We start from the raw sequence: 72,089 nt of genomic DNA, 5'->3' as shown, positions 1-72,089 counted from the left end.
AATACCACCAGTATTTCTTTTTTTAAAATTACTTATAAAACAATTCTTTTTTATTACTTATTTTTACTAACCTATAATGTATTATTTGTTCCAGGGGTACAGGCCTGTGAAATGTCAGACTTACACACTTCACAGCACTCACCATAGCATATACCATCCCCAATGTCCATAACCCAACCACCTTCTCCACACCCCCCTCCCCACAGCAACCCTCAGTTTGTTTTGTGAGATTAAGAGTCTCTAATGATTTGTCTCCCTCCTGATCCCATTTTGTTTCATTTTTTCCTTCCCTATTCCCCAAACCCCCAACTCTGCCTCTCAACCTCCATGTGTAAGGGAGATATATGACACTTGTCTTTCTCTGATTGACTTATTTAGATAAGCATAATACCCTCTAGTTCCATCCAAGTCATTGCAAATGGCAAGATTTCATTTCTTTTGATGGCTGCATTATATATATAATATATGTATATGTATTATATAATAATATATATACATATATATACATATACAATATATATACATATAATATATAATATATACATATATATGTATATATAATATATATATCCATATAATATATTATTGTATAATATGTATATATATATAATATATATATCTCACATCTTCTTTATCCATTCATCTGTTGAAGGACATCTAGGTTCTTTCCATAGTTTGGCTATTGTGGACATTGGTACTATTAACACTATAAACATTGGATCACTATATTTGTATCTTTAGGGTAAATACCCAATATTGTGATTGCTGGGTTGTAGGGTAGCTCTATTTTCAATGTTTTGAGGAACTTCCATGCTGTTTTAGAGAGTGGCTGCACCAGCTTGCATTCACACCAACAGTGTAGGAGGGTTCCCCTTACTCTGTATCCACTCCAAAATCTGTCATTTCTGGACTTGTTAATTTTAGCCATTCTGATGGGTGTGAGGTGATATCTCATTGTGGTTTTGATTTGTATTTCCCTGATGTCGAGTGAGGTGGAGCACTTTTTCATGTGTCTGTTGGCCCTCTGGATGTCTTCTTTGAAGAACTGTCTGTTCATGTCCTCTGCCCATTTCTTTTTTTTTTTTTTTTAAGATTTTTATTTATTTATTTGACAGAGAGAGAAATATCACAAGTAGACAGGAGGAAGCAGGCTCCCTGCCGAGCAGAGATCCTGATGCGGGGCTCGATCCCAGGACCTTGAGATCACGACCTGAGCCAAAAGCAAAGGCTTAACCCACTTAGCCACCCATGCACCCCTGCCCATTTCTTGATTGGAGTATTTGTTCTTTGGGTGTTGAGTTTGATAAGTTCTTTATACATTTTGGATACTAGCTCTTTATCTGATATGTCATTTGCAAATATCTTCTCCCATTCTGTCAGTTGTCTCTTGGTTTTGTTGACTGTTTCCTTTGCTGTGCAAAAGCTTTTGATCTTGATGAAGTCCCAATAGTTCATTTTTGCCCTTGCTTCCCTTTCCTTTGGTGATGTTTCTAGGAAGAAGTTGCTGCAGCTGAGGTCAAAGAGGTTGTGGCCTGTGTTCTCCTCAAGGATTTTGATGGGTTCCTGTCTCACATTTAGGTCTTTCATCCATTTTGAGTCTATTTTTGTGTGTGCTGTAAGGAAATGGTCCGGTTTTATTCCTCTACATGTGGATGTCCAATGTTCCCAACACTATTTGTTAAAGAGACTGTCTTTTTTCTATTGGACATTCTTTCCTGCTTTGTCAAAGATTAGTTGACCATGAAGTTGAGGGACTATTTCTTGGCTCTCTATTCTGTTCCATTGATCTATGTTTCTGTTTTTGTGCCAGCACCATACTGTCTTAAGGATTATAGCTTTGTAATAAATCTTAAGTCAGGAATTGTGATGCCACCAATTTTGGCTTTCTTTTTCATTTTCTGGCTAGTCAAGGCATTTTCTGGTTCCATATGAATTTTAGGATTATTTGTTTCATTTCTTTGAAAAAAAAGTTGATGGCATTTTCCTAGGGATTTCATTGAACTTGTAGATTGCTTTAGGTAGCATAGACATTTTCACAATATTTGTTCTTCCAATGCATGAACATGGAACATTTTTCCATTTCTTTGTGTCTTCCTCAAGTTCTTTCATGAGTACTTTATAGTTTTCTGAATACAGATTCTTTGCCTCTTTGGTTAGATTTATTCCTAGGTGTCTTATAGTTTTGGGTGCAATTATAAAATGGGATCAACTCCTTAATTTATCTTTCTTCTGTCTTGTTATTGTTGTATAAGAAATGCAACTTATTTCTGTGCATTGATTTTATATCCTGACACTTTACTGAATTCCTGTACAAGTTCTAGCAGGTTTGGAGTGGAGTCTTTTGGGTTTTCCACATAAAGTATCATATCATCTGCAAAGAGTGAGAGTTTGACTTCTTCTTTGCTGATTGGATGTCTTTTATTTCTCTTTGTTTTCTGATTGCTGAGGCTAGGACTTCTAGTACTATGCTGAATAGCAGTGGTGATAGTGGACATCCCTGCAACGTTCCTGACCTTAGGGGAAAAGCTCTCAGTTTTTCCTCATTGAAAATGATATTTATCATGGGTTTTTCATAGATGGCTTTGATGATATTGAGGTATGTATCCTCTATCTCTACACTGTGAAGACATTTGATCAAGAAAGGATGCTGTACTTTGTCAAATGCTTTTGTAGCATCTATTGATGGTATCATATGGTTCTTGTTCTTTCTTTTATTAATGTATTGTATCACATTGATTGATTCATGGATGTAGAGCCAAACTTGAAGCCCAGGAATAAATCCCACTTGGTTGTGGTGAATTTTAATGTACTGTTGGATCCTATTGGCTAGTATTTTGGTGAGAATTTTCCCATCTGTGTTCATCAAGGATATTGCTCTGTAATTCTCTTTTTTGAAGGAGTCTTTATGGTTTTAGGGTCAAGGTAATGCTGGCCTCATAAAATGAGTTTGGAAGTTTTACTTCCATTTCTATGTTTTGGAACAGTTTCAAGAGTATAGATATTAATTCTTTAAATGGTTGGTAGAATTCTCCTGGGAAGCCATCTGGTCCTGGGTTCTGTTTTGTTGGGAGATGTTTGATGAATGCTTCAATCTCCTTAGTGGTTATGGATCTGTTCAGGATTTCTGTTTCTTCCTGGAATAATTGTTTGTATTTCTTGTGTCAGTTGTGATCTCTCCTCTTTCATTCATGATTTTATTTATTTGGGTCCTTTCTCTTTTCTTTTTGATAAGTCTGGCTAGGGGGTTATCAATCTTATTAATTCTTTTAAAGAGCCAGCTTCTCGTTTCATTGATTTGTTCTACTGTTCTTTTTCTTCCCATTTCATTGATTTCAGCTCTGATCTTTATTATTTCCCTTCTCCTGCTGGCTTTAGGCTTTCTTTGTTGTTCTTTCTTCAGCTCCTTTAGGTGTAGGTTTAGTTTGTGTACTTGAGACCATTCTTGTTTCTTGAGAAAGGCTTGTATTGCCATATACTTTCTTTCCTCTCAGGACTGCCTTTGCTGTGTCCCACATATTTTGAACAGTTTATTTTTTATTATCATTTGTTTCCATGAATTTCTTCAATTATTCTTTAGTTTCCTGGTTGACCCATTCATTCATTAGTAGGATGCTCTTTAGCCTCCATGTATTTGAATTCTTTGGAACTTTCCTCTTGTGATTGACTTCTATCTTCAGAGCATTGTGGTCTGAAAATATGCAGGGAATGATCCCAATTTTTTGTACTGGTTGAGACCTGATTTGTGACCCAGGATGTGAACAATTCTGGAGAATGTTCCACGTGCACTGGAGAAGAGTGTGTATTCTGTTGCTTTGGGATGGAATGTTCTGAATATATCTGTGATGTCCATCTGGTCTAGGGTGTCCTTTAAGGCCTTAGTTTCCTTGTTGATCTTTTGCTTGGATGACCTGTCCATTTCAGTGAGGGGGGTGTTAAAGTCCCCTACTATTATTATATTATGTTGATGTGTTTCTTTGATTTTGTTTTTATTTGGTTTATATATTTGGCTGCTCCCACGTTAGGGACATAGATATTTAAAATTGTTAGATCTTCTTGTTGGACAAATCCTTTGAGTATGATATAGTGTCCTTCCTCATCTCTTATTATAATCTTTGGCTGAAAATCTAATTCATCTGATAAAAGGATTGCCACCCCAGCTTTCTTTTGATGTCCATTAGCATGGCAAATTGTTTTCCACCCTCTCACTTTAAATCTGGAGGTTTCTTTGGGTCTAAAATGAGTTTCTTGTAGATAGGATATCAGTAGGTTTTTTGTTTTTGTTTTTGCTTTTTTTTACCATTCTGATACTCTGTGTCTTTTGATTGGGGCATTTAGCCCATTTACGTTCAGGGTAACTGTTGAAAGATATGTATTTAGTGCCATTGTAAGGTGACTGTTGCTTGTAAGGTGACTGTTACTGTATATGGTCTCTATTCTTTCCTGGTTTTCTACTTTTAGGCTCTGTCTTTGCTTAGAGGACCGGTTTCAATATTTCCTGTAGGGCTAGTTTGGTGTTTGCAAATTCTTTAGTTTTTCTTTGTCCTGGAAGCTTTTAATGTCCCCTTCTATTTTAATAATAGCCTAGCTCGATATAGTATTCTTGGCTACAGGTTTTTCTCATTTCATGCTCTGAATGTATCATGTCAGTTCTTTCTGGCCTGCCAGGTCTCTGTGGATAAGTCTGCTGCCAATCTAATATTTCTACCATTGTATGTTACAGACTTCTTGTCCAGAGCTGCTTTCAGGATTTTCTCTTTGTCACTAAGACTTGTAAGTTTTGTTATTTGATGACAGGATATGGACCTATTTTTATTGATTTTGAGGAGGGCTCTTTGTGCCTCCTCAATTTTGATGTTTGTTCCCTTTGCCATATTAGGAAAATTCTCTACTATAATTTGCTCTAATATACCTTCTTTCCCCATCTCTCTTTCTTTGTCTTCTGGAATCCCAATTATTCTAATATTCTTTTTTTTTTTTACTTTTTTATTTTTTATAAACATATATTTCTATCCCCAAGGGCACAGGTCTGCGAATTGACAGGTTCACACACCTCACAGCACTCACCAAAGCACACACCCTCCCAAATGTCCATAACCCCACCCCCCTTCTCCCAACCCCCCTCCCCCCAGCAACCCTCTAATATTCTAATATTGTTTCATCTTATGGCATCAGTTATCTCTCGAATTTACCACTTTTGGTCCAGTAGTTGTCTCTTTTGCTCAGCTTCTTTATTCTCCATCATTTTGTCTTCTATATCACTAATTCTCTCTCCTGACTCATTCATCCTAGCAGCAAGAGCCTCCATTTTTTATTGTACCTCATCAATAGCTTTTTTTTTTTTTTTAATTTCAGCTTGATTAGATTTTACAGAAGGGGATTTTATTTCTCCAGACAGGGTTTCTCTAATATCTTCCATGGCTTTTTTTGTCCCAGCAAGCACCTTGAGAATCATCATTCTGAACTCTAGATCTGACATATTACCAATGTCTATATTGATTAGGTCCCTATCCATTGGTACTGCCACTTTTTTTTCTTTTTGTGGTGAGTTTTTCTGCCTTGTCATTTTCTCCAGATATGAATATATGAATAAGAGAATAAAATAATAAGAGGGTGGCAAATACCCCCAGAAAAATGTACACTAACCAAATCAGAAGGGACCACAGACCAGGGGGAGAAGAAATGGGCAATGGGCAAAAAGAAATAAAAAAATTATATATATATATATAATTTTATATATATATATTATATAATTATATATATATTATATAATATATATATATATATTAGACTGGTGAATAGAACAGAGCTGCACACTTGATTTGGGGTTTATTTTGGTCTCTTAGAAGAAACTAACTCCAAAAATCTTAAAAAAAGAAAAAAATTATATATTTATACAAAAATAAGGGTAAACACAATGAAGAGATGGAATATGACTGTAAAGATGAAAATTTTAAAAAAAATTTTATGAAAATTTTAAAAAATTCTAAAAAAGGAATTGATAAGATAAGTTGGTTGAAAAAGAAAAAAGGAAAACAAGACGAGAGAATGTGCTCAGGCTGGAGACTACAACAAAGCCTTGTGCTAGATTTAGGATATATTTTGATCTATTAGAAGAAATTGTATCCCAACATTTTCTAAGGAAATAAAAAAACCCTATATGTATAAAAAAAGTAAGGTTGAAAACAATGAAGGATAAAATATGGGTATAACAATGAAGGTTTAAAAAAATTTTTTTTAGAAAATTGTTGTTAAGGTAACCTAGTAAAAAACATTAAAAGAGGAAAGAGGAACAGTTTAAAAGAATGGAATAAGAAAAAATAAAATTAAAAAAATTAAATTAACTTGAAAGACTAAAGGATCATGGGGAGAAAGCCATGAATTGCTTGCATTGTTTTTCCTGTAGCTCTGGAGTTCCACTGTTCTCCTTGATCAGTGAGCTTGGTCTTAACTGGATGTTCTTGCTGATCTTCTGGGGGCGGGGCCTGTTTTAGTGATTCTCAAGTGTCTTTGCTTGAGACGGAATTGTACTGCGCTTACCAGGGGCCAGGCTAAGCAATCTGCTTGGGTTTGCTCTCAGTAGCTTTTTTCCCCTGAATGCTTTCCGTAGAGCTCTGGAGGATGCAAATAAAAATGGAGGCCTCCCAATCTCTGGCCTGGAGGAGCCAAGAGCTCAGGGCCCTACTCCCTAGTGCTTCCTCAGAGGAAAGTGGTCAATCACTCCCATCTCCCTGGTCTCTAGCTGCGCTCTGAGCTCATGAGGCCTGTCACCAAGTGTTTCTATCCCTATTGCACAGCCTCGTTTGGGGCTCCAAACCCAGCAGATTCCTGCTGCACTGCTCTTCTGGAGGAGGAAGATCAGTCTCCCCATACCTGCCACTTGTGGTGTCCCTGCTTGAAGAGCTGTGGCATGACAGTGCCACAGATCATGGTTTAAGGTAACCCTGAGCTAAAAGCTCAGTCCTTGCCTCTGTCTCTGTAGTCAGCTTCCCCACTCTGATACCTCGGAGCTCTGCCACACTTCAGACACCCCCAATCTTTCTGTGACCCTGCAGGACCTGAGACCACACTGTCCGCATGAGGGCTCCACCCCCTTTAGCCTCTGGAGCGATGTCCCTCAGTGGACTAGACTTCTAAAAGTTCTTATTTTGTGCTCCATTGCTCCACCACTTGCCGGGAGCCAAACCCTCCCCCTGCAGTTTGTCTTCCAGTCACTTGGGATTCACTTCTCCGCATGTCCTACCTTTCAGAAAGTAGTCGATTTTTAGTTCCTAGAATTGCTGCTCTTCTTCTCTTCGATCTCCTGTTAAGTTTGTAGGTGTTCAGAATGGTTTGATAACTATCTAGCTGAACTCCTGCAACCATATGTCATTTCAGTTTGCTACTCCTTTCCACCTTGTCTAGATTCCCAGAACAAACAATTCTAAAATTTGTATGGAATCACAAAAGATGCTGAATAGCCAAAGCAATCCTGAAAAAGAAAAAAAAAAGCTGGAGACATCACAGTTCCTTACTTTAGTTATATTGCAAAGCTGTAGACATCAAGATAGTATAGTACTGGCATAAAAATAGACACAGATCAATATAACAGGATAGAGAACCCAGAAATGAATCCACAACTACATGTCAAATTATGGAAACAACCCAAGTGTTCAATGACTGATGAATGGATAGAGAAGAGGTCGTATATATACAATCGAAAATTACTCAGCCCTAAAAAAGAATGATATCTTGCCATTTGCAATAACATCAATGGTGCTAGAGAGTGTTATACTAAGCAAAGTAAGTCAAAGAAAGACAAATACCATATTATTTCACTTGTATTTGGAATTTAAGAAATGAAACAAATGAACAAAGGGAAAAAGAAAGAGGGTGGCAAACCAAGAAACTTAGAGAACAAACTGATGGTTATCAGAATGGAGGCGGATGGGGAGATGGATTAAATAGATGAAGAGGATTAAGGAGTGCGCTTGTGATGAGCACTGGGTGTTGTATAGAAGTGTTAAATCACTATATTGTACACCTGAAACTAATATTACTTTGTATGTTAACTAACTAGAATTGTAATAGAAACTTTAAAAAATGCAAGTGATGTAATGCAGTAAAAAATACCTTTAGCTTATGCTTTGTTAAGAAGTGAGTACTTTGAGTACTTTGGGAGGGAGACAAACCATAAGTGACTCTTAATCTCACAAAACAAACTGAGGGTTGCTGGGGGGAGGGGGTTTTGGAGAAGGGGGTGGGATTATGAACATTGGGGAGGGTATGTGCTTTGGTGAGTGCTGTGAAGTGTGTAAACCTGGTGATTCACAGACCTGTACCCCTGGGGATAAAAATATATGTTTATAAAAAATAAAAAATTAAAAAAAAAAGAAGTGAGTACTTTGCATAATCAGCCTTGAAAACAATATGATTGAACTTTCTGTACTGATTATATGATTAAAAAAAAAAGAAGAACGTGGGTGCAGAGATACACCAAGATGGTACTGAATGATATTCAACAACTATCATCTGCATGATGCATTTTTATTTTCCTTGGTTTTTCCGTTGAGAATGTCAGCAGCTTGCTTGACATGGAGCTCCATGAAACTGGAGGCACATCAAAAGTGGTACTCCTCCAAGCTTGGTTGATGGGGCTACTTATTAATTTATATGGTACCTACCTCAACAGTATCCTGCATCTACAACATATTCAGTTTATTTGTACTTTTGTATAATTTCCCTCTTGGGGTTCATCATCTTGGTTTTGCTTTCATATGATCCCCTGCTACATGAGTATCCTTCCATAGGCAAGGGGGTCAAGTAGTGTCTGCGTACATGGAAAATTTTTGTTCCTATCCTATGTAAGATCCCTGTTAACCTTACACTAGTAAGTGACCCTTTATTGCCTAAGTTAAGATAGTTTTCTGTTACTTATAGCTGAAGAGTCAGAAGTGATACATATCTTCACATTTTCCAGTGAAGTTATTCAAAGCTGAGAGTGATAGATATATTTAATATATGATGAAACTGAGACTTAGATCCAATCACTCAGCACTCCAAGATTAGTTAGCAACAAACCTAGAATTACACTTAGTCTCTTGACTTCTAATTCTGTACATTGTTTGAATTTGGTCTGTCATAGAATTATCCTATGAGATAATGACTAGAGCATAAGTAGTTTATTTGAAACAAAATTTCAGGAAACGCCAGTGGGGAAGTGAGTAGCTGAAACAAAGAAAAGAAGGCAAAGTGTGTGTTTTCAATAGCTGGAACTTAATTGCCTGGAGAGTTCTGAAAGCCAGTGTTGTGGACTAATTTTGTGTCTCCCCCCAGTTCATATGTGGAAGCCCTCAGGGCCAATGTGGTTATATTTGAAGATAGGGCCTTTAAAAGGGCAATTAAAGTTCAATGAGATCATAAAGTTGGGGCTCTAATACAATTAGATTGGGATTTTTACAAGGAGAGGAAGAGATACCTGGGAAGCACGTGCACAAAGCAACACCATGTGAGGACATTGCGAGAAAGCAGCCATCTATGCCCAGGACAGAGACCTCATGAGGTACCAAACCTGCTGACACCCTGACCTTAGGCTTCTAGTTCCCAGAACTGAGAAAATAAATTTCTGTTGTTTAAACCACCCAGTCCATGGTATTTTGTTATAGCAGCCCAAGCAGACTAATGTACCTCATGCAAACAATGGACTTCAGAATTACCCCCTTGAGGAGCAAGGACAGAACGGTACCTGCACCCCAGTGGTTCTTAGTCCCAGGAACAACAATATCAGTATCACTTGGGAACTTATTAAAAATGCAGAATTTTAAGTTCACCCCATACCTACTGAATTGGAATCTCCAGGATTTGACTCCGTTATATGTGACTTAACAAAGACCTCTTCAGGTGATTTTGATGCCCACTAAAATTTGAGAGCCACTGGCACCTACCAATTCTCTTCAAGGATTGGTTGAGATGCTTCTGGAAGTATTAATCTCCAGCACTTCTGGCCTGCCAGGCAGGTGAGTGGAGTCGGCTCCAGACGCTAGCAAAAGATGCAGCCAAAGAAATGCGGAGTCCTGTTTGGAAAGCTAAGCTGGTATGCACTCAAATGCTAAGGCTCAAGGGAACATGGGGAGAAGAAGCACCTGCTACACTAATTGTGATGTTGACACTGTGTAAGCATTCTGTCACATAGTACTTAAAGTCATTGGCACTTCTTTGCAACTCCTTAATGGCCTCTCCTTTTTGTTAAAATTTCAAAGTGACCAGGATTTGTCTTTCTAAGTAGGTGGTAATATCTGAGAGCAGCAGAACTGAGTGAGAGAAAAGTCTATGACAATCTATGATGTTTCTGTAAACATAACCAACCTTAAATGTGCTTAATCTTTGCAATTATCCTGAAGAGTAAATACCATTATCCTAATTTTATAGTCGAGGAGGTTGGTATATAAAGGAATTTGCCTAAGATCATAAAAGTAAGTGGTGAAGCTAGGACCTGAATCTGCATATGCTTGACCAAAAACCGAAGCCCTATCCACTATCTGAATCCTTAGGAATTCATAGTGATTTCTCAAGTATAATATATTTTCTTTTTTTTTTTTTTTTTTTTGGTGAGCATGTCTGGAAAAATAAAAATTTTAGCTTTCAGTTGGAATCTTCCACTCAATCAACATGAGTATTGGGGGGAAGAAGCCAAGGCTTAGACAGTAACTATCGTGACCACTGGGATTTGCTCAAAAGCCCAAAAAAAAAAAAAAAAAGAAAAAAGTCTCTATTACAAATGGCTGTTCCTAGGAGACTCCTAGTCTTCCCTAATAATCTCTTCTCACTACAGCTTTCTTAAGAAGCCTGGGCACCAGGCCAACACTCTTAGCTGTGGTCTTGTATTTCTCATCTGTTGAGTTTAATTATGTGCACAATGTTCCTTTAATAAGAAAGCTGGGGCACTTCTGTTTTCACTACCCCAGCAATGTGGGGAACCCACACAAAGATACTTGTGCAGAGAGACTACTTAGGAAAAATAAAAAATACTCATTGATATAAAGTTTCTTGTGGGCTGATTTTTGAGTGAAAAGAGCTCTCCCAGTGTCTCCCAGTCTGAGCTCCACTGAGGGATGGAATCCTCCCTGGAATGGATGATAGGCAAAAGCCTACTTGATCTACCAAGCACATGAGCTATGAGGCAGCCCATTCTGGTAGATAGCCATTGAGAAAGCAGAAGAAAACAAAAACAAAACAAAAATTAAAAAAACAGTTTTTCAGAGAATTATAATCTGAATGTGGCCTTTGTAAGTGGAACCAAGGCATGACTTTTCTTTGCACTGGAGTATATTGCCTCCAAGCTACATCTTTCATATTTCTTCAGGTTAGCAGCAGTGAAATCCTGAAGCAGGTAAAATTTACCTCTAGGTCCCCATCACTTCATCTTTTGCTTTTGCCTCCACGAGGGATCAAGAGATTGGAAGTTGGGACTCACAAGGTCTCTCCATTTATTCTAATGATGCCAGCTGCTCTTCATATTATTGCCTGGGAAATCTTTAACCATCATCAAAAAAGGCAATTGCTACCATGCCTCTTGCTGGGGAGTTGTTCTCATGAACAGCCCACAATCTGGCTTTGTCTGCCATTGAGTTTCTATGACCAGACTTGGGATTCTTACTTAAAACCATGGTTTGCTTTCTCTGGCTATAGTATCTTAATGTGTATGGGCTACCTCTTGATTGAGATTTGATCTCTTAATCTCCTTTTTAGTTTCTCTTGAAGTAAATGGCTTTTTGCCCTGGGGTGCTTTCCCAAAACCCCTGAGTCACCATTTTTAGGTCACACCTGCTTAAACTCATCCTTCAGAATTAACAAATACTTCTCCACCTTTTCTCACATGATGCAGTATCATACAAAGAAATATATTGAGTATTTACATAGCTATGAATATGCATTATACTTAAATACATGACTATACCCTTTTAGCATATGATTTTAAAATCAATAATTATGTCATCTGGTACTTCTACTTCTTTCTTTGATAGATTAGTGTAAAGTTGGCTTCAGGGCCTAATTTCTTTTCCTTGTCCTCTAAAACTTTAATATAATCTCCATTATTTTTGCAAATTACGGGGGCTTCTATCTACTTATCTACATATCTGTCTGTCAACCAATATAAGGAATACCAGTATAAAGAATATAAAGCTTTGTAGCTTAATTTAATAATTTCTCAGTTATGTCAAAAATTTCTTCATGTTCTTTTTCCACATCATATGATAATTGTTGTACAATATTCTACTATGTGGATGTGTCATAATTTATGTAACTCATCCCATAATTTTGAAGACTTAGTTTATTTCTAATTTTGTTAATATTCTTATGTAATCTTCCTTATTCACATTTCTGATGATTTCCTTAGAATAAATTCTTGCTAACAGAATGTCTAGGTCAAAGACTGTGCTTATTTAAAACTTTAATATATACCACTGAATGTAAGGGGGCACTAAATTATTTCCTTAGAAGCAAGTATGGGAGTTTTTCATTCACTGCATCCTAGGTATTAACATTCTTTCTCTTTTTATTTTTTTTTAATTTTTTATTTATTTGGCAGAGAGAGAGAGAGAGAGAGAGAGAGATCACAAGTAGACAGAGAGGCAGGCAGAGAGAGAGGGGAAAGCAGGCTCCCTGCTGAGCAGAGAGCCCCATTCGGGGCTCGATCCCAGGACCTGAGATCATGATCTGAGCCAAAAGCAAAGACTTAACCCACTGAGCTACCCAGGTGCCCCTCTTTCTCCTTTTAGCCACAATTATACCTTAGTTCTCACTGAGATGTTGGCACAAAGTGGGGATTCAAGAGAAGGCGAATAACTCAAATAAGGAGAAAAAAGAAATACACAGGGATACACACAGCACATGGTTGTATTTTTCTTGGTTAACCTTGTAAATTTAATTCTTCAGCATTGATGAAAATACATTTTTTTCCGTCTGACTCAATTTAGACTGTGAAACATTATCTAATCCTTCAGACTAATGCTGCCATTAGCCTCTTCTTGAATATATGACAAATATAATATGTGTGTTCAGTAAGATTTAACAATCATCCATCAAGTCTGTGCTGAGTGTAATGCTATGCTTGGCACTGGGCAATGTTGAAGAAAGAAACGAATATGACATGGCATCTGGCTCTCTCACAACTCAGTGAAAGATTGTGGATATAACCCAAGGCCCACTGGGTATGCAATGGCTATATTAAAAGTATAAACTCCAGTGGGAGAACAGAAAAGTAGCAGTACTAATAAAATGACAATAAAAATAATGACAATAATATGGTTGCTGCTGTTTAAACTATCCCTTAAATGCCCATTATGTATCATGTAGTGCATTGAGTGCTTTACATATTTTATTACATTCAAGCATCACCATATGAGTATGAAGTAGGTACCATATTACCTGTTTTTATATATCAGGAAACCAGGAAATAAGATACACAAATTGCCTAAAGTCATGTTGCTAGCATATGCTGGAATCACTGGAAGGCCTTTTGGAGATGCCAGTGTATGAGGCCAGGTACCTTGATGGGATACTTTTTAAAAAAATTTTTTTTCATTTTTTTAAAATTTCCCCTCTGCTTTATTTTTATTTTTAGTTTTTTATTTTAATTTTAATTCAAGTATAGCTAGCATACAGTGTTATAGGGGTACCTGGGTGGCTCAATGGGTTAAGCCTCTGCCTTCGGCTCTGCATTGGGCTCTCTCCTCAGCAGAGAGCCTGCTTCCCCTCCTCTCTCTCTGCCTGCCTCTCTGCCTACTTGTGATCTCTGTCTCTGAAATAAATAAATAAATTCTAAAAAAAAAAAAAAGAAACATACAGTGTTATATTAATTTCTGGTGCACAGTATAGCGATTTAATAATTCCATGCATTATTCAGTGCTCATCGTAGTAAGTGTATTCTTAATTCTTATCACCTATTTCACCCATCTCCCCCACTTACCTACCCTCTGATTGCCATCAGCTTGTTCTTTATAGTTAAGAGTCTGATTTTTTTGGTTTGTCTCTATTTTTCTTTGTTTTATTTTTGTTTCTTAAATTTTACCTATCAGTGAAATGATAAGATAGTTGTCATTCTCTGACTGATTCATGTCATTTAGCATTAAACCCTCTAGATCTATCCCTGTTGTTGCAGATGGCAAGATTTCATTCTTTTAATGGCTGAATAATATTCATACACACACACACACACACACACACACACACACACACCCCACATCTTCTTTATCCATTCATCTACTATCTATTGATGGACACTTAACTCATTTCCATTTCGTGGTTATTATAAATAATACTGCAATAAACACAGAGATGCATATTTTTCTGAATTAGTGTTTTCATATTCTTTAGGTAAATAACCAATAGTGGAATTTTCAATCATAAGGTAGTTCTATTTTTAGTTGTTTGAAGAAGCTCCATACTGTTTTCTACAATGGCTGTACCAGTTTGTATTTCAAATGGGATATATTTTATTTTTAAAGATTTTATTTGTTTGTTTCTTTGTTTAGAGTGAGACCAGAAAGGGAGGAGCAGAGGGAGAGAGAGAGAAAATCCCAAGCAGACTCCCTGCTAAACATAGAGCCTGCCATGGGGTTTGATCCCATGACACTGAGATCAAGACCTGAACCAAAATCAAAAGTCAGATGCCCATCCGACTAAACCACCCACACGCCCCATCCAAAAGGATACATTTTAAACCTTTTACAGAAGTTGAGTGATCTGATCAGATAATGAGAACATTAAGGCTGGTAACATTTTATTGGATGAAGCTATTACCCTAGCCTAGAAAGAATTTTGTACAGAATGATAGATGAGCTCTAGGTATTAAATTTTTTTATTTTTATTTCTTTATTTGAGAGAAAGAGAGAGAGTGCGAGAGAGAGCATGAATGAGGAAAGGGGCCAAGGGGGAGAGAAAGAGGGAGAAAATCTAAAGCAGGCTCTGAGCTGAGTGTGGAGCCCCACCTGTGGCTCAGTATTGTGACCCTGAGATCATGACCTGAACCAAAATGAAAAGTTCAATGGTTAACCAATTGAGCCATCCAGGTGCCTCCAAGATATATTTTTATATGTAGATTTCATATTTGAGATCCTATGGCTAGAGTGGAGCCATATTAACAATAATAGCTCATATTTTGTTGGCATTTGCTCCTGAAGTGAAATTTTTATTAGGAACTCCAGAGTACTCTCTCTCTACTTCCATTTCATCTCTTCTTTGCTCAAATGTACATACTTGCACCCAACTTAGAAGAACAAATATAAATTTATAAAGAGCTTTTTACCACCCTCTCTTTGTTATCTGTACATATTTTTATCTGATTTCTAAAAAGACATGATGCTTTTTGAGGGTAGAGTTGATCTTTGATTTACTGCTATTCCAACTGTACAATACTTGCTCAGTGATTTGCACATAATCAGTGTTAAATATGGAATGAATAAACCAGAGGGAACTGAGACCAGCATCACATATTTTGTTGCCTTTGCATGAGTGCATATCTAAAGCTACATCTGGGTGTCTACCAAACTCTAGCCAGTGTCCATCAAAGGAGATAACATTTAGCACATTTAAACATGAGGAACCTATTTACATTTATATTGGTGTCTAAAGTCATCTGTTGGGACTGAGCTCATCTTAATTTATTATGGCCTTTACTGCCTACCAGGAAGCAATGATGTGCTCAAATTTCACTTGCATTTCTTAGCAGGAATCCAGCTTCAATCAATATTGTGGGGGGATGAGAGTTCCTGGGAAGGCTCAGAATCTGATTCTAGTTAATACATTATGATCATTCATAATAGAACTATCATCAAGACTCTGATGAAAGAGTTTTCTAACAGCTGTTTTCTGTAGTTAGATTTATTTTTGTGTCCCATGGATAATCAGCAGGCAGATTTCTCTGAGAATAGATCTTGGTGTTCAGAAGTCACTTCGGAAAAGACCACTGAGTTGGGAGTCTGGAGATATGCTTTTTCTCTAGGGCTCAGCTGCTAGTAAGTTGTTGGAGACTGATAGTGGGTCTCCTGGAAGATGGGGATGGCTACCTAGTATTAGGACTTTGAGGCTTAAGGCTAATTTGTCCTCAAGGACTTAAGGCTAATTTGCTGTGGACAAGATGAGTAGAACCATCTCAGCCAACTGAGAAGCAGGTTAAGACAAGCTGTACTGGAGCAATCTGATAAAAGTTCACCTAAACCAAGTGCTTGGGGGTGAGATGTACTTTTGAAACAACCACAGTGAAAAGTCCCATCAGTCTCATACTCTAAGAAGAACTTAAAATACTCACTGAACAGACCAGTGAGTACCGTATTGCCCAAAGTCACCCAGTAGAACCTGGGTCTATCCATTCCTAAGCTTGTTCTCTTCGAGCACCAGTTCCTTCTTAGCTAGGGATCAGATAATCCCTACTAAGGTAGTGAATGACAAGGCTTTCAATCATTGCCTCCCTCAAGAATATTTACATCTGAGGACCAAATACTTAATTTCTAATGGTGACATTTCTGACCCTGCATGAGATAGAGATAATAGATTTAAGCTAAGGGTGTGCAGGGGTTCCTCAGATTATATAATGTAGGAATCTGTTTATGGGAGACAATAGATACTAAGCTATAAAATTATTACTCTGTGGCCTTTGAGTTCTCATTTTTAAGTCTGTACCAATTCCTAATCACCATGAGTCAGACTCTGGGGACTGTAAAACAGAGCAGATTGGAAAGTAACAATAGCATTAAACACTGACATTAAGAACCAAGTCTTTCTTGCAATTTTGCCATTGATAGACTATGAACTGAGATATAACCATTCCTTTTTCTGGGACTCAGTTTTCCCTTCTTCAAGATGGAGCTGGTTCAGATGGAGTACTTCTCAAATTCTGATATGCATATGAATCCCTTGTGGATTTTGTTAAGACACGATTTGGAATCATTAGACCTGGGGCAGGGGCTGAGAGTCCTCATTTCAACAAGCTGCTGTGTGTTGTTGAAGCTGGATCTCTGGAATATATTTTGAGTGTCAAGACTTATATCCTGAGGTCAACTCTTAGAATTCTGTCACCACATATTTAGGGGAGCCTGGCTGGCTTAGTTGGAGGAGTATGTGACACTCGATCTTGGGGTCGTGAGTCCGAGCCCCACACTGGGTTTAGAGATTACTTAAGTCAACAGACATTATTGGGTATAGTTATGTGTCAGGCATTCTGCTAAGGAGTGTTAATATTGAGATGAAGAAGACATAGTTTCTACCCACACTGGAAATACATACCAAATGGGAAGCGAGATAAATATAATTTCAAAATACTGTGATAAATAACAAAGTTGAATTTTGTACAAGGAAAAGAGAAGCCACATAACAGGGAAAGGGTGATTTATTCACGGGCAGAGGTAAAGCTGTAGATGTCAGAAAGTCACACATCATGTGGAAAAGTACCGGAAACTGCTGAGTGTTACATGCATAAAAGGAGTCTCTTTGTCTCAGAGGACACTCAAGAATTCCTTTGTCCAAGGAAGGCACAGCTGTGGGTATTGAAAGGAATTATTTTCATCAGTAATCTTGACTATTTCATCTCATTCCATGATTGCTTTCTTGGTGCCTTCCTATCCCGTAGCTGCCTGTTAGCATCACACTGATGAAAGATTTACTCCCTTGGCTGAAACTGGGTCTATCTGGAAGCTACAGCAAGCAGGAAGCCAGCAGAGGCACAGCGAAGGCAACACCTTCGCCCCCGCTCAGTTCCCAGCAGGCCAGAAGCAGTGAGTCAGGAAAGGAAAAGCAGGTGGGTGGAAAAGGATGCAATCTACACCTGCACCAGGCAGGGATTCTGTTTCTAAGAGAACACCTGAACGGGGAGGCAGCCACCCTGGAGGAGACCGGGAGTCCCCCTTCTCTGAATAGGAGTTTAACCAGTGTGATCCAAGAATTATGGGGCAAGTGAATGAGGGAATATTAGGGTGCCATCTCCCTCTAGGTCATCGTAGGTTTTATATTGAAATAGGTTATTATGATGCCAGAAGGTGATCTTAGTAAAAAAAAAAAAAAAAAAAAGTCCTCAGGTAGTAGTTGGGGGAGGTGGGTTCTGGCGCCAGCTGACTATATGACCTTAGGCAAGTCGATTTTTCTCTGAGACTCAGTCTTCCTGGTTATGCAGTGGGAAGGAAAGTTGGGCGTAATATTTTAGGTGATGTATAACTTTAAGAGCCTATGATTAAGTGTTCATGTCCCAGTTCGGTTATCCTGCCTTGTCCATATCTAACAGAGATCATCCTTTGCATCCTCACCACATCCACTTGCACTTCCCGTATACAATAGGATTTATTGCCAAATTTGGTGACCTCAGAATTGGATGTCTGTTTTCCACAGATCTAGATAATTTCCTGTCTTTATTTAGGCATTGCGCCTTCATTTCCTTTCAGAAAGGGAACTGGACATCCATGCTACCATGCGTCCCCTGTCAGGACTATATTCACAGTCTCCTGGACATCCTGAAGCGACTTCTGCACCCTAACATTTCCTTGTCAAGGTGCAGTTGAAGCGATCTCTTGTAATGTAAGTGAGATAGTGTTATCTCTGCTTACAATGGTTTCCTTATGTGTAAAATAAAACACAGACTCTCATGTGGCTTATAAGATCTTCACCATCTGGCTCTCGGCAATCCCAGTTTCTAGCATCATCCCATATTTACTGAGTCCTAGTCATACAGACTTGTCTTCTCTCCCTTGAAAACTCTAAGGTTGTTTCCATCCCGAGAGCCTTTGATCTTCCTGTCGGTACTGTCTGCAGTGTCCTTTCTCCAGACCTTCACACACGAGGCTCATTCTCATTCAGTCCTTAATTCATGTGATGCCTGAATAGGCCACTCTTGACCAGCCGTCCAAAGCACACAACCCTACAACATGTCACCTTCTAGCCCTTAACTTGGGATTCATTCCTTTATAGAATTAATCATTATCTGACATTATCCTGCTTACCCTTTGCTTCCTGTGTACTGTCAGTGTTCTGTTCCCCAACCCCGTGAGACTAGGAACTTTGTCTTATTGCCCTTAGAATAGTACATGTCTTAGAGTAGGTTCTCAAGGAATATGAGTTGGAAAAATGGATGGAAAAAAAAAAAGTGAGGAACAGAGGGGGAAAAAGAGTGCCACAGAGAGTGGGGGAAATTACCATTATTGACAAGACACAGATCTGGATGTTCTCCTTTACTCATGTGATGGAACTTAATCCTCACAAGTGGCCTGCAAGGAAATGGAAGAAAAGTACAGTCTATAGCTTCAAAACTCAGAGTAGTTAAATAGGTTATTGAGCAGGTCTGAGCACTGATGGGTATAATGTGTTGCCTCCTAAGTAGAGAGCCAATTTCAGTGTCAGGAGGAAAGATGCAGCGTGAAAAGTAGTAGAAATGGCTTCCAACACCGGAATGCTTCCTGGACTCGAAGATGAGGCCTTAACCACACTGTATCAGAGCCTGAGGCAGCAGCTTAAAGAGTTTGATCCTTATTTTTAAAGCAAATTCATCTAAGAGGAGTAAGGCTTAGAATGCTTCTCTTTTTCTTTTGTATCTCTTCATGAATAATGATAGCATTAGTGAGTTTAAACGTAGGTTGAGAGATGGTAGGTGAAGGCAGAGGGGAAGACCCTGAAAGTGTAAAGAGGGATTCTCGACTCTGACGGCACATTATAGCCACACAGAAAATTTTTTAAAATATTCATGTCCAGGCCCATTACAAGTTTCTGATTCAACTGGCCTGGAGATGAAGGCTGGGTTAAGATATTTTTTGAGGCAGTGCCTGGGTAGTTCAGTCAGTTAAGCATCTGACTCTTGATTTTAACTCAGATTCTGATCTCAGGTCCTGGGCTCCCTGCTCAGCATGGAGTCTGCTTTTCTGCCCTCCCCTTGCTCTCTCTCTTTCTATAAAGTAATTAAGTAAATCATTTTTAAAAAGGTTTTATTTATTTATTTGACGGAGGTACAGAGATCACAAGTAGGCAGAGAGCAAGGCAAAGAGAGAGAGGAGAAGCAGGCTCCCTGCTGTGCAGAGAGCCCGATGTGGGGCTTGATCCCAGGACCCTGAGATCATGACCTGAGCTGAAGGCAGAGGCTTAACCCACTGAACCACCCAGATGCCCCTTAAATACATCATTTTTAAAAAATACATTTTTTAAAAAAACAAAAAGAAAATACATTTTTTGAGAGCTCCCAGAGGGTTATATGGTGTAGTCAGAATTGGAAAAAAACTGAAGAATGGGCTTTAGGAAGACACAACTTGTTCCAAGGCATCCCTCTTATTATTTGGTATTTTTGCTGGGGGATTTTCTAGGCAGTTGACAATCACTGAAAGCTGGCTACATATTAAGATGTGAGGACAGAAGCCGTAGGTGATGATACTATAATTTTCTCAGACCAGTCCCTCCTCACCCTCTGGACCTTAGAAAACAATATATAGTCTGTAAGCATTAATGAAATATCAAATACACAATATTAGTTTAGAGCAGGGTTTCTCAACCTTAATACTACTGACCTTTTGTGCCAGACAATTTTGTTTTGTCTTTCTTTCTTTCTCTTTTCTTTTCTCTTTCCTTCCTTCCTCCCTCCCTTCCTTCTTTCCTAGTGGGTTTCCCTGCACATCATAGGATGTTTAGTGGCATTCTTGGCCTCTATTCACCAGATACCTATAGTTCCTGTTCTAAGTTGTGACAAAAGTATTTCCAGATGTACCAGCTGTCCTCTGCAGAGTCAAATCACCTAGACTGAAAACTTTTGTGGCTACAGGAATCAGACAGGGATAAAACTTCCTATGGAGAGATGTCAGTTTATCTTTATAGATGGGTAAGATGTCTATAAATAGGGCAAATATGCATTGAATTCTTTTTTAAATTTTATTTAAATTAAATTAATTAACTTATCGTGTATTATTAGTTTTAGAGGTAGAGGTCAGTGATTCATCAGTCTTATATAATACCCGGTGCTTATTAGATCATGTGCCCTTCTTAATGTCCATCACCCAGTTACCCCATTCCCCACCCACCTCCCCTCCGGCAGCCTTCAGTTTGTTTCCTATGATTAAGAGTTTCTTATGGTTTCTCTCCCTCTTTGATTTCGTCATTTTATTTTTCTTCCCGTTCCTCTGTGATGCTCTGTTTCTTAAATTCCACATGAGTGAGATCATATGATAATTGTCTTTCTCTGATTGACTTATTTTGTTTAACATAATACCCTCTAGTTCCATCCATGTCATTGCAAATGGCAAGATTTCAAATTTTTTGCTGGTTGAGTAGTATTTCCTTGTGTGCATGTGTGTGTGTATTCATATACATACATATGTATGTGAATATATATATGTATATATGTATTTTATATATGTGCATGTGTGTGTGTGTGTATGAATGAATATATCACATCTTCTTTATCCATTAATCTGTCAGTGGACATCTGGGCTCTTTCCATAGTTTATCTGTTGTGGGCATTGCTGCTATAAGCATTGAGGAGCAGGTGTCCTTTTGGGTCATTACATATGTATCTTTGGGGCAAATACCCAGTAGTGCAATTGCTAGATCTTAGGTTAGCTCTATTTTCAACTTTTTGAGGTACCTCCAAACTGTTTTTCAGGGTGACTGCACCAGCTTACAATCCCACCAACAGTGTGGGAGGGTTCCCTCTCTTAAAATATATGTGTGATGAAATTTTAGAGGTATTAGTTGGCATTTTCCTTCCACTGTGTTTTTGTTTTCTTTTACTTCGAGTGGAGAGTTAAACAACTTTTTATAGGCCATTTAAAACCAGGGGTGGGAATGACAACAGAGGTGCGGCAGAGAAAAAAAAAATGTCTAATCCCAGTAAGACAACTACAAAAAAATGGCATGAAGGTTTTGAATGCCCGAGGAGACCTTTGAAGTTTTATCATCTGGGAACAGAAGGGCATGGAGACTTTATATGTCAAAAGCAGAAAATGGGTAGCCTTATTCTTTGGGGAGAGGGGTTGATTAGTGGTACACTGTGGGGCTCTGATAGGAAACAGGTTTTTGTAGGCTTCTGGAGCAGAGACCTGAATCTCTCAGTGTTTATCCTTGACATTGTATTACATCTAATGGGTGATAACCTCATCGACACTCATCACCTTGACCTTGGGAACTGGGCTATTCTCCAAGACTGAGGAGGCTGACAACTCAATCTCAATCTCAGTCTCTTCTTTCAGTTTACTGCAGATCTATCAGCAAACATGCAATACAAAGAAAACACACCAGAAAAGCATACAGGGGAGTGGAGCAGCTTGCAGTATCAATGCAGGCAAACAAAGAACAAGGGCCCCCCAACCCCCCTCACCAGGTTAGAGGAATAAAGGAACCATGAATTCCATGCCTTTTGTCCCAGGTGTGCTTTAAAGGGCCTTTGACCACATTATGGGGAAATTCCTTTCTGAATATCTGTTACATACTTTCTTATCTACCGGTTAGAGTGGGACCCAAGTAGACCCCAAAGTGAGTCTAAAGCAAGTGGGAGACTAGCTATTGATTGCAACTCTGAGTACCAAGAGGAATGATGATGGCAATATTAAATCACTCAAAATGACAGCAGCCTTGATCCCTTTTTTCTGGAATACTTGAAGCCTAGGAAATTTTATGACTTAAGGAAGTAGTAGAGCAACAGGGAGACTGATGAATATTGAAGCTAGTGGGAATTCAGGGCTGGGTTGATTAAAAAAAACAAAGATACAGGTTACATCTTGTACTTGAGTAATATAAAGTAATTCATTCCTATTATAATAGTGATTCTACTTTTAGAATTTTATCCTGATGAACTAAACACAATTGTTTAGTAAATTGGCTATGGGGATGTTTATTACACAGCTAATTACAGTAAAAAAATGAAGAGATATAGGTATTTATCGATAGAGTATCAGTTAAGTACATTTTAGTTCATTTACACAAATTTGTGTACATATGGTACACATGGTATTATAGAAATACCTTTAATTAGTAGGAGGAAGTTAATATTTATTTTAAGTGGAAAATAGATTTGAAAAAATACACATTTTTGAAAAATAAAATGGAACCAGCTGGCTACATATACATCAAAAAGGAATCTAGAACATATATAGTATACCCTTGAACAGTACAGGGATAGGGGTGCCAACCCCAGTACAGTCGAAAATCTGTGTATAAATTATGACTTCCTCAAAACTTAACAACTGATAGCCTACTGTTGACTGGAAGATTTGCTAATAACACAAGCACTGATTATGTTATACAGCTTCCAGCATCAATGCAGGCAACACAGAACAATGGTCCCCCAACCCCCACCAGGTTAGAGGAATAAAGGAACCATGAATTCCTTTATAATATAATATATATATGTATTCCTATAAGATAGGAATACTATTATATAGTATTATGTAGGAATTCTATATAATACATATATGTATTATATACTATATTCTTACCACAAAATAAGCTAGAAAAAAGAAAATGCTATTAAGAAATAAGAAAGAGAAAATACATTTACAGTTCTGTACTATACCTAAAAATCCTCATAAAGGTGGACTGTGTAATTCAGATTTATGGTGTTCAACGGTCGACTGTATATTAAAGGGTAACAATAAGAATTTCTAGCTCACAGAATAATATTTTTCAAAAATATTTAATTTTCATCTCTTTGCTTGTATGTTTTTATTCTGATATCTCAACAATGAACATATGTTTTTATTCTGATATCTCAACAATGAACATATGTTGCTTGTGAAACAAGAAAATACATTAGAGAAAAATAAGACAATAGGGATCAAAGGAAAAAGAACAAATCTCACCCAATATAATTTAACAATATTGAGGAAACATGGATTTGAAATGGATGTCATTCATCCTTGGTGACTGACCCTTCTCTTGTTTCCTTGAAAAAAAACAGCCATGTTGATGGTTGATGGCAATGGGTCCTTTTACCTCCTGTAAAACTGTTATCTTCTTTCACCTGCTGAAACTTCCTACTGAGGCCACGCTGAGATGACTAATGGGAAGCATTTTCATTAAAAACTTGCCTCTGTTTCCCAAGAAGGAATGAGAGGAGGAAGCATGCCTCCCTATTCCAAACCTCATTGTTCTCTCTTTGAAACCCCCAGAGCATTTATTTTTATGGTGTACAATTCAACTGGCTTGCAGAGCATCTTACATTGTACCCTAAATAGTGTGCAAGTCTATTCACCAAACTGGACAGAAACTCAAATTCAGTATCTCTCTTCTACATGATTTTTGTGTTGCTATTATTACTATTGTTAGCATCATTGGTGACAACTTAGGGAGAATCTCCCAGGGAGGTGGGGTTTGAGTTTTGTTGGGCTTTGGCTTTGAGGATTTGATAATCTAACTACACTCAGTATACCCATGGGCAAATGGAAAGTATTACTCTTAATAATGGCAATAGTAGTAAAAGTATTAATGTGTATATCAACACTGTGTAATTGTTTTATTCTTCCAAATCATTTTCACAGATACTACTAAATTAATCCTCATAGAAAGTCAGCAAAGTGAGTAGGGTAAAGTAGGAACTTTCTCCTTTTTACAGATGAAAGAAATTAAGTACAGTGACCATCTAAATGATTTACAATGGATTAGTTGCAGAACTAAGGCTAGAATGCAGGTTTCCTGATTTTATAATTAAAACTGTTTTCATATCAGCACAAAACCACACTCAGGGTTGAACTTTAATATGTGCTTCAAGGTTTTCAAGACATATAAACAATATTCCTCTCCTCTAACATTTGTGAACTGTGAATCCTTTGTAATGAAGTCCAGAGAATTTAAAGGTGGGACAAATATTGGAATTTATCCTTTCCCATAATTCTAGACCAATGTAGAATACATGTAAGTGTCACTGGTTCAGTTAATAAAAGTAACAGTATTTTGAACATCCACAGTGGCAGCCCAATAATCTACCAAAGACAGAGAAGTCTAGAAAAATGAATTGTGAGAATGAACCCTATATCTGATTCTGATTAGGGCCTACTTCTCCCTTCCCAACCCATCTCTTCCACCAAGACTTTGGCAGAATTGTGTCCTTGGAGCCGTCCGAGTCCAGCCACAAGGGCAGAATACCCAGTGGGAGAACTGCCAGCTTGAGCACCAGAGGGAGACATACTAACCTGACATGATTAGATACATGGGAACCAGAGACCTGGAAGTTCAGGAACCATTCCCATTTATAAAACATTGTCCAGGGATTCCAAGCCCTGGGAAAATCAGCCCTACCTTCTTCCCTGGGCAGAGTGGGAGATGGCAAGGATTCATTCCAACCTTCTTTGTTTCAGGAGAATTCAAAAGTAATACCAAAGTCAATAGATCGTGAGATCTGGACACTGGGGAGGATATGTGCTATGGTGAAAGCTATGAATTGTGTAAGACTGATGAATTACAGACCTGTACCCCTGAAACAAATACTACATTATATGTTAATAAAAAATAAAATAAATAAGTAAATAAAAATAAAATAATTATATTAAAAAAAACAAGAGATCCTATGTCTTAGCTACTTGCTAAGTGTTAGAGCCAATTTTTACTATGATCTCTGAGGCTTGCTATCCAGCTCCCTGTTCTCTCTTTGATGTCATATCCTAGTATCCCACCTGTCTGCTCAAGCCACACTGGTCTCCAGGTTATTTCCCAATCATGCCTAACATACTCTTGTTTCAGGTCTTTTTTACTGGCTTTTGCCTTTGCTTAGACCTTTCTTCATCCGCATTTTCATACCATTCAACACCTTGTCTGCTTTATTCCAATATCATCTCCTCAGTGAGACCTTGCGTATCCATTGTCTATTCTATTTAAAATTGAACCTTACCTGATCCCAAAACCAGACAAGGATCCCACCAAAAAAGAGAGCTATAGACCGATATCCTTGATGAACACAGATGCGAAAATACTCAACAAAATACTAGCCAATAGGATTCAACAGTACATTAAAAAGATTATTCACCACGACCAAGTGGGATTTATTCCAGGGCTGCAAGGTTGGTTCAACATCCGCAAATCAGTCAATGTGATACAACACATCAATAAAAGAAAGAACAAGAACCATATGATACTCTCAATAGATGCTGAAAAAGCATTTGACAAAGTACAACATCCCTTCCTGATCAAAACTCTTCAAAGTGTAGGGATAGAGGGCACATACCTCAATATCATCAAAGCCATCTATGAAAAACCCACCGCAAATATCATTCTCAATGGAGAAAAACTGAAAGCTTTTCCGCTAAGGTCAGGAACACGGCAGGGATGTCCATTATCACCACTGCTATTCAACATCGTACTAGAGGTCCTAGCCTCAGCAATCAGACAACAAAAGGAAATTAAAGGCATCCAAATCGGCAAAGAAGAAGTCAAATTATCACTCTTCGCAGATGATATGATACTTTATGTGGAAAACCCAAAAGACTCCACTCCAAAACTGCTAGAACTTATACAGGAATTCAGTAAAGTGTCAGGATATAAAATCAATGCACAGAAATCAGTTGCATTTCTCTACACCAACAGCAAAACAGAAGAAAGAGATATTAAGGAGTCAATCCCATTTACAATTGCATCCAAAACCATAAGATACCTAGGAATAAACCTAACCAAAGAGACACAGAATCTATACTCAGAAAACTATAAAGTACTCATGAAAGAAATTGAGGAAGACACAAAGAAATGGAAAAATGTTCCATGCTCCTGGATTGGAAGAATAAATATTGTGAAAATGTCTATGCTACCTAAAGCAATCTACACATTTAATGCAATTCCTATCAAAGTACCATCCATCTTTTTCAAAGAAATGGAACAAATAATGCTAAAATTTATATGGAACCAGAAAAGACCTCGAATAGCCAAAGGGATATTGAAAAAGAAAGCCAACGTTGGTGGCATCACAATTCCGGACTTCAAGCTCTATTACAAAGCTGTCATCATCAAGACAGCATGGTACTGGCACAAAAACAGACACATAGATCAATGGAACAGAATAGAGAGCCCAGAAATAGACCCTCAACTCTATGGTCAACTAATCTTCGACAAAACAGGAAAGAATGTCCAATGGAAAAAAGACAGCCTTTTCAATAAATGGTGCTGGGAAAATTGGACAGCCACATGCAGAAAAATGAAATTGGACCATTTCCTTACACCACACACAAAAATAGACTCAAAATGGATGAAGGACCTCAATGTACGAAAGGAATCCATCAAAATCCTTGAGGAGAACACGGGCAGCAACCTCTTCGACCTCTGCCGCAGCAACATCTTCCTAGGAACAACGCAAAAGGCAAGGGAAGCAAGGGAAAAAATGAACTACTGGGATTTCATCAAGATCAAAAGCTTTTGCACAGCAAAGGAAACAGTTAACAAAATCAAAAGACAACTGACAGAATGGGAGAAGATATTTGCAAACGACATATCAGATAAAGGACTAGTGTCCAGAATCTATAAAGAACTTAGCAAACTCAACACCCAAAGAACAAATAATCCAATCAAGAAATGGGCAGAAGACATGAACAGACATTTCTGCAAAGAAGACATCCAGATGGCGAACAGACACATGAAAAAGTGCTCCATATCACTCGGCATCAGGGAAATACAAATCAAAACCACAATGAGATATCACCTCACACCAGTCAGAATGGCTAAAATCAACAAGTCAGGAAATGACAGATGCTGGCGAGGATGCGGAGAAAGGGGAACCCTCCTACACTGTTGGTGGGAATGCAAGCTGGTGCAGCCACTCTGGAAAACAGCATGGAGGTTCCTGAAAATGTTGAAAATAGAACTGCCCTATGACCCAGCAATTGCACTATTGGGTATTTACCCTAAAGATACAAATGTAGTGATCCAAAGGGACACATGCACCCGAATGTTTATAGCAGCAATGTCCACAATAGCCAAACTATGGAAAGAACCTAGATGTCCATCAACAGATGAATGGATCAAGAAGATGTGGTATATATACACAATGGAATACTATGCAGCCATCAAAAGAAATGAAATCTTGCCATTTGCAACAACGTGGATGGAACTAGAGCATATCATGCTTAGCGAAATAAGTCAAGCAGAGAAAGACAACTATCATATGATCTCCCTGATATGAGGAAGTGGTGATGCAACATGGAGGCTTAAGTGGGTAGAAGAATAAATGAAACAAGATGGGATTGGGAGGGAGACAAACCATAAGTGACTCTTAATCTCACAAAACAAACTGAGGGTTGCCGGGGGGAGGGGGTTGGGGAGAAGGGGGTGGGATTATGGACATTGGGGAGGGTATGTGATTTGGTGAGTGCTGTGAAGTGTGTAAACCTGGTGATTCACAGACCTGGGGATAAAAATATATGTTTATAAAAAAATATATGTTTATAAAAAATAAAAAATTAAAAAAAAATAAGATTTTAAAATAATTTTTTAAAATACTGTTTAAAGTTACTCATCATCTAATAAAAATGTACACTCCAAAAAAAATAAAATAAAATAAAATAAAATAAAATTGAACCTTACCTACCACTTCCTTGCTGTATCTACTCCACAGCACTTGCCACCATCTAAAATACTATGTATTGTACTGGATCTACTTTGATCATTGCCTGCTTCCCTCACTACCATACACTCTTCATGAGAGCAACAGACAGTTTTGTCTCTTTTGGTCATTGCTGTATTCACATGGCTACATCCAATATATATTGTTGAATGAGTGAATGAATTAATAAACTATTGATATGATACATGGGCAGACAGAAGCCTAGAGAAATTAAATGGTTTTTCTGGGGTGACTGGAGAAGTTTTCTGAAGAGAGGATCTGTCACCCCTCAGAGCCCAGGTCACCTTACTCCTGCTTCAGTTCACTCTCACCACACTTTCTTTTTTTTTTTTTTTTTTTTTTTTTTTTTTTTTTTTTAAAGATTTTATTTATTTACTTGAGAGAGAGACAGTGAGAGAGAGCATGAACGAGGAGAAGGTCAGAGAGAGAAGCAGACTCCCCATGGAGCTGGGAGCCCGATGCGGGACTCGATCCCGGGACTCCAGGATCATGACCTGAGCCGAAGGCAGTCGTCCAACCAACTGAGCCACCCAGGCGTCCCGTCACCACACTTTCTGACACATTTCCAAATAGGGAATTATTAGATGGCTATTGTGGGTATTATTAGATGGCTGCACATTCAAAGACTGTAGAAAGGCATTTTACTTTGGCAAATTAGCATAGGGACAAAGGAGGAGGAAAAATTCAGTTCTCCAGCTAGAGTAGGCAATCCCCGCTGGTTGGAGTTTCAGAATTTGGGTATTTCATTCTCCTCCTACAGGGGACCTGCTTTTGAACAAGAGAAATGTAACTTTGCATGATAATGAAATCACAGGCACTTTCTCATCTGATAGAGACACTCAAGAGCTGTTTCATGAACAAAGTACAAGCTCAAAAACTAGGGCAGGGATTTCCTACTCTATCGGTTTTTACTTGACTTCATGGTACTTTTTTTCCCAAAGCCCACTTTAAGATTAAGGCATCATCCAATTACAGGAGCCTAGCCCTTGAGAGCTGCAAGTCCCCAGGGAGGATGTAGGCTGTGCACAAATGGTAGTGAGGTGCCCTTTGACAAGCCGGAATTTAAAGATGTACACTGTTCTCCTAGAACTAAGTACCTTATCTACAGAAAACGGATTAGTACAGAAGTTAGAAGAGTCCCCATGAAGGAATGGACTATTTCTCAAGCTACAACACAATGTGATGATTTGGGGTTTGTAATTTCCAGACTTTTTCCATTTGTGTTTCAGTTCTCCCTTAATATCAAGTCAGCCATACTGTTTCACAGTGTGAAACACTCTGGTGGCTTCCCACTGACTTACCTCTTCAACCTCAACTCCTTTCCCTCTCCTGCCCATCTTCTCTATTCTACCCAAGGTGGGCTTCCTTTAGCTCCTTGCATAGCTCACACTCTCTTGTGCACAGAAGTCCTCCACCACAGGCTACTTCCTCTGTGTGGACACCTCCTGCACTCTTTCTGAGTAAGTGATCCCAATTTTCAGATTCCATCTGAGATTCTGCCTCTTCTAGTGAGCATCTCCTCCACTGGCCCTTCAACTGTATGTTTAAGAGCCATTGTAAGCCGTATAACAGAGCCCTTCGTTAGTGTGCTGGGTCTCTTCAATTTTCCCCTTCAGACCGACTTTCACCCTTTATCATCCAGATGTGTGCCACAGAAGAGCTGATCTTTGGGGTCCTTGCCCTGCAGTTTCCAGTTTGGTTTTGCCTGGAAAGAAATGAGTGGAATGAGAGGAGAGTGAGGGAGAGGGTGGGCCGCAGTGGGTTGTACATGTGTCTCTACCCAAGGCTGTCACTTCTGTCAGGCAGCTCTCTCCACACAGCTACTCTCTTTCCTCTTGCACCTTCAGACATAGGGGTTGATCCTAAGAGTTCCCTGATCTTCCTAGCTCCAGGGTACTGTACTATTCTTCGTTGGGTTTCCTCCGATCTTTGGGAAACAGCTTCTTTACATTTGTGTTTGTCAGACTGAGCTGATAACATTTGTTAATTGCATTGTAATTCCATAGTTTTCTGTCTTGTCTCTATTCCCTTCCCTCCTACCCCAACCTCCCTCCAGGTAGACAGTAAATTCCATGAGACAAAAAACCCTTCTTGTGCCCTCTCATATTTAGGATGCTACCATAATGTCTGACAATTGTACGTTTTAAGTAAATATTTTTTGAACAAACTGAATTTAAAATAAGATCTAGTCAATTCTTTTAGGTGTTTATATTTGCCTATAAATAAAAAGCACAGAGTTTGAGTTTTGGTTTTATTTGAAGGGACTAAAGCTTGTAATAGAAATGTCTCGTAATAAAGATCAAGAATTTGAGGGTTGTTTATTTTATTTTATTTCTTTTCAGTTTTCCAAATGTCATTGTTCATGTACTACACCCAGAGCTCCAAGAACTTAAGTGAAAGAAACTAGGAAAACTGTGGATAAGGGAAGAGATTTTTTTTTGTTGTTGTTTAAAGGCCATATTGAGAAGGAGTAGGAGTAAAGATACAGATGAGAAGGATTTTGAGAAGGAGGCAGAGTACTTAGCTAAGGAAAAGTGGTGTGAATCAGCCATGGCAACAATATCTAACAGGGAGCCGAGAGACCTGAGTTTTTGTCTTGATTTAACCCTACCTCTCAGTGATATTTATGAAAGAATTCACTGTCAAACCCACTATTTTAGTCCACATTTTTCCCCCACAATAAAATGTCTCCAGGAGAGTTGAGCTAATATTTTCTGAAAGTCATCTGCTTAGTTTGGTAATAGGAAGCGTGTTTCATTCTGTCTTTGGACAAAGACAGTTTTGTCTTCTCTCTCCATCAGATCTTTTGTAAATTGACCTTTTCAAAAGATCCACATTGAATAAAGTATACTAGGTAAAAAAAAAAAAATAAATTTAAGTACTTATTCTCTAATTAGGACTAAAATCAGGTAAGATGATCTAGTGCAACTATTTATACTATTTTGAGGTCGAATAATAGAGTTGCATACTTCTTGAGCTAGAAAGAAAACATGATATTGTTGTAAAGCACAATAAAACATCATGTGATTTTGTAAATGATTGTTCATTCAGTCATTCACTTACTCTTTTATACTTACATATACTGTAAACACTTATTGTATATTTTGTGCCAAAGTGCCAGGCTTTGTGACTTCAGCAATGACTCCTGCTCATGGACTATACAATGTCCATATATCACCCACTGACTCTGGAGACAAGCTTGGGAAACAAATATTCCAAAAGTTCCCCAAGAGATTTAATAACTGTTAATTGACCTTTTCAAAATTCTGGCAATTTATGGACTAGAAAGTTGGGTGGTGGTGAGGAAGAGGGTAACTTCTACTATAATATACCAAAGATCCCAATAAAATACAAGAAGTTTCTTTAAATACACAGACATTGAAGACCTCGAGGAAAATACACAGGATCTAAAAACAAAATCAGGGTAGGAATCCAGACTATTAAACCAAAGAATTAAGGCTGGCACAGCAGTTGACTTTGGGGACACTGGGAGCCTTAACCTTGGGTTCCAGCAGTCAAAGCAATGGCAGGAAAGAAGGCCTTATAACTATACCTGGTGGATATTTGATCATGAGACCCCATCCTAATTCTCAGCTGGTGAAATGAAAAGTCTCAATGGAGGGTGACCTCCTTCACCTAGGACAGTCCTTGTTCATGCCTGTTGTGTCTGCAGTATTGTTAATAGCAGCTGCTTCCCTCTCAGAAATATGAAGGTTTAGACAATGAATTACATGGTCACTCTATACAAGGGCTATGTAGTGAGAGGATGGACAAGGAAAAATAAAAAGCACACAACAGCTAAGAGAAGCAAACAGTAACATATTAATCTTGGCCTTGGCTGTGGGTAAAAGAGATTAAAAATTAATAAAATTTGTCCCCTGAAAATTAATAACTAGCACTGTGTCCTTATTCAGAATGAGAGTCAAAAAGTTATATATATGCATTATATTTGAAACCTGGAAATCACTCATATCTTTAACCAAATAAAAGCAGTGATAATATTATCTTTTTTTCCCCTCTATTCCATCTTAACATTATTTTTTCTTTAATTTTATATTGGATTATACTTTACAAAGTAATTTTGTGTACTGAATTTTTACTAAACATAATGAAGAATTTTATTTCCATGTTGCAAACAATATTTAAATTGTCTTTTATTCTTTTTTATTCTTTTTCTTATTTTATTTACTGGCTGTGATTTAAATAAAACCCTATGTTGGGTATTTAAGTTGTTACCAATAGTTGCTATTAGTGCAAATATCATGATGGACATCTTTGAGTATCAATCTTTCTTAGCATTTAGGATAGATTCTCTAAAGTGGAATTACTGAGTCAAAGAATAAGATTGCTGTTAAATTTCTTGACACACGTTATTGCCAGTTTGTTTCCAAAAGGGTGTATCAATTTTCATTCAGTTTCTCTTTGACAGGATTGGGCAGTCATTTATTAAAACGTCTTGCACAGGTTATGAATATCCAAAGCACTCTGAATCCAACACTCTTCCTCTACCACTGAGGGCCATGCCCAGGAATTATTCATAAATAACTGGTAAGTTCAGGGCCATGAATCTGAGATGGTGAATGGAGGAGGTAAAGAAACCAAATGAGCCATAGCCTGTCACTGTGAATCTTGGCAATAGGAATCTTGTAACTCAGACAGTCAAGATATAAAAGGGATATTACAGCTATAAATAATTTCCAATTAGCATTATTATCAATGTTCTGGGCAGCTGAGCTCTAGCTTTTAGTTGGTAATAGGAGGATGGGGATGCTCCTTCACCATGCTGAAGAAAAGCTCTCAGGCCCTATCTGGAAAAAGAAAGAGGATACCCATAGCCAAGCCCAAGAGTAATCTGTGGATTTTAAAGAACATAGACCCTGTTCAATGAAAAAAAAGCACTCACATTATTTGGGAGAATCCTAGGGCTTATAGATCATTTTGAAGATAGATTTTTCATTATAGAAATGGAAAGAGCATTGGATAAGAAGGTAATATATTGGGGTTTCAGTTTTGCTTTTTTTGGACCATGTGACATTGAATGAAGGTGACGAGGATTATAATGATGATGATAAAGATTTATTCCATACATATTTATTCTATTCCTACAAAGCATGAAATATTCGTCCTGACTTTGGGGATACATTAATGAACAAAGCAGACCAACACTGCACCAGAGGAGCTCATTTTCATTCCATTCATGTCAAGCAGATGAGAAATATCATGAAGAGATATAATACATAGTAGGTTAGAGAGTGAAATGATGCTTAATTTTGTGTGTCAACTTGGTTAGGCCCTGGTGCCAAGCTATTTGTTCAGATATTATTCTATATGTTTCTGTGAGGGTGTTTTTTAGATGAAATTAATATTGAAATGGGTAAGTTATGAGTGACGCAGATTGCCCTTCATGATGTGAGTTGTCTACATGCTATTAGTTAAAGGCCTTAACAAAACCAAGACTGACCTCCCCTGAATAAGAAGGAATTCTGCCAGAGATGGCCTTTAGACTTGAACTGTCAGTGTCTGTTCCCTGACACTCGCGCCTGCTGCCTGCAGATTTTGGTCTTGTCAGCCTTCATAATTGTGTGAGCCAATCCCTTAACCTACCTGTCTGTACACACACACACACACACACAAACACAAACTGACACACTTGTTGGTTCTTTCTCTGGAGACCCCTAATACCAGTGATAAGAATTTTGAGAAATAATAAGAAAATGGAAAAGAGTGGTTGAGAGTCTATTGCTTTTTCCCTCAGATCTTCTTACCTCTTTTGCCTTTACTCTGATTCCAAAACTGTGGGCTTAAACTAGAATCTGTGCCTGTGTTTTGTTTTAGGTGCAATACAGGTAAATCTAATATATAGCCAGGATTTGGTTTATTCTTTTTAAAATAATCTGTCTGAATTTTAAGCCCTGACGTTTATTTATACATGGAGGTGATGATTATTATCTCCTCAGGAGCAGAAAATGAATTTTTTCTTTATTATCAGAGTTTATGGTATTTCTGAGCTGCTAGGAGCACTCGAAGTTATATAGTTTAGCATTGCTTAAACTTTAAGGAGGGTAAGTAGCAGCTGGGATGATGGTTAAGCTACAGATGCCTAGGCACCAGCCCCAGGACTCTGATAGCTAAGCTGGGGTCCAAGAATGTGCATTTCACTGGCATCCTGGTCATTGAGTTGCAAATGGAAAGAAATGGACCTCAAGAAGCTCAGGTCTAGTTCACATGTCTCAGCTGAGGCCCAGAGAGGGGACGTGTAGCACTGAAGTTTAGCAAGGGCAGCAGTGGACTCCGTCCAGTCCTGCTCTCTCCTTGTGAGGTCTGGCCCCATAGCCTCCACCCATGTCTTTCCCAAACCAGTAGTACTAGCATCTAAGAAAAGAAACTTCTTGGATCCAGCCTTTACGTACTGCTTCAGTAATCCTAGGCCCAGAAATCTGTTTTGTGCCACTCCTCCAGGTGATCCTAATGCATATTAATTGAAGAATCATCATCTCCCCCAGTCAGAATGTAACATGTGCCCTTATTACAGGTGTTTGGATTTCCCTTGATTACATGGCATGACCTACCCCAATGTTAGCCAGGCGATGCTGTTGTTCATCAGTAGTTCTGAGGTTTTATTTGAAGCCAACTGATGAGACCTGCTGCTGTTTGTGCCTGCCTCCGTCCTGTCTTCTCCGTGGACCCTAGTGCCTCCTCGTTCATCTTCTCCTTTGGCGTCTGCAATGTACACCTAACCTCAGGGCCATCAACAGGATAAGTAACTTAGAGTTATTAGATGTGAAGTGTGTCTTATTTGTGAAGAGAAACAAGGATGTGGATCAGAACCTGGCCTGAGAATTTCAGAGCACTTGTAAAGTGGAGAGTAAGGTACTTTGCCTATTAATTACCTAGACTTGAAAAACCAAGTGTCAAAATTTCCTCCTGAGCTGGAATTTTTTTTTTCTATCAATAGACAAGGACCAATTCAGACATTTTATTTACTATGGGAAAGAGAGGGTGCAGAGACAGAGCTTTGCTCATCCTGAACAGTTGTTTAATGATAGTGATAATGAGCTGCATTTATGTGGTACCTTTCACCCAAATAACTCTACAGGCTGAATTTATGCTCACCATTGCTTAAAACATACTTCATAGAGTCCCAAGGGTATATCTTTCAGGGCCCCATAACCCCTGCAATTGTTAAGTGTTCTGCAATCTCTCTGCTTACACAGCTTGCAAAGAAGATGGATAATGAGCAACTGTGGTGCTGTAATTAGGTGAGAGACTGACAGAAAGATTTGATCTCTTTTGACTTTCTGGGGTGTCACTGGTCCAATTCATTGATGTGTTTTTCTAATTTTACATCTTTGTCAGGGGTTCTCCAGGGAGGAATTGGGTTAGAGTGTGGGAGATGTGCAGTTGAACTTCTAAAAAGCAAATCTGAATGTTTCAGACCTTTGTAGGCAAGTGGTGCTCTGTGGACTCGCTCCACAGAGTCCATTGGAATCCAATGGACTCACTTCCCAGCAGGCAGGGAGAGAAAACCAAGTTGAAATGTGTGAAGTCTTATGGTGAATTAGCAAGTAGGGAGAACCTGTGACCGCTAAGTATGTTGCTTTTTCCAAGTTTCTAATAACTGAAGGTAGAGTGCTAATTTTGACTGTGGTGTAGCATGGCTTTTGTTTGGGGTCTGGGGGACGAAAATTGGGAAAGCTGGTGTGAGTGGGAAGACGACCTACCTTCAACAGGGAGTTCCACTTTCGGTGCTTATTAGAATGACCTGTTGAGGTACGTGTGAGTGGCTCAGTGGGTTAAGCATCTGACTCTTGTCTGCTAAGGTCATGAACTCAAGACCCCTTTCATGGGGCTCTACACTCAGCGGGGAGTGTGCTGGAAATTCTTTCCTCTTCCTGTGCTCTCACACTTCCTACACTCTTTCTCTTTCTCTCTCTCTAAAATAAATAAACCTTAAAAAAAAAAAAAAATGACCTGCCAAGAAAATGAGAGGGTAAGGGGTCTTTATCTGTGAGGTTGTAATTCCTTAAAAAAAAAAAAAAAATGCAAACCCTAGAAACAAATATGAAAATTGTTTCAAGTCTAGGTGGTAGGTACAAAAGTATTTTTGTAATAGATTTTGTGCTTATCCCTAACTCCTTAAGTGCTCAAAAATGAAAGTGGTCTCCGTGATTACATTTAGAACTACCGTACAAGTTCTCCTATCTCCTATGGTATGGCCCAGGGCCTCATATTACTGAATGCTCCTCTGTCGCACCTAGTAAGTTTGGCACTCAGTCTCTGGAAAATGTGTTTTCCTGGTCTGCTTCTATTTACTAATCTAAGTCCATTTTTGTCTAGCAAGTATCTATTGCAGATCTACTTTTTACTGTCCAGGTCATTCATGGATCTGTTATTCAGGTTTGACTCCTGACTTGGGCTGATTAATAGAGTAACTATGATCTTGGCTACATTTCCTGAGCAATTTTTGCATAGCAGATCTGGGCCATGTGTTCATGAATTGTTTTAATTCTCCCCAAAATATATTTTGTATTTGAGGAAACTAAATGGACAATTATTCTTTCCAGACCATATAGTTAGAAAGAAACATTTGAACCCGGGTGTATTTGACCCTAGAACCTGCACTATGATAACCATGATATACCAAGATTCATTTATTTAAGATTTCTCAATTATATAAAGAAAGAGTCCAGAAAGAGATAGTCCAGAAGAGAAAGGTCCAAGGACAGTAATTTTATAGCCACTTAGGGAACAGCCCTGTGACTCCTCAACTGGCTCTGGACTTCATTTTCTAGGTGCTTGGTCTGTACATTTCAGGCCATTGATGGCTTGTAATGGTCTCCACTATCTCCAGTCTTGTCTTCTGTAAGAACCCAAGGGCTTCTCATCCACGTGATCTCTTGCTTGAATTCTGCATTCCAGTGTACAAAGATATTTGCCATTTTTTACCTCTAGTTCCTTCAATAAAACCTGCATTCCAGATGTCCTGGAAGAACCTTTCTCTTGGCAAGTATGCGATCAGGCTAGGGATTTATGCTTTCTGAGACTGCCCAGTTCACAGTAGAGAGTCTGAGTTATAAAACCGATTGCTAGGTAGGGCATCCTTAAATGGGGTGAAAGCTGACAAACTGACAAGCAGTTCATGAGTCATTACTAGTTGGTTTCCTGGAATCTAATCTTTTTCTCTAACCATTTTCCGAAGAGTAGAGATAAGCACATACCTGTGTAATTGCAAATGTGCTTCAGGTGACCCTTACACTACTCTCCTCTTCTGCTTGATCAGTGGATGCCCTTTAAATCGGGGTCAAATATTTTTATCCCTTAGTGATATTTAAAAAAATATCCTTTGGGTATGAAATCCTTGGGGTATGGCACATAGCAGGCACATGTCTAATTAAATAAATGAATTAATGAAGACAGTTTTCCTAAAAGTGAAATGAATACCACAGGTTTACAAGTAAGTTGGGTAGTTCATAGACACTTTCTGAAATTAATTTTTTTTCCTGTACATTAATAGTTATATTTAATTGGTATTAGAATGAAAGAAATGAGCACATGAAGCTATACACTAATGAGTAAACATTTAAAAGTTATTTGGCAAAAAATAATAGAGTTGAACAAACACAGCATATATGCATGCTTTACAGATGAATCTATATCTTCAGAAATCAGTGAATTGGTAATTAGATGGGAATTTGAATAACTCAAGTAGAAATAGAATGTGAATGTAGAGGTAGGGGCTGCTGGAATGAAGAGGGTTAACTTGACAGAAGAAAAAGATTGAGGCCTGATGCTGTGAATTTAAAGAACACTCATCATTCCATGTTTTGTCTATAGCTTTATCCCCTCTTCTTTCTCTATTTGGCTCTTAACATCGTCTCATCTAGGAAGCCCCCTTACCAGAGGTTAGAAGATCTTTGCAGCTGCTATTTGTTGAGATAAATCCCATTCTCCTTTCTTAGGATCGAAAAAAATAAGTGTATTTTTTTCCCCTCTTGGTGGGACCTGGATGGAGTGGGAGAGATTCCAGGAAATATGAAGGCATGACGTTTTATACAGTAAAAGTCTTGAAGCAGTCATGGTGGCTGATGGGTTGGCGCCATTCTATAATGACTTCCTATTCTTAGGAGAAATCCAGAAAGGCCTTAGAAAATCATTTCGTTTAGGACTGTTTGACTTCTTTGAAGATGAGAGGATCTGAGCCCCAGAGATAAGTAGTGATTTGAGGGAAGCCACACAGTAACAGGCAAATTCCCCCCTTTCATCATTTTGGGAGCTGATGATGGACACATACAAGGTGCCTCGGTAGCCCAGGAGCTCATGGGAACAGAGAAAGAAGTTGGGGAGAGGTATAAGGGAATATTTTAATAAATCTTTTGGCAATTGAGGAAGTAGGACTACCTATTCTCCAGGCATATCCAACTTCCTCTTTTACTAAAGCAATATTTAATTTTTTTCTTGAATCAAGAACATTTTGGAAATCTAACTGAAACCATGAACCCTCTCCCCAGGAAAACACGTAAAGTGCTAGTTTTATTTTGGATGGGATATAGCCTCCCCCTCATTCTAATGTTAAGACCCCTGTAGTGGGCTAAATGGTAGCCTCCAAAGAGATAGGTCTGTATCCTAATCTCTGAAATCTAAGAGTATTACTTTATATGATGACAGTGAATATTAACCTTATATGCCAAAAGATGTGATTAAATTAAGGATTTTGAAAGGAGGATTTTATCCTGGATTATCCAAATAGGCTCTAAATCCAATGATAAGTGTTACTAAAAGAGTGAAGCAGAAGGATATTTGTCCATCAAAAGTGGAGGTGGCAACATGACCAGGGAGGCAGAGATTTGGCATGATGGGACCACCAGTCAAGAATGCCAACAGCTACCAGAGGCAGGAAGAGGAAGAGAATGGATGGCCACACCAGCAGCTTCATTTTAGAATTCTGCCTCCAAGACTGTGAAATAATAAATTTCTGTCTAAAGTCATCCAGTTTGTGGTAAGTTGTTACAGTATCCAGAGGAAACAAATAAAACCATCTATTCAAGAAAGTAAACCTGAGGTTCTTGAGAATGCATGCTACTGTGATTAATGTGCAAAAAGTGGGCAGCATAATTCTCACTACACTTGTTATGTACTCATGATCTTCAGTTTAAATTTTCCATACATCTGGTTATTTTCTATCTACCCAGACTTATTTTTCCTATATCTTTGACCCATGTGAATGGGAAACTTTTTAAAGATTATGTCCTTCCCTCATTTGGGGAGGATAATCATTAAGAGTCCTGATGAATGCATTCTGGTATAAACTGGCTGCTTTGATAGTTGCTAGAAATATTTTATAATGGTCCACATGGCATTGCCAAGAGAGAATGTGTCCTATATTAACATAAATTTTGGCATACATAATTAAAATGAAGAGGGTAAAGCAGTAGTTAGATACTGTTTCTAGTAGGAGATTATATGAATAAAGTAACCCCAATTCAGATTGAATGATCAACAAACAAACCAGAGAGAAGCAGAACCTGTTTTTGTTGGTTAGGGTTTTTCTTCTAAAAACTCTGTAGAAGACCATGCTTCCATCAGTAGTTGAAATGATACCTTTGGATGATGTGCTGAAACAGCCTGAGCTGTTGGGTCACTGTTTCCCTAACTTTCATGTGTTCAAGACTATCCCAGGAAGCTTGTTAAGATGCAGATCCCAGAGCTTTCCATAGCCATCTGTTGAATCCACCTTGGGGAGAATGGCCAGGGCATTGACATTTTAAAACAAGTTTTCCAGTGGTTATTTTTCCGTGATGCATGTGGAATATTTTCAGACTTACCCCTCAGAGACTCCATAGAGTTGTCTTGATGGGATGCAAAGAAGGTATATTAAGATCTGATTAGAAGAATTCATTGATAGTACATTCTTTGCTACCCAGTTCAACTAGAAAGAATCATCCTAATACCAAACCATGATGTATCAGAATCAGCTTGGGAGAAGAGGACAATGGGTAATTGGTTTAGATTTCTTTTTGTCTAAAACTTTCTTTTTTAGCATCCTGTCTGATGTTTTGTGATTAATTTGATCAACCCATGTGGACATATCCAGTAGGTCTGAGAAAAGATGATTATCCCTTTTCCAACGTCTCCAAAACCAGGCTATTGCCTCCTAAAACTCTTTTTTTTCATATTAATTCATTCTTTCATTTATTTTTTAAGTCCAGTTAGTTAACATACACTGTTAGTTTCAGATGTACGATATATTGATTCACCACTTACATACCGTTCTTAGTGCTCATGAAAACAAGTGCACTCTTTAATCCCCATCACATTTAACCCATACCCTTGATAACCATCGCTTTGTATACTCTATAACTGAGTCTGTTTGCATCTCTCTTTTGGTTTCCTTTGTTCATTTGTTTTGTTTCTTAAATTCCACATATGAATGAAATCGTATGGTATTTGCCTTTCTCTGAATGACTTATTGCACTTAACATAGTACTTTCTAGATCCAACCATGTCCTTGGAAACGACAAGATTTCATTATTGTATTATTGATTTTAGCTATTCTGACAGGTGTGATGTAATATTGCATTTCAATTTTAATTTATATTTCCGTGATGATCCTTGATGATATTAAGTATCTTTTCATGTGTCTGTTGGCCATCTTTAGATATCTTCTTTGGAAAAATGTCTATTCATGTCAACAGCCCATTTTTACGTTGGATTATTCAGCTTTGGTGTATTGAGTTTTATAAATTCTTTATATATTTTGTATACTAACCCTTTATCAGATATGTCATTTGCTAATATTCTCTTCCATTCCATAGGCTGCCTTTTAGTTTTATTGTTTCCTTCACTGTGCAGAAATATTGAAACTGGACTTCTTTTCTACACCATACACAAAAATATATTCAAGATGAATGAAAGAACTAAATGTAAGTAATTAATCCATAAAAATCCTAGAAAAGAGCACAGACAATAACCTCTGTGATGTTGGCCATAGCAACTTCTTACTAGATATGGCTCCTCAGGCAAGGGAAACAAGCAAAAATAAACTATTCAGACTACAACAAAACAAAAATATTTATGCACAGTGAAGGAAACAATAAAACTAAAAGGCAGCCTCCTAAAACTCTTAAGATGTGCTAGATTTTCTCTCTGGTCTTATCTCTCATACCTCTATGGTTGCAATATTCCTACTTTACTAAGGATTGTTCATAGAAAGTAATAGCTACCTCCAGTTAGTGTAAATAAAAAATTAAATTTATTGAAAGAATATAAGGTAGATAACAAGAATATTCAGGAAACCAGGGAGCCAAGTTTGAGGCTGTGAAGCCAAGAGTGATACCCAAAATTATGCCTCGAACTGCTTCAGTGAAGATATTCTATACCTGGCTCCTTGGCAAATGGCCCCTACTTCCTTCAACATCAGCCTCTGATTAGTAGTTTGGGATAGGAACATTTGATTTGGCAAACTCTGGTCATGTGTCCACGTCTACACTGCAAGGGCTAATTAGAGGAAAGATTGTGTAGCACTTGCAGTCTCTATATTGGTGGGCCAATTCCATGTTAGACAGTAGGAACTCATCAAATAGGGGAAAAGCTTCAGATATTAGATGGCCATTTAAAAAAAATTCTAATGTTTTTCTTGCCTCTACAATTCTTAATTGTCCTTCAAGTGATAACACAAGTTAGTTTCCTCAAAAATTTTCTTAGTAACTCAAACCACATTGACCCCTCTCTAGTCTGTCTCATGAATAGTCATGCAATGCAAAATCTAATCATGAACCATTTTTGTGGTTTGCAGTTGTGTCATGTACATTCATCTGTTCTTCCAAAATTTATCATCAGCAACTGTAGAATAGACCCTGTATTAGTCACTAATGCACCTAGTATCAGGGAGTGTGTGGCCCTGTTGGAGGTCATCAGTTAATATTTGTTAGTTGGTTTTATTACTTCATATTTTATGTGTATAACCAATTACCTGTGTCTGTGAGGTGAATATGAACATAACAAATACAATATTTAAGAAGAGAAGATCAGAAGCTACCATAGTATTAACTCACCCACGGAGGAAATAAACTTTGGAGAAAGACTTAGAAAAAATGTTTCCTATTCTAACTATGAGGTCCCCTTAAAGTGATTGGAAGATAATATTTAAATTAGAGAAATTAGGTCTTGCCTAACAGCAGACCCCACTTGAAATTTTTCCTCCTAATTTTCCTATGCTCTTGGGGTAGACACAATGGGATGAAACATTAGGGCACACTTCATGGAAAAACTTATTCGTGAACTTATTCTTCCAGTGGTGTTCCTTGCATAATAGCAGTGTCTGTCAGATTATGTCCTTGGTGAAGTATTTAGGAAAATGTATTTCTACTTTCCTCTACAGAATCATCTGTGTTTGACCAAACGTCAGTAATTCTTTTGCATTTAAATCTGTCATTAGTGAAAGATGATATTTGAATAACACTGGGTTCCTTAATCATCAGTCACAGATGAGATCAGTTGTTATTTGACAAATTAACTCAAATTTCCCTCAAATGATCTCCCCTCTGGGAAAATCCGGATCTCGGATTTTCTTCCTCCTTACCCTGCCTATGAGGAGGGTTTTCTCAAATCACCAGGAAGATGTGCATGGATTTTTGTTGTATATCTACACTACAGAGCACCAAACTGAAAGAAGTGTATCAGCTAATGTGGGTGCCCCCCTGGTGCCATGGTTGCACCAGGTGTGTAGACAAGTGAGGGAAAGTCACTCAGCCTTTAGCAGTTCAATGCTACTTGGGTGTCCTTAGTTTCTTCTAATAAATGAATTGCATAGTTCTTTAGTTTTCCAGGAGTAACTGGAATCTTCTTCCTACCCCTTATCTCCCTCCTTCAACCCTCATCTTGACATATTTAGCATCAGGTATGGATCCATAACAGCTATCATAGTATATGCAAGGTATGGACTTCCCCACTGTGGTGACTACGTCACTATTACCACATCAAGACGGTTCTGTTTGGCATCTTCATTCCATGGGATGCACAGTCCCGCAGGAGACTCCTCAGCCCTTTACTTTACTTTTCCACTCAAAGGGATTCACAGCATCAGCAAGCTGGGGAGGAGATTTGAATGTGTGGGGGTGAAAAATGAAGTGGGGAAGATGGACCCTTCCAAGTGGTCCTGTCCTGAGACATTAGACTTCTCACCTCTAAATAGTGATGTCCCTTGTTTGCAACTGCTTGCTGAGCCATGATAGATTATTTGTTTATAAACTGATCAAAGATACTGCATAGAAAAGACTACTAGTTAATAAAACATTGCTTTTGTATTTCTCCAACATACTTTTTCCTTATTCGTGGGAAAAGTATAATGCTAAAATCTTGAATCTCAGGAGGAAGACCACAAAGACCTTTAATACTATAGCCACTGAAACAGCAAATCTCGACAGGAAAATGTTGACTATTAACTATCTGGTTCCTCATGTCTGAGCCATGTACTCACTGAGTATTGACTCCTTAGAGTGAGAGTTTCTATCCTTTCTGGTTTCTTTCCATGGTTTCTCTGTTCCAGGAATCCAGTGGATTTTACAGTTTATGGGTTTTCATAAGGTAAGGAAGCAGGAAGAGTGAGCCTTGAGGGTTCAGTGCAGTGTAAGCAAAGGCAGATATCGAGACAAAAACCTGGTAAGAACCACACTCTGAAAGGGCTCTGCATTAGGGACAGGGTAGGTACATCACATACTGAGTTGTATTTACTAGGCAATTAACATCTTTTGTGTATAGACATTGTACTGTGTTCAAGCATTGTAGTTATTAGAGCTGGGCATTGGATCACCAAGGGTTTGTTTTGTCTTAAATAACCATGTATGGGTCCTGTCTGTGTCTACCTATACCTAATCAGTTTCTTTAGGGATAGAGTCTACGGATCGCAGATCTAGATAGAAACAAAACACACAGACACACACACACACACACACACACACACACACACACACACACTTTCCATAGTTGATTCTATGCTTATCCCTGTTTATAAGCTTTTCAACCATGGTGTCCAAGTGGAAAATTCACAGGGCTTGTTCTTGATGTTAAGAGCCTAGTAGCAGAGACTTGTATCTCAACAAATAGAATAAGTGAGTCATCTCAACTGGTTTAGAATGTTCATGAAGGATGTGTTTAAATTTGTCCCCATTCTTGCAGTCATGTAAACAAAGAAAATGCTCTAATTTTCTTTTCTAAAACTTCTTTGGTTTGGTGTCAAACTATATTAGCCTCTTAGTATTTGGAAATTTTCTCTCTGTATATATTTTTTAACCTATTAGATAATAAAATAATGAAGTTTTCCTTGCTGGTTAGAGTCATTTAGGGTGGATGTTTTAGCATTTTTTTTATTGAGGTAAATTTGGTTACTATTTTGGAAGAGTTTGTTTCAACTTTCTACTGTTTGGGGTGGTTCTGGTAATTGTTATTTTTCTAGAAAAGCAGCCATTTTGTTTTCTATTTATTTTTGTCATTCAGACAACAGATAGAAACTCTTTCCTACTAAACGTACTAAACAGAAACTCTGTCCTAGGAGTTATGTTTCTTCTTTCCTAGTATTCATTTTCTTCCACTAAGTCTAGCTAAAGCTTTGTCAATTTTCTAAAGATAAAGGTTTTGAATTTATTTGCTTTTATTTACTCTCACATCAAGTCTTCTATTAGATGAATTTCTGCTTTTATCTGGTTTTACTCCATCTGTTTTCATTTGGTTTATTATGTTCTGTTTCAGCTTTTGTAGATGAACGTTTTTACTTAAATCTTTACAAAAAAACCCAAAAAACAAAAAACCTTGAGTATGACTATATGATACCTCTAAGGACCATTTTTAAATATCTGCTTCCTACCAGTTGTATCATTGGATCTTTAGATATCATTCATTTATAAGAATATTCTTTCTGGGGCGCCTGGGTGGCTCAGTGGGTTGAGCCTCTGCCTTCGGCTCAGATCATTCTCGGGGTCCAGGGATTGAGCCCTGTGTCAGGCTCTCTGCTCAGCGGGGGGCCTGCTTCTCCTTCTCTCTCTGCGGGACTCTCTGCCTACTTGTGATCTCTGTCAAATAAATGAATAAAATCTTTAAAAAAATAACATTCTTTCCAACTTGATTTTCTTTGTATCATGTGAATTATTTTAAGTTTTCAAATTTAAGACACTCGTCTTATCATTGATTTCTATTCGAAATCCATTGTTGTCAGAGATCCTTTGTGATCTTATACCTAGACAAGCTTTCTTTATGTTCCATGAGTTTTGAAACGTGTATTTATTGCTTATTGGGTACAGGGATATGTATGTCCAAGTGTGCTGCCAAATTTTCTTAAATTAAAGATGCTTAATTAAAGTAGATTAAAAATCTATTACTAATTTTTTTCTTATATTTTCAAGACTAAACATATTCAAGAGCACGCAAGATCTTTTAATTTTTAAGAAAAAAAATTGCAATAACAGTAAAAGGGATATATATATATACCTAGATGCACCAGTTATTACTATTTTAATCCATATGTTTTTATGTGCATACTCTATGCCTGCAAATGTGTATACACACAATTTTTTCTGAACGATTTAAAGATAAATTACATCATGACCTTTTAACCTGAGTAGTATATATTTTTTTTAAAACAAAACAAAACCAGATATTTTCTTAAGTAACAAAGGAAGTTATTAGTTTCAATAAATTTAACATTGATAGAATACTTGAATGCACTACCCATATTCCATTTTTGTCAGTTGACCCAATGTCTCTGATTATCATTTTTCCCTGATAGCACAGAACCCAGTCTGAAGGCATGTATTACCTTTGGTTGACAGGTCTCTAATTTGTTCTATTTCTATAGTCTTTGTCATTTATGATACTGACATTTGTGAAGAATAAAATCTGTTCCCCCACCCTCAAACTCCCCTGTTTAATAGGCTGTTTCTTATTTGGGGTTTATACATTGTTTGCTCAAGATTGATTTATAAATTAAGCCTTCTCAGTTGGATAACTATCTAGGTGGCATGTCATTCTCAGGGTATAGCTTTGGAGGCATACTATGTGTGTCTGTCCCTCGTTAGTGATCTCAGTTTTACTCACCCAAAGTGTGGTCTTGCTTCTCCACTGAATATTTTATAAATAATTTTTTTTTTTACCTTCAACTAAGTACTTTAAGCCTGAATGTACAGGATAGACACCCATGCAAAATTTGTTTTGAATGTTGAGATTGATTGATAATGCCATACACATATTAAGAAGGGATGAACAAGATCTGTTACTGAAAGAAGTATTCTTTGTTTTGAGAAATGAAGGCAGGTGTCCCAAGGTGGCCCAAATATGGATTGAGAGAGAATAGGGAAAGGAAGGGGATGCAGCCTGAATGAGGTTTTTTTTATAGGTGGGCTGAGGCTTAATTGGCTTGAAACTCCTGCCAGCATCAAGCCTGCCAGCATCAAGCAAGGGAACACTGGCTTTCTTATCACCTTTCCCAAATACTGGCTAGAAAGGGAAAAGCTAGAGATGAGGCTTATAGCTTATTGACAAACATCAAATAATGAAGTCAGGCTCTTTAGTATGGAATCATGTCCTGATTCTTAGCATAATATCCCACATTAATGATGCTTGCATGAATTGGTCTATATTATAATCAAATAAAAATGCTGATTTTTCCAATCATCCTTCCCTACCCCATTGATCAGTCAGCCCTCAATATTTTACTATAAACAAGAGCTCTCCCTCCAGAACTGATCTTCTTTCTTATAATTAAATGGTAATGTCGTTACTTCAAAATAGAACTTTGGTTAAAACAACTCTATTTTTATAGTCACCTAAACATTTACTAATAGTTAAAGATTTGTTCCCATTATAATTTTCTTTCTCAAATTTTTTATTTAAATGACCCGACATATAGTAAGTACATCATTAGTTTCAGATGTAGGGTTCAGTAACTGATTAGTTCCACATAACACACACGGCTCTTCACAGCACGTGTCCTCCTTTATGCTCATCACCCAGTTCCCCCACCCCTCACCAAACTCCTCTCCAGCAACCCTCTCTTTGTTTCCTAGTGTTAAGAGTCTCTCATGGTTTTTCTTCCTCTGGTGACTTCCCATTTAATTTTCTCCACTTCCCCTATGAACTTCTGTGCAAAGATGTTGATTCGATGCCATGAAGTAGGTGGCAATGCCTTAACTGTATGCATGTTGTCAGGACAAGAGCCTCTTCCATCCTTGTCACTAGGAGTGCTAACCTTTTCTCCTTTCATACAACACATCATTGTCTAAATTTTATGCCTTCCCTTTGAGGTCACTTCTCTTTTAAGAGCTGTTTCAGCTTGGGTAAATTATTTTAGTCTTCATATGCCTGTAAATTCTTTATTTTGTTCTGTATTTTGAATGATTGAGTGACACTTCTTGATGGACTATTTTTCCTCAGCACTGCCCAGAATGGACATCTAATGTTGCTAATGAAAAATCTGTTTTCAGTTTAATTGTCATTCCTCTGAAAATAATTGGTTTTTGATCCTTGGTAATAGGAGTTGTTTTGTTTTTGTTTTGTTTTTCCTTAGAGATTATCATGTGTCTACATGTGGACTTACTGTTGTTTATTGTTCTCACCACTAGCAGTTCCCTACTAATCTGAACTGTGATTTTTCTTTCAATTGGCAGGGGAGGGAATCAGCTACTTTTATCCAAATAATGCTTTTTCATCTTTCCTTCTTTGTTACTTTGTTACTTCTATTGAATACGTGTTAGAACTCTCAATCTATCTTCCCTATCTCTTCTTGTTCTTTCATCCCCCTCTCTCCCTTTCCTATCTGTTTATTGTTGCCTATATGGGTAGTGTTTGGGGTAAAATGATGTTTGTAGTAGAGAGATCTATATTCCCTTCGTTAATAATGGGAGGTTTTTTGTTGTTGGCTGTTTAACCCAATAGAAGTATGTCTCTTGATTTTATTGTTCTTGGACAGTGATGCACTGAAGATTTTATTGATGCTATGTCATTGACAAAGTTTCCAGGGTAGCCAACAACTTGAGTAGTAATATTTGTATTGCTTCTGTTTTTTGTGTTGGTTTCTTCCTTCCTTCCTTCCTTTCTCCCTCACTCCCTCCCTCCCTTCCTTTCTTTTAATATTTTATTTATTCCTTTGAGACAGAGAGATACAGAGAGAGAAAGAGCATGAGCAGGAGGAGAGGCAGACACAGGGAGAAGCAGACTCCCTGCTGAATCAGGAGCCAGATGTGGGGCTCAATCCCAGGACCCTGGGATCATGATCTGAGCCAAAAGCAGACACTTAACCATCTGAGCACCCAAAAGCAGACACTTAACCATCTGAGCCACCCAGGCACCCTGTGTTAGTTTTTCACTTTTACTCTCCTTAATACATTTTCTTCTTGCTCCTCCATAGTTTCATGGTTTGATTATTTCTTGAAAATATACCCAATGGGAAATTTTGTTCTGTGGGAAATATATATATAGTGGACACACTCCTTTTTGACCCTGAATGTTATTTTGGACTCTGATTTGGAGGATATATTTATCTGTGAAACTACTTGTTTTAGGTGCACCTAAATATCCAGTTAAATGACTGATGTGTCAATTATTTCTGGGTTTAGATTAATTAGAATTTCAAACTTGGTTAAAATAATGAATACAGTTCTGAGTTTAAGCCAGTAGTGTTTTTTGACACTATGAAAGGTGTTCTTCATTTTAACGACTATTGAAAAAACTTAAACCCTGGATATGAATAAAGACTCACAAAGAACTCTTCTACATATAATGAGCTCACATCAAGTGGTGTGTAGGTAGCACAGAAAATACATCCATCTAGACACTTAGATTTTCTCTGTGAGGACAAGTGTTCAACTATTCTGATAGGAATAACAACTATTTCAGTCAATCACCCAGACCTTCAAAGTTTTCTGTGAAGTCTCTCTATTCATAGTGCTATCATTGAGTTGTTTTCATTCAATTAAGTGTTGTCTTTAATTTAACTAGTTCTATGCCTTTCCCTTAAGTTCTTTGTATGTAGACAGTCCATCAATGTTTTGACTTGTCAAGTCAGTCTATTTACATCTGTCATTGCAACTGTAGATGACAAGTATTTGCCCCATTTTGGTGGAAGAAAATGCAAATATATTGCCACCCTCTCGCCCTACCACCCCCTCCATTTTGCCATTTTTAAAGCCAGTGTTCATTTCTGATTAGGATGTTAAGCAGTCTGTTCTAAACCAGATCTTTAGTCTTCTCCCTTGAAAGGTGTTCTTTTTTTAAACTTGCATTCAAGTTGCACCTGGCTTTGTTTACACAGTTATTCTTGCTCATGTTTGCCCAGGCCGGTAGCACTTCTCAAAGTGGTGAAGATGGCTTTTTCAGGGGCGGCTGAAGTCACAGTGGGGGAGCCAGAGACCACAGAGCACTCTGAAAGCAAGGCTTGATGGCAGGTGAAAATTTGATTCTGAGAGGTGTGATGGCAATTTTGAAGCCATAACGCATCGTCAGCTTCCCCCCAAGTGACCTGTGCACCTGCTCTCTCTCTATATATTTACATTTTCCCAGAATATCATGGTTTAAAAAAAAAAAAAAAGAAAAGCAATACCATGGGTTCTGTCATCTTGAATTGAATTTCAGAAGTGGCTAGGGCAAGGATAACAAGGGTGATAAATGTGCAGAAAGAAAGCTAGCTGCTTTTTTTTTCCTCCCCCTAATAGATTTGCAGGATTTTCAGCTGGAAGGTGTTAAAGAGATCCATTGTTTGCTCTGGAGAGGTCTAATATCCAAACAGAATCTGGCTGAATTGTGCAGACTCACTGAAGTTTGTAGACTTTACCCTTTCCTTCTGAGAACAGGCTGATGAAGAATTGTTTTTCCTATGCCTAATAGTTCTTATGCAACCCCTTTGTTCTCATAATCCCCTCTTCCAGTATTGGTCTGAGGCGCAGCCCTTGAGGCTTCCACAAGCTGGAGACACTTGTGATTAGGTTATAGGTAAGGAAAACATGAAGTATGTATCTTGCTATAATATAGTCACAAGTAGTCATTATTACAATAATAGCAATCATTTGAGTTAAGTATGACTAAGATATTTACCTACCTTTACTCAATCCTCAGTATGACCTTACAGTTGTTAAGATCACTATCACCATATGTCCATTGAGAAAACTGCCTCTCTACCAGGTTCAGTAGTTGCCTAAGGTCCTGTTGCAAATCAGTGGTCATGCTCAGAATTCAAGCCATTGCACTCTAACTCCGGAGCTGGCCTTATTTTTGGCAAGCATTTACTTGATACTTGGTCCATTGGTATACTGAATCTATTTCATGTAAGACTTCTGAAGTGTGGATGTTGTAAATTGTAAATAGGATATACTTTGTTTTATTGGAAGTTTGAGAACCACAGGAGACCTCTGGGGTTGGAATTACTGATCATAAAACGTCAGAAATAAGCAAAAATACACATCTGTCACTAAGACTCTGGGCCCGTTTTTAAGAAACCTGTAGTTTAGTAGAGGAAAATGGACACTGACAAAGCAGTTACCAAAATAATTATGTGACTACTGTTGTTGTAAATATTATAAAGTAGATAGGGGCTGGTAGTACTTATACTGGAGAGACTGATACTGCCTGCCTATATGTTTTCATGTTTTCCTCCAGGAAGAACCTGCCTCTCATTCTGGAAGCTAAAAATATACTTTGTTTCTCCCACTTCCTTTGCAGTTAGAAAAAGGACCTATAACCAGTGCTGGCTTGTTGGAGCTAAGTCTGTGGTGATATTTCTGGGAAATAAACATTTTATATCTTAATACAGATAGATACACAGGGAAATGACTCTCCTTTATGTGAACATAGAGTGAGAACCGAAAGATGGTGAGAGCTTAGGAACCTGACTAGACTACTGAACACCTAAATCAACCCTGGAACTCTCTATCTCCAGATGGCCTGTTACATGAAGAAGTATGTATCTTTTCATTTAAACCACTTAAATACAGTGTTCTCTTGCTTGCAGCTGAAAATGTCATAAATGTTAAGGAAGCTTCCCTGAGGAAGAGGCATTGGGCCTGGATTATAAAGGAAGAGCAGTTGTTGATGAAGTAAGGAAGACTCGAGAACAGTTTCAGGCAGAGGGTCTAGGAGGACACAGGGTCCTAAGCGGAAGTGGTTTGTCAGATTTGCAAAATGGAAAGTAGATGAGTATGGAATCCTCTGAAAAAGTAGGGTGTGGATGTGGCCCATCCTGAAGCTAAAGTGAGCACGTGCTAGACCACATAAGGAGCATAGGCCACAGCAAGGGGACTGAACTGGGTCCTAAGTGTGGGGAGTATTTCAGACACCGTAAGCACGAACACCATCTAGTCAGATCCACACAATGGCTCGGAGTAAGCAGGAATATTGGCGCACATGGAAGAAAGCAAGGACAGCGGCAGGGCAGAGCCTGAAGGAGAGGGTGGCTGGAAAGATGGTTGATTGGTTGGGCAGGAAGGAGCTTGAGCATCAGTTTGTAGGTCCTTCTGATGACAAACAGGTCTGCCGCATTGAACTGGGCATGAGAGTCTGTAACTTCGCCTGTGGTTCTCCTTTTCTTTCCTGCTCCCCACCCCCCCCTGACCCGGGCATAGATGTGTGACCTTCAGAACAACATCTAGGTTCTGTTTTTTCCCTGCCACTCTAAACCTTGCTTTGTTTTACAAAATAGCAACTGAGACTTGGAGAGGGCAAGTAGGCTGTACCTTCCCAAAGTCTCATATCAATTAAACACGTAGGACCATGGAACGCTAGTCTCTTGATTCCCAGTCAAGCTATTTTTTGAAATGGCCATCTTTCTCAGAACTAGTTCCTTGAAGATGGGTATTGTTATGGAACAGAGAACGGATTTCAAACTCTGGTTTGGCCTCTCATCACTTGAAAATCAGAGAGAGGTGATGATCGAAAAGAAAAGCTTGCTTTATTCAGAAACAAACAACTTAAAGAATGCTGACTAATGTCCCAAAGATCATATTCCCCATCCAGGCAAAGCAGGAGGGTTTTAAAGGGGAAGGTGTGGGAAATGGGGCTAGTGTGGCAAGGCTGGTGCTCAGGTGGTTTTTCTATGTCAAGATGACCCTGAACAGACGTGCTGGCATCATTGGTGGTGGCTCTTGAATGTAATCAGAGCTTAACTTCTGGGAAAGTCTAGCCCTTCATTCCTCAAGGCCAGTGGTCTGCAGATCTCCAGGTAAGTAGGTCAGTTCTCTTATAGATTGAGGAACTTAGATCAGCAAACAAAGAGTACATAAGCCTATGTACTCTTAGTTAATCCATAGATTAATTAATTAACTAATTAATTTACTAACTAATTAATCCCTATCTAGTTAATCCTTAAGACTAGTTGGAGTGCTGTTAGTTACAGTAGGACTTGAGTGGGATCATCCAGAGTGTCTTTAGTTTATAAACATGTTATTATTATTGTTTACTAAACAGTTGGTATATTCACCTTCACTTTCCCCCTCATGGACTTGGTGCTACTGATCAGAGGATGAACCTAGAATCTGAGATAAGGAACATGAAAGTGATGGGAAAGTGTATTAGGAAATATCAGGAGCTGATGACTTTTCTCATCCAAGGGCCAGGTAGGGACAGGAAGTGGAGTTGTCCAGGTAAGGATGGGGAGATAGGAACTGAAGACCTCTGTCCCTAAAGGGACCACTGATACTCGTCATCAGTCAACTGTTGGCCTGCCAGATGGTGGATGCTGGATTACCAGATCTCCCATTTTCTGAGAGACCCTAACAGTTTGCACTGGCATATGAAATGGTATTTAATGTTCTAAAGGTTTCTTTAAAACGATATTTAATATTGGTTTAAATTGTTTGAAAACACTGTCAGCAACAATAACGAATAACAAGTAATTACCACTTCTGGGGAGAAGTAACTTTCAGGTGTTTTGATTTGTTTTGTTTTGTTTTTAAATCATTTGCCATTCTGAAGAAAAAAAAATGTTCATAGATTATATGTAAAAATGACTAATATCTTATATGTTATTAAATCTACATATAGCTTAAAAGAAAGATAAAACTAGCCTTATTAGTTTCCAATCGCTATTGCAACAAATTACCACAGAGTTAGTGATTTAAAACAAAAATGTATTTTCCTATAGTTCTAGAGTTCATAAGTACACATGAGTTTTAATGGGCTGGAGCTGAGATGTCAGTGGAGCCATGCTCCCTCCAGAAGCCCTTGAGGAGAATCCATTCCTTGCCTCTGCCAGTTTCTGATGACTGCTAACATTCCATGGCTTTTGGCCACATCATTCCTATCTTCAAATAGCTCTTTGCTCTATCTTATTTCACCTTCTCCTTTGTGTGTGACATGTCTCCCTCTGCTTCCTTCTTCTGGAGATAGGAATGATTGAGTTTAGGGTCCATCCTAATAATTCAGGATAATTTTCTCATTTAAAAATCCTCATTTTAATCTCATTGCAAGGGTGCTTCTTACATGTAAGTTAGCATTCACAGGTTCCATGAAATAGATGATGAATGTCTTTGGGGGATTCTTTTTCGTGTCATCACATGAACAATTTATATCTTATTTAAAAGGTTTTATACCTTTTATCTATTGCTCAAATCATACCATGTACACTTTAGAATGATAATGGATATTAGTGGTTTTAGGTGTGAATTTACATTTCAAAAAAACCTGTAATGATTGTAATCTATCTTACTGATTTCTTAGCAGAGTTGATTAGATCTTTACTGTTTCTACCTGGTGTTTCATTCATTCATCATTCATTCATTCTTTCATTTATTTATTTATAGGGAGAGAGATATCATGAGGAAGGGCAGAGAGAGGGAAAGAATCTCCAGAAGACTCACCACTGAGTAGCTCACTCAAGAGACCACTGGTCTATAGTAGGGCTTCTCAACCTTAGCACTCTTGAGATTTCTGGCCAGATAATTCTTCATTGTAGAAGGCTGTCTTGTACATTGTAAAATTAGCAGCATCCCTGGCCTCAAAGCACGAGATGCCCACTCATAATCACCCTGCCTTCCACCACTGTGTTGTCAAAATTAGCTTCATTGTAAGTAGAAATAAGTTTCCTACCAACACTAACCTTTCCACACCAAAATGGAAAGGAAGAAAACTGATTTATTATTGAATTAACACAGAATTCCTGTGTGGCTCAGTTTAAGCATCTGACTCTTGATTTTGGCTCAGGTCATAAGCTCACAGCAGTAAGATCAAGTTGATTGGTCCAGGCTTTGAGCTCAGTGGTGAGTCTTCTGGAGATGCTCTCCCTCTCTCTGCCCTTCCTCATGATATCTTTCTCCCCGTAAATGAATGAATGAATAAATGAATGAATAAATACATGAATTCATGTATTCATTCACTCGCCTCAGTGGCTCAGTCAGTCAAGCCATCTGAGTTTAGTTCACATCTTGATCTCAGGTTTCTGGGATGGAGCCCTACATCAGGCTCCATGCTCAGCAGGAAGTCTGCTTTTCCCTTTCCCTCTGCCCCTCCCCTTCCCTGTGCATATACTCTCTCTGAAATGAAATTTTCGAAAATATTAACACAACGGTCTACATGTAAGATGACAAAGAGAAAATTACACCATACACACCACACACACACACACACACACACACACACAGCAAAGCAAGTCTTGGGAATTAAAGTAGCTGATTAATTAATTGTTCTCCTCTGAAATAATAATGAAATGTTTTCTCTGCAAGACCTCTTAGTTCTCCCCTAAAAAAGTTACATCTTGACATGGCCTCCTACATTAACTGCATTAACAAGGTGTTACGTTTCAAGAGGTTCTGGACCTGTGGCTTTGGACACCTCTCTGCACTATGAATAGGGCTTTTCCAGTCCCTGGAAAGACTGGTCTATAATTTGTTATAAGCTTGTTAAAGAAAGGATTCAGAACCACCATGTCTTCCAGGAGACTCTTCCAAGAGGGGGGAAGCAGAGAAGATACTTCCTTTCTCTTCATAAGCAAAAAAAAGTTTATTTAAAAAAAATTTCCCTGGGGCGCCTGGGTGGCTCAGTGGGTTAAAGCCTCTGCCTTCGGCTCTGGTGGTGATCCCAGGGTCCTGGGATCGAGCCCCACATCGGGCTCTCTGCTCGGCAGGGAGCCTGCTTCCACCTCTCTCTCTGCCTGCCTCTCTGCCTACTTGTGATCTCTGTCTGTCAAATAAATAAATAAAATCTTTAAAAAAAAAAATTTCCCTTACATCAAATGTAAGCTGGCCAAATGTCCCCTGAAGGATGAAATGGACCCCAGTTGAGAACCATTAGCCTAGAGCAAAGGATGAAAAGGTTAGCAGTCAGGTGGTAACATGAAATCAAACAAGAGCTTGGAGAAAACCATGGGAAGGAAAAAAACCTTATAAAAATAGTTTTATCTTAGATTTTTTAATTAAACAAGGAGGCCATTAGATGGAGGTGGCTTTAATGTCCTGGCAGTCTGTGTAAACAAACCAAAATCTGAAACTTTAAATGCCTCAAGATTACTAAATTGAAACCTAAGGATAAACCAATCACAAAGAGCCAGCTAGACTTTAAACTAAAGCTAAATAATTTCATTCCTCCTTTGCTTCTACTTTTTTCTCTATAAAAATCTCTCATAACTCTTCCTGCGAGTGGCAAGCTCCTAACCACTTCCAGTTTGGTGCTGACTAACTTGAATCAATTTTTGCACAAATAAACTTAAACTGACACATATTAAAAGTAAGAGTTCAGAGCTGCTTTTGATCATGGACTCATTTGGTTACTATTAAATCCTAATAATATTATAGAGGCCCAGTAGTAAAAGAGGAATGAATTTCAATAAAGGAAAGAAAATTTTATATATCTTCTAATTCATCTTTTTTTTTTTTTTTTCCTAGTTTGGAACCAGAAAATGGAGATTATTTCGTCTGGTCAGGGATAAACCGAATGGCTGGCTTTTACTAATTGTCTTTCCCTGTTCTTTGTTTTCTTAGGAAATTGCTTTGATTACCTAGATGACCTTCCCCTCCCTTACCTTATTACTGCCATTTCATGACTGCCTGATAGAAATCTAGTTTCCTTTATCTGATAAATTTAAAGCCTTGTAGGCTGCTATATAATACAATTGTAACTTAAGATCTTGAAAGCACTATGCCAAATTTAAATTTGTCAAGAATTTGGAGAATCTAGAGCGGCTGGCAATGTCCCCCTCCCTCATGTCTTAAAAATTAGGAGTGGTGTAAGTCATAGGATGTCACAGATACCCCAGAGGAAGAGAACCATAGACTTTGTTCTAATCATTCTAGGATATAGGACGTGGGTTATTTGGATGATGGGAGGTAAGTGACTTTGGGAGGGAAGAGTCATAATGACATGGGGAAGTGAATAATGCATATATTCTCTGTGCTTTATAATAATGCATATATTCCCTTGCTTTGAGGTAGGTTTGGGAATTGGTTGTTTTCTTCTCTGACTTGTGCCAATAAAAATCTCCTGCGGTAGTTTGATCTCAGTCTTCATTTTTGTCTAATAATCTTAACACATCATAACCTTATAAGAGAGAGTCTTTGTACATGTACCTCACACAGATTCATGAAACAGTTGAGTATTTAAATGACATCTATACTGTACAGCACTGATAGACTTCTGGGTTTGTGTCTAGACCATCTACTTCAGAGATTTGTCTGCTTTTGGCACAAGCAGGAAAGTGCCAAGAAGTGGTAACTTAGGTGTGTGTGTGGAATGAAGGCAACAACTACTCAAGGTACAAGTGATTAAGTGTGAGCAGAGTAGGCTCCTTGTTTCACCCAGAGAGGGCATTTTCAGCCAAATATACGCTTATTCCCTTTTCTTAGTGCTTAAAAGATAACTGTGTAGATGAAAACCATGTGCCTCAGTGGAAAAAGTAGGCATTATCTGTAGCACATTCTTCTACCTCATACTTTTATATTCTGATTCTATGGGAGCTACTTTAAAATTCTGTTAACCATAGGTATCTAATTGGCACGAAAACCCCATCTGATCAGTTGACTTCCTTCCCTGCTCCTCCTCTGTGAGGGCCAAACAAAACTGGTTCTACCTCCAGTTTGTAATTCATTTCACGATTTCTTTACATAAATGTGTGCATCTGGGAACTTATCTCTGCACAGGTTGTAATATCTGCTGGTTCCCTCATGAGTTGAATAAATTCATTAACACATTATATATGTGTATGTGTGTGTGTATGTGTGTGTATATATATATATACACACACATACACACACATATATATATATATAGACACACACACACATACATATATATTTGTGTGCTCTATAATTCATTAAAACTAGAGTTTGGTTAGAATCTGGAGATCTGTTCCTATAGATAGAATCAGAAATTAAGTTTTATTATCTCACCTCCCCACACCCATGTTTACATGTGACCAGTTGCCTCTATCTTACAAAAAAAACCTTGCTTTTTACTCAATCTACTTGTGCTACTAAGAAAGCACAGTTGCTTTCTTAGATTTATCTCAAAAACAATGAAATGTTCTCCTATAAATACAGAAGTTGTGAGTATTGTTCCATTGCTCTGACAGTTCAAAAGATTTCAGGGTTTAAAATATTGGTTGAGAGATCCAGGTTTTATGAGCTAATAATGGTTTGTTCCCTGGGATTACTTACTTGAATTGTTTTCATTTTATAGCGTGGATGAAACCACCAACTATTGAATAATAAATTCAGTAGCGTGGATGTTTGGCATAAAGAGAAGCTATACATAGCAATGCCAAAATAAACAACTTAAATCTGATGTTTCTCTGATTGACAGCCATTTTTTTCCTGAGAATATGGCAGGGTCAGTTAAATCTATGAAAATCAGAAATATCATTCTGGCTTCTATCTGTTTCTACAAAGCTCTCATTCACTGAAAATTCACACCTAAAGAAATATATCTTCTTGGCAGGGCCATTATCTTTCTTGATGAGATATGAGTATAATAGAAGTGATTCTTGGGAAATTACTGATGGTGTTAGACGGAAAAAAAAAGATAAAATGAAAATGAATTAACTTCAGACTAACAAGATATGAAATCAGAAATGTGGGAGATCAATTGGATATGAACCTTATACCTTAGTTTTAATATGTAAAGATCACAGACACCTGGGAGATATCTTGTGCTCAGGTGTAAAGTAAAAGTGCAGCGTATTTAGAAGTATCTGGAGGCCTGATTTTGCTCATCTTTGGAAGGCAAGGTGTTGTTTATACAAACATTGGTATATTCCCAGAGTTTCAAAGCAAGCATAATGTGGTTTCACATATGAAACCTGTCCCACATCCTGAGATGCTCTTGCCTTGATAACAAATAATAATGGAGAGAATCTTGTACTGAAAAGTGTGTACCTTTTGTAAATATTAATATTTAATTTGGATTTTATACCTGGGCTGCAAATAAAATTTTGATCCAGCTGGGCAGAACATAAGCAAAGACTTGAGTAGAGCTGTAATTTTGAACATTCTCTTGCCTTTCCAGCTCTCAAATTCTCTGGGTCCTTTTCTTTACAGTCTGTGGTTATGAATATTCTATCATTTGTTTGTGTAATGGATTGATTCTTGTGTCAAGTTTCAGGGATAAACTTGAAAAGTTAGGTATGCATCCAGTGAGTCTGGGAAGGTCTGAATGAAGTCACACTGGAGAGATGGTTGCCTGTCAATGTTATTCCTCTAACAAGGAGGGATAGCCATGAGCAGGAAATAACAGTCCTGGGAAACTATGCCCCCTACTCATTTGTTACTTGGATGGATTTATTGAGCACCTTATGTGATAAATAAGAAAAGAACGGGGTATCCATTGGTGAACATTCAGAGTCTGATCTTGTTTTCATAGTTCAAGGTGAATGGGCAAGTCAGACTGAACAAATAGCTTATTAATAAATTACTAGTTATTTTTCTGTGCTAAATACAGGCACTAAGAAAAACTCTTCTTTACCAGTGGTTTCAGGGACCTTTCTAAAAAGTTACTTTTTGCCATATTTTCAATGGAATCAGCTTGATAATAGCAGGCATGATTTTTGTAGTTTTGCCCTCCATAGTTCTTTTTGATAGAACTGGTGGTTAATAATGAGGATAAAGGGACAATCACCAGAAGAGAGGAGGTATAATAGCAAACAGGAGTGGGGAAGAGCTAATGCCAAGAGGAGAGTTGTGTAAGGAGATTTTTAATCTGCATTTTTGTTCTTGACTTCATTATTGTAAAGAAATACAGAGCTGAGCTCTCTTATTGCTGTCATGATGCTTGGTAGTAAAATCAATAATGACTATATTATTATCTTAAAGTATTAGCAATAAAAGGAGGAGTAGCATTTCTATTTAAAGGAATTACAGCAGCCTTTAGGCTGTTCTTAGAAACTCAGGAGAATAAGTATTATTTTGTTTATGCTAGCATTTGAATACTCCAGTAGTAACACAAACTTCACTGCAGAAAAGAAATGTACAAGATGAACCTGAGTCCCTGTGTGTTCCTGCTCCCTTTTTCTGCTGACTGGTCAACTTGATGGTACAATGAAATGGAAATTTCCTGAATTGAGGATGCTGGCATTCATCCTTTTACAAGGCCTATTCGCAAGATAATGTCAAGTGTCCTTATATACGTGTAATTCTGGAATAATTTTTCTTCTTTAATGCTGCCATATAAATCAGTCTTAATGCTCCATTAAAACAAATGAACATGGGCTAATGATACCAACTCATTCCTCTTTCCTGAAAGGCAACTGGGGCTGGGAATATGGAGCTGTTCTGTGTCCAACAGAATGTGTCCATGGAGACTGGATTGCTCACTGTCATGGACAAGCTAATCAAACACAGCTCAAACAGAAATCCAAATCAATCTCTTATTCAGTGACTCACTCCCGCAGCCCCCCGCCCCTGCAGTCAACCTGGTAATTGCTTCACCTGAACAACCTTGCCGGCCTTGGAATGCTCAGGTCTGCTGCTGTTTAAAGCTTTATGAATTTTAGAGAAAATTGCTTCTGCATCATTGACAGGAAATTTTAACCCTCAGCATAGGCTCATGTGTGTTGTTTTGGGTGGGGTTCAGCCTTATGAGATAGGGGTTACTTCAGTTTTTCAGAGAAAGAAATTAAGGTTAACAGAGTCATTATATTCCAGTCATATGGCCATTATGTGTCATAACCAGAATTCAAGCCAGTTGTGTTTTATACCAAAGTTATATTTTTAACCCGTTATTCTATAGTCTGTGCTTCTCACTCAGAATGGAGCCAATATTTATGGGCTTGTTAAATGGCATCCACATCCTAGGTTGGAAGAAAATTCCCAAACCTCAAATCTCCACCTTTGTAACTACTTATAATTATTTATTTACATGATTTCATTTCTGTGGATTGATAAAGACAGTTAGTTATGAGGCTGTCCTACTCATTAACCCTCTAGGATTTCCACTTCATTCTGATGATTTTTCAGTTTCCATCTGTCTTCAGTGCCTCTAGTTTTTCCCCTAACCTCATAGCATATACCCTGTGTTCTATCCCATGTTCAGGGTTCCTTTTCAGTTTAATTAAAAAACGTGTTTTTCCTCCCTCTGGCCTGGCAAGATAATGGGCTCCTTCCAAATAAGAGCAAGTAAAATTATGTTTCCATTTGTTTGCAAATTTTACTTTTGCTTTTTTTTTTTTTTTTTTTTTTTTTTTTTTTTTTTTTGAGAGAGAGAATCTGATTCTCTACTGAACATCAAGCTTCATCAAGGTTGTGGAATATGATTGTTCTCCTTCAAACATTAGCTCTCCAGATACAAACCTTAAACAAAATAGCATAAGCTACACCCTTCTCACAAAGATCCTAATAACTACTGAATACCTTTATGGTGGACCCAAAGGGGTTTTAAAGACTTAAGAATGATGAGTCCTATTCCTCTAGATAAGGTTTAATCTTTGTGTTGTATTTTCCCATATCTTTGTGTGCTTTCTTCTTCATGACCTTTCTCACAGTTGCAGTCAGTTGTTGGAATGTCTGTACCTAATACACCGTGATTGCATGAAGGTGAGCACTGTGGTTTGATCTGTTGTACCTGCTTTGGCTGCACTGTGCTAAGCTCAGGACTGCACCTAATACTGCATTATATTTAATTGAACTGAGTCTAATCATTATCATAGTGGATTTAACTATCACTTGAATGCTTACCTTGTGCAAGGTATGGTGCTCAATGCTATAGGTTAGAAAGAGACTGAATGAATTCTGTCTTTCTTGAGCACACAATTTAGTGAGAAGACCATCAAGATGTGTCATATTACATTAAGTAAATGATAGTAGTATACACAGGGTGTTATGCGCTATTAGGTAGTGATTATTGGTATCGTAGCCACCACTGATTGGACACCTGTCTTTCAGAGTATTATATGCGTTATGTGGGGTCAATACTGTATCCTGCCCCAGATCACAGTAGAGGACAACTGAAATTGTTCTAGGTCGCACAACCACTAAGTACCAGATGTGGGATTCAAACCTAAGTTGACTCCAAAGCCAAAGCACCTATTCCTGAAGCACTCTGTTTTATGTGGGAATTTCTGCGCCTTCAGAAGAAAGTACAATGAACACAGATTGAAGAGTTAGATTCCGGCAAGTCTTCTGGATGGCATGGTACCTCAGAGAAATTTTCAAGGCGTTAAGAGTTGGCCAGGGGAATCTTTTAGTTAGTAGGAAATGCACATTCAAAGTAGAATAAAAAATGCATTTCAGGAAATGTGAGTAGTAAAGGATAGAAACAAGGCTGATCACAACACACGTTTACTAGATGATGGAATTTATTTTTATAATTATAGGAGATGTTTAAGCTGAGGGCCTCATGTAGTCTGATATTCGTAACCAGAGCAATGGTCCTGGGAGTAAGGTTTTGTAGACAGGAATAATGGAAACTTTATTCACTTGAAGTCTCAAATATCTCTTAGATGAATGCTCATGCTCCCAAAACAAGGGCTCTGCTCTGTGGAGGTAGAGCACTAAGTACAGCAATTTAGGACTGTGATCTTCTCTCTGATGGGAAAGAACAAGATGATATATGTGGTAGAAAGCTACTTAGAGAAGCTGCCTTTAGCTGGAGAAAGCTGAGCACGTTCCTGTGAAGATGGACTATTTAAGGTGATATCTGAAGAATAGGGAAGGGGCCAGCCACACTGTCAAGGCACTGAGCCCAGCCACTGTCAAGGGAAATACACGAATCAGTATGAGCAATTGAAAGGAGGCACTGAAGGTGTGGTGTGACAGGTGCCTGGATGGAGAGTGATATGAAATTCAGGGCTACATAAGCCATAGCAAGCAGGTGACTTACAAAGCTTAGTGAGTTGGTCAGATTTACCTTTCTAAATGATCACTTAGTATCCTTGATCAAAGTCTTTTTTCAGTTCCAGGGATGGTGATTCAAGCACAGTAGGGTCATTTCTAATGCAGGAGGAAAAAGTAGAAAAGGCAGCCTGAAGCTGACATAGTAACTTTATGAAGATCAGCAGGAACCTAGACTCCTGTCCTTTTGCTCTGTCATCTTTTTAGCTCTAGCTTGCATCCTCACATCTACAAGATGGCTGCTAGAGCTCCCGCATTCCTTCCATTTTCCACACATGGGGCAGAATGGAGGAGAGAAGGGCACTAGCATCATATGATAACTGACTGTCTGACCCTGGGTCTATTCTTGGAAGTTCTGCCCTCTGACTTCCAAATAATTAGATACTTAAAACTGCAAGAGAGACTGAAAATCCATCCTTTAAAAACTGAGCATATTTCTACCCAGAGGAAAAACAAGTTTCTCGTACTAAATAAGAATAATTATTGGGAAGGCAAGCCGCCTTTTCTGCCACAAAAGCTGTATGGCAAACAGATTGGAGGTGGCAGAGTATAAACAAGAAAGGGACGATGGTGATCTAGAAGATGTAGAAAACCATGTTTCTTTGGCTGAAATTAGAATGGAAAGGAGGGTGGTGAGGGGTAAAAAGTTAGAAATGGAGAAAAGGATAAACTTGATCTATTCAGAAGCCAGAACTGGCAGGATTTACAGAGCTTTCCTTCGCTTATGCATACAGTTGAAGAACTGAGGATGACTTCCTGATTTTTTTACATGTTAATTTCTTTCTTACTTGTATTCTAAAGTGAGGAGGAAAAGATGCACAAAATTACTAGACAGGGTGAGGAGAAATGTGACTTTATTCATATGATTTATAAATATCACTGTTTTCAGGGAAGGAAGGTACAACATAGCTTATGTTACTTGCAGATCCAAGTGCTTTCTCTGTGAAAGGGCTCTCAAGAGAGTAAAGGGAACCCTTTATAATCTTCTTCAAAACCTGAGATTCACACCATGCGAGGCCTCATGCATTTGACAGCTTCCCAATGTAGATAAACTCTGTAATTGCTTTGATAACAGACTCACCAAACATTAAAAAGGAAAAAAAGAAAAATGCAATGCTATGCAAATTTAGGGAGAGGGGGCAATTTTAGCAGCTTTCAATCTATTTGACTAAATGTAATATAAAATTTCCTTGTGTCAAATACAGCCCAGCAAATACTAAACATTATTGTCATGAAGCAGAGAAAATCTGGTTAGCCAACTTATGAGTCTGGGTAGATTGACAGGACTCCAAATTGGAATTCAAATATTTAGAAGGAATGAAGCACATACTTCTAGATCATGATGACTCTGAAGGGGTTCACAATGCAGTGAGCTGAAATATTAGCCCAGAAATGAATGCACGCGCAGTACCGTGTAATTTGTTTTTGACACAATCTTTGTCAGACTTCCACCTGGGGACATACTGGACCAAACAGGTTTTGTTTTGTTTTCCAAGAATGAAGATTGCAAACAGCACCGTCATAGATTTATGCTAATTACTGCAGTGTCCTAGACATTATCACACTGTGGCCAAAGGCTTTGGGTCAGCATTCAGAGGACTTAAGTTTGGCTTCACACCTCCTAGTTTAATGACCTTGGCTTCACTGCTTCCTGGTTTAATGACCTTGGAAAAGTCATTTGAGCTCCTGATTCTTAATTTTTTTCTTCTGAAAATTGGAGATATTTTTATTACTGATCCTATAACAGTGATCGTATCATATATTCTTTGACTGTGTGGGACAATATGCGGATACCAATATAAATGAGAGCCTACTTAAGACTGAGTAGAGAGAGGAATGTCCTCTAAAATAGTTTGCCCACCTCTCTTGTTAATAAATTTGGTAGCCTCTTAGTTGGTTAGAATAAAAATGATAACCTAGCTTCCTGATGGATGAACTCAGCCTACGGATATACTCAAACACACATGTATATACATATACACACATATATATGTGTGTAAGCCACACATGTATATGTATATACAAATACATACACACCAACTTGGCCAACTAAGCCTGGCTTTTACCCACAAATACACATATACAATTTCTTCTTGTATGGTGTTGCCTTATGATTTTTTAAAAATTGTATCAGTTGCCAACTAACTTCATACAAATACAGACTCCTGGCTTCCTCAAATGCTTTTCTTTTTTAAATTTTTTAAATCTTTTTTTAAGATTTTATTTATTTATTTGACAGAGAGAGATCACAAGTAGGCAGGGAGGCAGGCAGAGAGAGGGCAAAGCAGGCTCCCTGCTGAGCAGAGAGCCGATGCCAGGGCTCGATCCCAGGACCCTGAGATCACAACCTGAGCTGAAGGCAGAGGCTTAACCCACTAAGCCACCCAGGCGCCCCTTCCTCAAACACTTCTTTCCTGAGTAGCTTATCTTTTGAGGTGAGGAATAGATAACCAGCTCAACATAGTTTCGAAGTCCCACTGTGGGTTTAACTTTACTTATGTGATCCCTGAAGATATTTGTTTTCTGTGCTTCAGTTGGAATGTGATTTAGTGAAGGATAAGATGTACTCAAGTTAGTTCTCTTTTGATAATGTTAGCCGTTTTGTCCAGCTAGTCATTTTTGAAATGTATGAAACTCTTATGGGATGGTCTATGTAGGACTGCATGGCTGAGTGAGAACAACCACTTCACTCTTTAAACAGTTTGTTTATAATAATGGAAGAGAATTTGAAATGGTCAAGAGGGATGATTCACCATTGTGAGAGCATCATCTCTGTAGCCTTTTATAGCAAGAGGAGTAGGTAGTTAAACTTTCTTGAAATAGGCATAGGTTTGCCTAGGGCCATCCATGCCTGCTCTATCCTTCCCCTAGTTGAGATAAAAGGTGGAATATTCTGAAGCTAGCACATTTATAGTGTTTTTAATTAATGACCTTGACCAACTGAGCCCTCTTTTTAAGCTTTGATTCAAAGTCGAACCAACAGAGAATCTCCTCCAATATTAGTGAATTAGTATTTATGTAAAACAGGATCTTATATAATCAAAAAACTTTAGGGAATTAAATGTAGAAGCAGCACAATGCATATTGTTTTATATATGTTTTATATATATATAATATATATTATATATATAAACAATACATATTGTTTTATATATATGAAATATATATATGAAATATATGAAATATATATATATGAAATATTTATATATATATAAATATATATATATGTACTATATATATGTATGTACTATCAACTAAAAGTGAGTTTATTTCAAAACAAGATGGCCGCATGTTTAGCATCAGTTAAAGCACTGGTTCTCGATTGGAGGTGATTTTGTCCCCTAGGGGATATTTGACATTGTCTGAAGATATTTTTGGTTGTCAACACTGGGGAGCTGCTATAGGCATCTCTTTTTGGGGACTAAGAATGCCGCTACACACTCTACACTGCTAGAACAATCTGCACTACCCCATTACAAAAACTTACATAGCACAAAATGTCAATAGTGCTGAGTTTGAGAAACCCTATTTAAAGAATATATCTTCTGCAGAAGCTTTCTTAAATTCGAGAGAAATTTAGACCAGAGAACTTAACACAAGTTAGCATTTCTGGTTAGGGTGAAATGTAATTTGTGTCCTGCACAGCAATCCTTATCTTCCAAATTATTTAGTGAAAATTGAGGTGAATTTGAACTGCATTAATTTAGCTAACCTAGAACTATACTTCCTAGTTTCCTTTCTTACACAGTGATGAATTAGCATGGGCAATCAGAGAAATTTTGCATGAGACTTGAAAGTCATAAGTGGAACTGTAACCATTTTTTTGTTTTTTAGGCTTAGAAAGTTGTACCAGGCCACATGACATCGCTGTACCTCACACACACAGTAACATGGTTTCCAGATGCCCTGGTTGACCCAGAAAGGCAGCTGAGCTTATAACAGCTAAAGCTGCTGCTGGATCCTTTTTCTGTTTTTTTTGACTTCTGGGAGGGGTGCATGGTGCTCTGTGACAAAGGGTAGACTTACATCTTCATTTCTCTTGGGTACATGTATAAGTGGGAATGGAATTACTTTTTAAAGAACTGCCAAACTGCTTTCCAAAGTGGCTGTACTATATACTTTCCTCCCAGTGAAATAAAATGTCTACCTTCAGGCGCCTGGGTGGCTCAGTGGGTTAAGCCACTGCCTTCGGCTCAGGTCATGATCTCAGGGTCCTGGGATCGAGTCCTGCATGGGGCTCTCTGCTCAGCAGGGAGCCTGCTTCCTCCTCTCTCTCTCTCTGCCTGTCTCTATGCCTACTTGTGATCTCTCTCTGTCAAATAAATAAATAAAATCTTAAAAAAAAAATGTCTACCTTCTCCACATCCTGGCATTCACATTTCTTCACATTCACATTATAACCATTCTAATGGGTATGACTTGATATGTCATTATGGTTTTGATTTGCATTTTCCTAATGACCAAAAATATTAAATCTCTTTTCTTATGCTAATTGGGTAGTTGTAGGTCTTCTTAGGAAAATTATCTATGCAGATCCTTTGCCATTTTAAATGGCTTATTTGTCTTCTTATTCTCTTGTGGTAATAATTTTTTATATGTCCTAGGTAAATCTCCTATCAGATATGATTTGCAAAAATTTTCTTCCATTCAGTGGATTGTTTTCTTCACTTTCTTGATGGTGTCCTTTAAGGCACAAAGGTTTTTAATATTGATGCCAAGTTTATCTTTCATCTTTTGTTGCTTTTGCTTTTGATCTCCTACCTAAGACATCATGGCTTAACTTAAGGTCATTAGGATTTATACCTAAGTTTCCTTCTAAGAGTTTTATAATTCTGACTTTTACATTTAGATACTTGATCCTTTTTTTTTTTTTTTTGTACAAAGTAACGGTCACCCTCATTCTTTTGTATTTTCCATTTGTCCCAGAACAATCTGTTAGAAAGACCATTCATTCCCCTATTGAACTGTTTTGGAATCCTTCTTAAAAAGCAATTTATTAAACAGGTATAAATTATTCAGGGACACTTACTTATAGTCCATTGATCTCTGTCTCTCCTTAGGTCTGTATCATACTGTCTAGGTTACTGTAACTTTGAAATAAGTTTGGAAATCGGAAATTGTGTCTTCCAACTTGCTCTTTTTCAAAGACCTATGTTTCTTGAATTTCCATATGCATTTTTGAGTCGTTTTGTCAATTTATGCAAAAAATATGTGTTTTAAGCCATTAAGTTTGGGGGTAGTTTGTTACATGGTGACACATAACTACTATATAGCTAATCCAGGGCTGTTCAGGTGTAATCCTCTTTATGTATTGAAAATTAGACACTTAGCTAAACAAGTGAATATAGACTGCAAGATTTGAGGGCAGAAGCTGTAGTGGGAGTAAGAGATGGCTATTTCCCTTTTGTCTCTTGATTTACATTTGTCTTTTCTTGAAATGTCTATAAAAATTGGTTGGTGAGCACATAGCTTAAATATACATGAATTAGGGCCTTTGTCTATTGTGCATTTAAATAGAGGGTCAGAGGTCTTGGACAGTGATATTCCTGAGCATGTCTGGTAATATACTGAAAAGTTTTACAGGTCAATCTCAAGATGTGATCACTTCAATCTTAAAGACTTGTTTCTTTTTGAATACCTTCTAATGAAAAAGTATGCATCATCTTCCTGAGGGTATGGGATATTCATGTTGAAAGCTCAGGCTCCAGAGTCAGGGCTGGAAATTGAATGCAATCTTGTTTACCATTTATCAGTTGTTTGATTTAGGCCAACTGCAAAAGCTGTCTAAACCCCAGCTTCTTCCTCTCTCAAAGGATTCTAATAGTACACATCTCAAAGGGATTTTTATGAAGATTGAGCCAGATAGTTCCTGTAAGCACATAGCAGATACCTGCTCCATGAATACCTCATATTAATAACTTACACAGGGGCGCCTGGGTGGCTCAGTGGTTAAGCCGCTGCCTTCGGCTCAGGTCATGATCTCAGGGTCCTGGGATCGAGTCCCGCATCGGGCTCTCTGCTCAGCAGGGAGCCTGCTTCCTCCTCTCTCTCTCTCTCTGCCTGCCTCTCTGCCTACTTGTGATTTCTCTCTGTCAAATAAATAAATAAAATCTTTAAAAAAAAAAATAACTTACACATTGGGGCGCCTGGGTGGCTCAGTGGGTTAAAGCCTCTGCCTTCTGCTCAGGTCATGATCCCTGGGTCCTGGGATTGAGCCCCGCATCGGGCTCTCTGCTCAGCGGGGAGCCTGCTTCACCTCCCACCCTTCTGCCTGCCTTTCTGCCTACTTGTGATCTCTCTCTGTCAAATAAATAAATAAAATCTTAAAAAAAAAAATTACACACCCAAACCAAGATAAACCTACTTTATATAAACCAATGGAGTAATCTGATCTAATGAAAGAAAGAAATTTAGAGATGATTTGCATAACCCAAAGAGCCTTTAAACAAGGGGCTCCATTGAGAATACAGCTGTTATACGGTATTATTTCAAGAGCATGAAATTTTTGTCTAGGCTCTCTCTCCAGCTGCATTGTACATTGGGAAAATTACTTCCCATCTTCTGGAACTCTTTATTTACACACTGATGGAGTCCAGGAGCAGCCATTTCTTAAATCCCTTTCTAGTTGTAGGGTGGTCTAATGAAACCTTATTAGAACATTGGGAGATAAGGACAGGGGAAAAAAAACCAGAAGGCTTAAGTAGGCAGCTGGGAGGTGCTGCCTACTAAAGATCAATCAGAAGTGCAAATAGTATATTGTGAATTCTAACGGAAGTTCTTTTTTTTTTTTTTTTTGGCACACGTATTGACTTTATAAAATGAGGCATGCTGCAATGCTATTTAATTATTTGCCACACACCTCTGAGGAAATACATAACAAGTATTATTTTAATATGAAATGACAACTTGAGTAAATTAGATGTTGACCATGTATATTTTTTATGACATAGATAGAAGAGTGATGGATATACTTCTTAAGAGAAAAGGACAGAGACTCACAGAATCAGGGCTTAACCACCCCTGGCTACCATCATTTGAACATGTCTGTTCTTCTGTGTTTATTTGCAAAACATTACTGTTTGTTCGTGAGGCTAGGTACATACATGACTAATCAGAAGGGCCTGAAATGAAGTAGATGACCCATAAATATTTTAGTGACTGGTACTACTGCATTAGTCAGGGGTCTTGGTTATAAACTCAAATTGAAAGGTCCACCACTAATGGGTCCATGATTAAAGGAGCAAGACTGATACAAAGCGAAGGTCAAGCAAAGCTTTATTTCGCGCCAAGCATCGAGAATCGAACTGACTGGTCAGAGCCATCTCTTACAAAGAAGCGACCCCTCCCACCCACCTTATGGAATAATTTTTAAAGGGCAAGGGCCATGTGGTTGGGCCTGGCCACACACAGGTGGCCAATGAGATTGTAACATACAGAGAAAGCTGTACAGTCATGCTATGTCACACACGGGTGGCCAATTGAATTACAATTTACCCTAGAAGATATTTGAACTAGCCTATCACCTTGGTCAGAATTGGTGCCCAAAAGGCGGGGCCCATATTCCTTGGTAGCTAAGGAGACAGTATGAGCTCCCACTGATTGGATATCTCCACCTGGCCTGACCTGCCCTTGTATTTGGGCTTTGTTACCTGGGTCTGGTTTCCCGGGCTTGCTTTTAAGTAAGTCCCCTGTGGGGGGAGGGGGTGGGGGCATGAGGGCGGCAAGGTTAGTTTAAGTTTTATTGCATAAACAACAAAATGACTGTTTAATTCAAGATGGAATCGCTCTGGCTAAATAGGCCCTCACTGGCTCTGAAAAAAAAGGAATTTATTAATTCAGTCTGAAAAAAAGCTGAGAGGTATATTACTTAAAGCACAGCTGGAAGCAGAGGTTAAATAAGGTAACTTATGTTATCAGGTCTCCTTCTCCACTCCTGTGTATTTTAGTTCTGCCTCCTCTCTTGGTTTTGTTCTCAAGCGTGTTCTCTCCATGTAATGCATTGGCCTCAGCTGAGTACTGTGTCTGTCACTGAACAAATTTCTGTGATTTTTGCCTCTCCAGGCCTGGCCTCAGTCTTCCCTGAAGTTAAAAGTATAGGGTGAACTTACCCTTACTTCATCCTAACAACTGAAAAGTTTAAACAGTCTGAAAGTAGAGAAGATTGCTTCTATTGGCGGGAGACAAAAATGCTGGGCTATTGAAAACAAAGCCTCACTGCAAAGAGTATATTTGGAGCATGTTTTGTTTTGTTTTGTTTTGTTCTTGCTTTTAAGTGGGCTTTCATATGCTTTTGTACATGATGTGAAATTATTGACCTGGAGTTGCACCCTGGTAGGAGAGCTGGGAAGCAAATTTACCTTGACTTGCAATTTGAGAGTCCTTAACCAGGATATAGTGTTACCTTCAACAAGAAAACAGAGAATTCTGTTATCTTTCTGAAGAAGTGCTGATAATCTAAAGGGTGTATAGAGCACTGTGAGAAGGATCATTAGAGACCTGGAAAATAGTGTGCAAGGAATAACAAAACCTGCTGGAGGTATGACTAAGATGAAAGAATACTAGGAGACCTGGGACAAACGGAGGGGCTGGAAGAGATAGGTGAAGGTCTCTGTTGGAGGAAACACTGAAGTACCACAAGTCTCAGTGCGTAAATTCTGTGGAATGAAAGAATGTGGTTCAAAACAAAACAAAAACAAACAAAAAACCCCAAACAGAAAAAAATTCTTTCCCATGGGTCAGAGCTGTTGAGCGACAGAATGGAATTTCCAGGACCATAAATGTTCAGTCAGTCTCAAGAAAACCTACATGAAACAAACTGAGGGTTGCTGGGGGGAGGGGGTTTGGGAGAAGGGGATGGGATTATGGACATTGGGGAGGGTATGTGATTTGGTGAGTGCTGTGAAGTGTGTAAACCTGGTGATTCACAGACCTGTACCCCTGGGGATAAAAATATATGTTTATAAAAAATAAAAAATTAAAAAAAAAAAAAAAAAAAAGAAAACCTACATGAATATCAAGTAGGAATTCTGTAGAACAAAATTGTTCAAAAGAAATATAATGCAAACCAGATATGTTGATTTATATTTCCTGGTAACCACATTAAAAAAGTAAAAAGAAAAAAAAAGTGAACTTAGTGTTTTGGCTATATTGGGTTAAATGTTAATATTATGTCTGTCCTAATCAATACAAAAGTTTTGAGACTTTACATTATTTTTTAATGCTAAGTCCTCAAAATACTGTGTGCTTTTTACACTTAAAGCACATCTGGATTTGGACTA

The 72,089-nt window shown here is 38.2% G+C and overlaps 1 non-coding gene across 1 annotated transcript; it reads right to left on the bottom strand.

Annotated features, from left to right (window-relative positions):
• Window positions 1-47,662: 47,662 nt before the first annotated feature.
• Window positions 47,663-47,787, bottom strand: LOC131832916 (U6atac minor spliceosomal RNA). The gene has a single exon (XR_009354259.1). It is a non-coding gene; the product is annotated as a U6atac minor spliceosomal RNA (small nuclear RNA).
• Window positions 47,788-72,089: the final 24,302 nt, after the last annotated feature.

The sequence above is a fragment of the Mustela lutreola genome, chromosome 5, assembly GCF_030435805.1.
Source record: "Mustela lutreola isolate mMusLut2 chromosome 5, mMusLut2.pri, whole genome shotgun sequence".
In the NCBI taxonomy this organism is placed as follows: domain Eukaryota; kingdom Metazoa; phylum Chordata; class Mammalia; order Carnivora; family Mustelidae; genus Mustela; species Mustela lutreola.
This window is presented reverse-complemented; position numbering and strand designations above follow the sequence as displayed.